The sequence below is a fragment of the Malaclemys terrapin genome, chromosome 8 (genome assembly GCF_027887155.1).
Source record: "Malaclemys terrapin pileata isolate rMalTer1 chromosome 8, rMalTer1.hap1, whole genome shotgun sequence".
Classification (NCBI taxonomy): domain Eukaryota; kingdom Metazoa; phylum Chordata; order Testudines; family Emydidae; genus Malaclemys; species Malaclemys terrapin.
The window spans coordinates 4,676,794-4,732,962 of NC_071512.1; the positions used below are offsets into that span (position 1 = coordinate 4,676,794).

Sequence of the window (56,169 nt, forward strand, 5' to 3'; positions counted from 1 at the left end):
AACAGCAGTGTGCCCGCGACAGCCTGGTGGCGGCTTGGGCTACCTGCCTGAGAACAAACCCGCCTGACACACCGGGTACGTACTCGGGTGGCTAGCCTGAGCCGCTGCAGCCACACTGCTGTTTTTAGCATGGTAGCTCGTCCCACACTGGGAAGCACCTGACACACTGCTGTGTAGCCTACCCCTTGTGCCTTGCCCTACCTATCCATGCCCTGCCCTACCTATCCATGTTGGGAGAGGCTCAGATAACGTGGTAAGGAGGGGCATACTGGATGCTTTTAAGAACAGTATATGTGGTCCTGCCTCAGTGCTGGGGATGGACTTGCTAACCTCTCTAGCCCTACATTTCCGTGACACTGTGGTATAGGATCATGAGATGGCTTATGGTAACTCTGTGCATATGATCCATAATCAGGGATTATTTTTCCCAGTGGGCTAGATGCTGTACAAACACAGAACAAAGAAGATAGTCCCTGCCCCAAAGAACTTCCACACAAAGTACACCAGCTCCTCTCCAGCCCCTTGCTTCATCATGACGCCTGGGTCTCTCTCCCCTTCTCTATTTCGATAGTTTCCTTTCTCTTGCTGTCTGCTCCCCACTTGTGAGGTGCATGGCCCAGCTAACCTGTTGTGTCTGCCCTCAGCCTTGTTTTCTTAGTGATGCAAGGTCACTTCAACCCCACCCTGTGTCTTTGTCCACAACCAAAACCTTTTTTACAACCAATAGCCCACTGATGCGATTTCTTTAGCTTTGAATAACAATAAAATCCCACCCGTAAAGAAAAGCTCGAAGGGATCTGACCATTAATTAGATTTATGATCAAAGAGCCCACTGTCCAGCAGCAAAAGAGAATCATGTGCAAATAATGAATTAACTCGGCTAGCCAAGAAATCCAAACAGCAAAACGACTCCTTTAACCTGCAGGACCATACTTCCACCTTCCCCCAAGCCCCGGTTAAATAAATGGCTTTTGCAGCATGTCTGAAAGGTCATCAAATAATAAAGCAATTCAAATCTAGTAAGGAAACTGCACTGGCCCCATGCTGTGAAAGACTGCTTGTCAAAATCAACTATCAGTAAAGGGGGAGGTGATGCGTGCACAGTTCCCATAAGAAAGCCATGTTCTAATCTAAGATGGCTGAAGGAAATATTTCCATCTCTTATCAACCCCCCCCCCCCCCATTTATTACCCTTGAAAGTTAAGTTGTCAAAAAATGAAAATAGGAAATTTTAGATTGTGCCACAAAGGCACCGATGAACCAAACCCCTTTAAAATGCAGATAATTTATGCAGATGTGGGCACCACTGATGGCAAATATGTGGTGAAAAATAATGAATGGTTCTAGAGACCGCAGCAGAACCTTTTTCATTGGACACCCCAGTGGATGTCTTTCACCCCATTGAGAGGAATTTCAGACAGAGAAGACATCTTTGCACGAGGAATGCTGCGGCCTGAGGAGCTGCAGAACCCAGTGTTATCGGAGCTGGGGAGATGTTATTTGCAGAGGGATAGGGACAGACTGAACCTGCTGCTGACCTAGCACTGGTGCCAGCAGCAGCTGCAAGCCCCAACATGGCAACTCAGCTGGGGAAGGAGAGAACATCTCCGAATAGGGTGACCAGACAGCAAATGTGAAAGATCGGGACAGGGGGTGGGGGGTAATAGGAGTCTATATAAGAAAAAGACCCAAAAGTCAGGACTGTCCCTATAAAATTGGGACATCTGGTCACCCTATCTCCGAACAAGCAGCAGTGAAGTAATTCATAACACTTACCCAGCGTACCACATGTGCGGGGGGCGGGCAGGGCTGAAAGCTCAGAGGTGCAAACGCACAGAAGCAGGATGAGAGAGACCTAAGCACTATTAAATGACTGAAGGTGTCCCCAGGAAGTGGAATTACTGTGCCCATTAAGCATTAGACCTTATCATTAAATACCAATGGGCTTAAATAGGTTCCCTGGAAGATGTTTTCATTGAGCAGATTTCTCTGGTAAGCTGGGCTAGTTAGCTGAGACACTCAACAAAACGAGGCTGAGTTTCAGACAAGTTAGGAGGACAAATGCATGCTTCGTTTGCACATCAAATGACTGCGATCAGATTAGTATATACACAAGTGGCCCAATATGGCCATTGGCTTGTGCAGTCACCCTATTTACCAGTCTGATCACCAGAGCCGGTGCTAGGCATAAGCAACTGAGCAATTGCTTAGGGCCCAAGCAGCTCAAGGGGCCCCCCTATTATTAGTTTGTGTTGTGTGTGTGTGTCGGGGAGAAAATATTCCTGCTTAGGGCCTGCAATGGGCTAGCTGCACCTCTGGTGATCACAGCTGCTCCAATTTCGTGCTTGGACATAGCCGCCAGTGGCCGATACAGGCAGTCCGTTTCCGCTGTCTTACTCCATTGCCAGTGAAAGTAGCAGGAGGCCTAGTTGGACTTTGCTCACCGCTGTAAAGTCCATAACAGAGCTTACACCAGAGGATCAGGCGTAGCAGAACAAGGAGAGTTCCCCCACTGGCCAGCTCACGGCCTGAGAACAGAAGCGTCCTTAGAGCACCAGAGAGTCCAGCCCGATATATGTGAGGCTAACTTGTTTAAAAATCAGGTTCAAAGCGTGAAAACCATTTTCAAACCTGGGGCTAAATCTCTCCCATCGGATCCCACTTAAATGGCTGTCCGACAGGCTGGATTTCACAGGCATGACTTACGTGTATATATTATTTAATATTATGGTACCAAGCAGAGGTGCTATTCAGGCTATAGCCTATAAAAACATGTTGGTTGACATAGTCCCTGCTATGAAGAGCAGAAACATTGGCTTTGATGGACACTTCTACCCTTGGAATACTGATTAATGCTGTACTTGATTTTGATTTACTTAGACTGCAAGCTCTTTGGGGCTGGAACATTTCTTCGGTACATGTTTGTAAGCTGCCTAGCACAACAGTGTCCTGGCCTCTAAGTGCTACTACAATACAGTATCCTGTTTGCAGCGTACTTCTGTGCCAAGGCAAACTGATCTCCAAGCGGAGGTATCCATCCTTCTTTCAGATCCTGTCAGCAGATGTCATGCATATCAGTGTGAGTGAAAAAATAATTCCAACCCCTTGAAATGTAGCCGCCTGCTCGGATCCCGTCTAGAACCTCTGGGCAGATGGATGCACAAATGTATAATCTACATCTCTATCTGCTGAAGTAAGTGTCCCAATGCAAGCATGAGCACTCAAGTACATGGTTTGAATTTGGGACACTGGAGAATTTTTAGTTCCATAAAATAAATAAAATAAATGTTAGTATCTTGAGATAAGCCTAATCCTACGCCTTTTCATTAGGCTAACTAGTTGTTTGCACGGGGTTTTGAAAAGGGAAAGGGCTGCATCATTGCTCGGTATTATGATGATCATTGTCAGACCAGAATCTGCAAAGCACAGGCATCTCCTAACTTAGAAATAGGAGAGGTTTTTTTTTTTTTTTTTGATATTGCATATATCTGGCATAAACCAAATGGTGAGTTATACTGTTTTTGAGCACGAATGAAGACACTGTTGATGTTGTGATATGTGGGAGATGCCATGTAACAGCAGAAAATCAAGGGCAGATTCTTAGCTGGCATCAATTGTCATAGCTTAATTGAAGTAAATGGACTTCTTTTAGTCCTAACTTCATCTGGAACTCGGCTGAAGATCTAGTTCAGGCGAGAGGTGATCTTGTATGATGCATAACTTTTAAAAAAAGAAAACATTGGGATAATCCACCATGGAACGATCTTTTGTTTTCAATTCTCTATTGTTACCTTGTTCATCCGGCAAAAACAGAAATTTGTTTCCAATAGGTACAAAACCATGACTATGTTAGCCTCACTTAGGATCATACGCTGCATAGACCCAGATTAAAAAAACAAAAGCTTTTGTATTTGACTGTTAGTACAGTGTGTCTTGAACCGGCAACATACATTTAAGCGTAGCCCAAAATCCAGGGCTAAAAGCCAGTTATTGACTGAACACTGAGCCCAGCCCTGATTAGTGTGGATTTGTTACTCCTTCAGCTGCCACATCCGCACAATAAAACCCACACTGCAGGTGGAGAAGAATTTGAATTGAATTCCACTGTTCTACATGTGCAGCCATTGACAATGGGAACTGAACTTTTAGAACATTGGGATCAAAACAGAGGGTCAAATTCTGCTTTCGTTTACACTTGTGCAACTGCACTGACTTTAATAAGATTTCCCTGGTGTCCGCGAGAGTGGGATTCACTCTGCAGATTGCATTTAAAACTTCGATGCTAGATCTGACTGCATTGCTCCTCCGTGCTGGATTGTACAGTTTACGCTACATTACCCCGCAGGGAGCACCCAAAACTGCAGGAACTGCGTGCACACTGCTGCACCACTTTATGGATGCAGATAACTTCCCACCCCGCACGGTGGTCCACAAATAGGGAGGGCGGAGTCATGGTCCCTCTTCCTCTCCGTCTCAAGAAATGAAGGGAGGAAGCAGCCCTGCGCTTCTCTCAGTGCAGGAACTGGGAGTCTGCCAGGCCCTATGTGAGCTGAGCAAGTGAGTGGAAGACTTTTTACACACCCCCACTGCTCGCTGGCATGAGGAGGCAGAATCTGTCCCTCGGAGTTTTAATTAGTCCAGCTGTAGATTTGTCTTGTATTAGTTACGTGTCTCCTTCTGTGGAAGGGAAGCTGCGTCAAACCATAGGAAAAATCCTCCCCAAATCTAAGAAGATTAGAATAAAGACAGGAGAACAGAACAATTGTCTCTATAGGTGTGGGCCGGCAAATACAGGTTTGAGGAGGCAAAGACTGCAATTCGTAACCACTGTTTTAGCTTGCTATAAGAAGCAGTAAAGAAACCAAAGACCCTATTGAAATCATGTCAGGGCTGCTGTTCTGTAGCCATCTGTTTACACAGCTGGTACGAATCGTTACAGATGGCCATGGGGACTCTAGGACATTATAAAATGACAAATCAAAGATGTTATGGCACAAATTGTCTTGCAGATAATCAGATACACAGGCAACCTTTACTAGTTTGCCTAACAGCTTTGCTGGCATTAGCTGAAGACAGCTGTTTATTAACTCTTTATGGAGAGCCCCTCTTTCCCCCTTTCTGATGCAAGAGAATTTAAATAGATCATAAAACTCACAGGGGTTTTTTTTTCTAAATTTATTCTGCCAATCTACCAATTAATTTTATGAAAGTATGAATCATATGTTGTTACATAACACAGTCACGTTACACTCTATAGAATACAAATAACCAAGACAAAGTTACTTTTAGATACAATCTTGGCTAACAAGTAGAGTTTACAGTACAAAAAGTAAAATTGAGGTTAGGAAGAAAAGATAAAACAGCCGAGTGATTGTCAGAGATATTCGTTGAAGCCAAGAAAAAGCGTGCACCTTTTACAGGGAGTTAACCTCCCCCCCCCACGTTGGATGTTTGAGTAATCTTTCCAAAATAAATTTTAGTTAGATGTATCAAAAAAATTTAAGCAGTAACAGATCTCACTAACATGGGAGCAATAGGTCAACCTGTTTGGAAACCACTATGTTAGGGTTTATTACTTGGAAATTATGGGTTCTATACAACAGCATTATCATCATCCTGGCTCCCAGTGTCATAGGAATCTGTTCAATACACTCACTGATGTCATAGCAGGGTTCCAACCCTGCTCTGAGTAAGTTCGGTGGAAACAAGATTGGGCCCTACACTTCATAAATGTGACTTATGTACTGAAAATCCTACAAAACAGCCTCTCTCCCAGAAGTGAAATGACTTATTACTATGGGAAACTGGCCATTTGATTTTGGAATTTAAAAAAACCACAATAACTATCCAGCACATCATTTCTGTATTTTCTGGCCTAATGGAACAAGTCCTTTCTCTCTGCTACTCAGACTCCAGATGAAACAGATCGATAGGCAAACACAGACTTGGTTTAGTAAGAACGCAGTGTTATCTACATAAACTATACAAATTAAAGAACAGATTCAGTTAAATCGGGAGCTGTTCTCTTACACTGATCTCACATAGCTCCAGTGTCATTTTGTTGCACGCAAGCTGCCATATTTGATGAGACATCTGTCAATCATTATTGCACGTCTGCTGGTTTGGACATATTTAAAAGGAGCCTTGTTTTTATGGTTCCATCTCCAAATTGCATTTATAACATGGGGACAAAACCATCAAGGATGCTGCCACCATATGTAGTGTGACAGTTTGACAGAGGGGCACATCAGCTTCTCTGAAAGCCAGGCACGGGGACGTGGAAACCCTATGGCCTGGGGACCGTACAAGGTCAGACTACACGACCATCCCTTCTGGCCTGAAAATCTTTGAGCTATGACATTCAAACTCAATCAAAGGAAATTCTTTTCCCCAGAATGCGCAGTTAGCCTGCAGAAACACTGCCACCAGGAATCACTGAGGCCAGCGGTTTAGCAGGATGCAAAAAAGGATTGGCCACTTATCTGAATAACAAGAATATCCAGAATTATAACCATGACTATTAAAGAATAAATAAAGAGCTGAGGAAGGAATTTAAACCCTTAAGATGAAGAGGAGCATTAACAATCTCTAGCTATATGAGGGGGAGGAAGAATCTACCACTAAGGGCAAGTTATTCCAGATCTCTTCCTCTGAAGCAGCCAGCCACCTGTCAGAAACAGGAGACTGGAATAGATGGATTACTGGGCTGATCCAGTCAGCAAGTCCTATATTCCCGATAAACACAGGCCTCTCAGTCAAGACAAGCTCTGCTAGACCTGCATTGCTTGTGTTTGGTTTCAGAAGCTTCTAGGCAAAGAACTTAAAAATGCTTCACCCTCTAGTTCCCTAATACTGACACATAAATATGATTTAGTCTTGCCTTTTATTACAAGGGTGCATTACTGCAGATGACCCTGCTTTGTAGAATGGCACTCCTGTATCTGTTTGCCATCCACCTCCACTCCTGTAAACGTAACCTTAAAACCTCTGAAGAATCCTGACTGTTCCTTCCGGAAACCACTAGTTCAAGTCACCTTTCAAAAACAGGAAGCAAAGAAAGAGATGTGGGAAGCTAAGCGGTGCGCCTGTTGCCAAGTTGTTAAAATTATATGGCAATATGCTTCCAGTAGTTGTAAGAAATTAATTTGCGGAGTGCTTACAAGCCTTACATATATTTAAATCTCAACGGGAAATAAAATGCAATGTAAGTGATACACTGGTAAATGTTAAATAAAACCAAAACCAAAAAAAGGAAAAGATCAGCACCAAAAAGCGAAACCAGGGGTCAGATTCTCTTCTAAATTCCTGTTCCCAGGGATTGGATCTCCTCCTCTGAGGACTCTCCTGGCACAGGAGAGTCTCTAACTAGCACAGGGCAATGTATGGTCAGCTCTGGTGCTACATCTCCTTGCAGCTCTTACCACGGGGCTTGCTAGAAATGGAAGGGGGCATGGCCAGAGGGTTACTGCAGACAGCAGAATCAGGGAGCCATAACTATCCACAGCTAAGAATCTGGCCCTAAGTTCCCCCCACTTTTCTTGTTAATGTTGTTTAGAAACAACTGCCTGAGACATTTTTTTTTTAGGACAACCAACTACCAGCTCGTCATCCCTTGCTCATGGCAATGTCAAATACACCACAATCCTTTGGATTTTCTGCAGTGAGTAAAGTCAATAAGGTTCAGGGACAGATAATACCAGCAGTGCTGCCTTCCTGTCCTGCCATGTAAAAGAGAAACAGGGTAAGGCATCTAGCAATACTGGTCATTTAACCATGGTGCTGATTATGGCAAAAATCAAGATTTAATTTTCCATGTACTACAACAGCATTTTGGTAAGTTTCTGCAGAATCATCAAAACCTGAGAGCCCTGGTTATTCCATAAACTGCTTTGAAACAATGACAATTTAATCCAGATGCACAGTCTGGAACTATTCCTTATTCTAAGTACAGTACATTCTGATGGCAACACAGGAGCAAAATACATGAAGCAGATTTGCCGAAGCCCATAGTTTTGATGGGCTGCACACATCAAGAGGCAATTCAAAAAGAGCACACCTCTCAAATCGTCATGACAAGAATGCAGGCAGATCTGAATCTGAAAGAATTCAGATTTCTTTGTGCAGATGAAGAAACAGTTCACCAAGGAAAGGATTCTTTGGCAGGAGTTTAGCTCAATTTAGCCACCTCTGATACAGTAACTGAGGCGACCAAGAAATTGAGTGTGAATCATCCCCTTTGTGAAATGCTTCCAATGGAGTATGTTTGCTTTGCAAAATTGCTGCGAAGGAGTATTCCAAATGGCCTCATCTAAGCAGGCTTTAAATCTATAGATCAGCACTGAGAAACAGATGAGGAAATGCACAGATTTAGGGAACAGCTTTGGCACCTCAGATGCTGGAAAAAAATTCATTATTTCCTGTGCACATTTGACTCTGGTTCCTCTTCTCTCGACGCCCTACAGAAATCAGATGCACCTTTAATAATCCCATCTTGCTGGATTCAGCAGACCTCTTCTTCGGAAGGTAAAGAATGGCAGCTCTCATGGGAAACAGTGTCAATGCTTTGTATTTCTGACTGAAGGTGGACCGATACCTGGACTGCTATTTCTTGACCCTGCTCATTCATGGAGCCATCATCCGAGTCCCCTGCTGGTGAATTACTGCGCTTGAGCTCTGGGTTGATGGGGTAGATTGCATCTTGGGTAGTAAGGGCCTGGGTCTGTTTGGTTTCCTCGCCAACTTCATCAGGATCATCAACTCGCACTGCTTCGAAGATCTCCTCCATGAATGCCCTACAGTTCAGGATCAGAGGTGGGAGAGGGATGCTTCTAGCAAGCTCTTCAATGTATCGAGCAAATTCCATGGTCTTAAACTGGGTGACTTTGGCCAGCTCTAAGGTTTTGGCAGATGTGATGATCGGAATGCGCTTGGCGATCTCAAAGGCTTTCTGAAGCTTCTCAGCCCCTTCTGTCCTGAAGAACTCATTGATGGCCTTCTCTGTCTTGCGGAGGTGGCTGCTCATCATACACAGACGGGTGATATTTAAAATGAGGATGATTGTGAAGGCAACCAGACACACAATCATGTAGTAGATGCTCATGTCCCCCGATGTGAAGATAACCCTCAGGGTGACTGTGTAGTAGGCGGTGCCATTACGAGTAATGGCTGCACAAGTGTACCGCCCACGGTCACCAAAAGTTACACTGGTAATGTTAAGGATTCCGTCAACGATCAACCATCTTCCACCTAAAGACCCAAAAGAAACAAGTACAGTAATGAGACAAAGAGAATTAAGAAAATGTAACAAATTATGCTTACTCCTTTATCGAGATACAGGCCTTGGCACTAAGTACTGCATCTCTTACATAATACAAAGATTCCTCAATGATCATACCTAATGCGGTGGAGATTTCGTTCCGTAGCTTGTTTAGCCAGAATTTACAACTCAGGTGCTACAAGTACTTTTCTACCATAAGATTTTGCTCGAATCCCACTCTTTATTCTATTTCGTATTGTTCCGTACTGTGCAGCTGTGCCTTTAGACTGACAGCTCTTTGCAGCATGGATTCCAGTATTTGTGTAGCACATTTTGCCCACTGTACAGTGCTGCATTCATTTACTGCTCCATATAATTATAACGTCCAATTTTCCACGTGGGTTGACTAAGGCAAAAGTTAAGTGAGCCATGGAAAAAGTCACATCGTCAGTAAGGGTACGTTTATACACTGCACACTAAGCCCAGGTCTGTGGGACCCGGGCTCGTGGATTCGGTGTTTCCAAGCCCATGCCTGAGCATCCAGCCTAGGTTAACTGCTGGCCTGTCTCTCACAGCCGTACTAACGCCTCCATACTGCACTGCGCAGACCTTCTGACTTGGGTCTGTGACTTGACCTGCATCCATGCTGCAAAATGACAAGCCTTGGATCCAAGTCCCAGCGGGGCTTGTACTTGGGCTCTGGGGCCCCCCACCCACAGCAAGGTCCTAGCACCTGGGTCTTGAGTGCTGCTGACCAGAGTCAGACTGACTTGCGTGTGGACAGGAGAGGGGCTTGGGCTCAAACCCAAGTCAGAGCCTGTGTTTAGTGTGCAGTGTAGACATACCCTAAGTAGCTCAGCTGGTGTTAAAACCCATCCCTGGGGTCCCAGTCTTTTGCTTTAACCACTACACAACTGTGCTTTTTCTACTGACTGACAAAACTCTTGGTAAAAAATAAAATAATAATAATGCTCGCTTTCCCGGCTATTTCCTACATATTTACTAAACTGGGGAGGACACATTTGTTTTCATAACTCATTCTCTTCATTTACTTTGCTTTCAATTACATTTCCAGATGGCACCTAAAGATTATTTTAGCTGCACATAAGCTGGATAATACTCCAAATTAATATGCACGGCCTTAAGAGGATACTGTCAAGTAGCTCAGGTTCACGATTTGACCTAACTTAAAACTCGTTATCTAATGAAGAATGTTTTCCAGAGTTTATAAACAGTCTTACTTTTTTCTTTTTTTAAATTAAACACTTAATGGCTAAGACAGTGCATCTCACTCTGTAGCAATGGTTAACCAGCAAAACCGTTCCCTGAGCAGTTAAACGTCCTGTTGATTTCCAGAGAGCTGCTGGCACATAAACCAGGAAGTAAATGTAATCAAATAGTCTCTCTCCTTTAGAAAGGCCAAGAAAACATGAGAATAGTTTGCCAGCTAGAAAAGGTCACAATTTGAGGGAAATTATTTTTTAATGTATGCACCTAAGATGTTATGGTAACCCTAGCCTCTGTCTGTCAGAGGGTGGAGATGGATGGCAGGAGAGAGATCACTTGATCATTACCTGTTAGGTTCACTCCCTCTGGGGCACCTGGCATTGGCCACTGTCGGTAGACAGGATACTGGGCTGGATGGACCTTTGGTCTGACCCAGTACGGCCATTCTTATGTTCTTATAAAGAGCAGGACAAAATAAAAAATCAGCTAAGGAGCTGATACGATGGATCTTTAATTCTGTACCTTTGAAGCAAGACAGTTCAGCTGTACAAGATTAAGCATCACCGCAGAAAGGGTGGGCCAGTGGTAGGGCACAAGCGTGGGACTTGGTTCAATTCCCTGCTACGCCACAGGTTTCCTGTGTGACCTTGGGCAAGTCACTTAGTCTCTCTGTGCCCCAGGTCCTCATGTGTAAAATGTGATAAACCTCTCACGAGGGTTGTGAAGACAAATATGTTAAAGATGGTGAGGTGTTCAGATACTGTCTAAGAGAGGAGCAGAGCTTACCTTCATCTCTTTCATTGAGCAGCTGTGCTTTTGAATTGTACCAAAGGATAAATTCATACTGGCTGATGTTCAGTTTACATTCAATTAAAGCACTGGCCCCCTCCTTTGCTATGATATCATGATGTGCTGCAGAATTTGCCAAGACTCGGAAGACTGGATGAAGTGAAGCAGTCAGAGAAATGGATCTTGACCCAGGTGTAATTGTCCTGTTAGCAGCTACATTTTCCAGTGCAAAAGCAGCAGGCAGACTAGCACTAACAATCAAAGCTAACAGGTAACAACTGAGCTTCATGGAAGATTTGAGAAAATTGTTTTTTCATTTAACTTGGAGTAAGGATGCGTAATATCAAGCTGTCTGCATTAAACCGAGATCAGTGAGGAGGGTCTTGAGTTGTTCATTGACAGAGAGTTTCTTGGAAATATCTGAATCCTAGGGCACTTTCAAGACCATCGATATTAATAGTGGAAACGGGAAATCCAACTGGAAAAAAAAAGGAGAGAGAATTAGGTTTGTTAATAATACCAAGCTTACGTGGTTTTCAAATCTCATTTCCAGTAAACAGATTTCAGACTAAAATAATTTAAATTGTCAGCCGAGAGGTTTGGCATCAGAGATGAGCTCAGGGCATGCCAAAGGGATGAGGGTCAGAAGGTATTAGCATGATCAGTACTCCAGTCACTTCAGATGTACACTTGTCCTCCCATCCAAAATAAGACATCTCAGGGAGGCTAGGCATTAGGGGCAAAAAGAATGTAAGAAAAGGGCCAAAGTGGTTAAGAGATTGGAAATGCGTAGCTCCCATTGGGATCAAAATGTGGATTGTGTGTATGGCAGACAAAGAAAAACAGTTTTCACAACGGGGGAAGATGAAGGATGAAAATGTAATTTTAAAAAAAAAGTGATTTCAAGTCCTGATTTTCCAAAGGGTATCACTCAGCCCCTTGTTCTGTACCTACAGATAACTGTGGATGCATTTTATAGCCCCGAGACAACAAATTACTTGATTTGCAGGTACAATCAGTAGTTAGATGCCTAAGTACTATAAAATGCACCCACAATTTTTTGTGCCTGGAAAACTGTATCTGCAATTATTTGTGGACACAAAATGGAAAGTCATTTCTGAAATCTGGCCCTTAGTATCTAAATGTTCTTCCTCATGACAACTTTTCTTGCTGCCACATTATCAGACTCCACATTTTTACCGTAATCTGATGCTGAAAATATTACACTAATGGCTACTACTATTTAGCACTTCCAGTATGTTTTTCATCTTCAAAGTGCTTTAAAAGCTACGAGTGCCAAATTCTGCTCTGCATCTCCTAGTGATGTCAGGGGATATGTTGACTAAGGACCGAACCCACAATTTTTAAAATGAAGGTGTGCACAAGATAACGGATAAAAGACCAATACCAATGCTTCTGGTATATATCAATTTTTTTCCACTGACAACCAGGAAGCAAAACATTTCAGTAAATACACTGAACTCCAAGAATGAGTTGGGGTGAGGAAGGTTTACATTTGTATATCATTTTCATGAAACCTGACCAGAGAATATTTCTGATCTAGTAAATGTTCCTTGGACCCATCATTCCTTCCAGACTGTCCCATGGCAATGAAAACCAATTTATGATGGGAAAAACACAAACTAAAATACCCTGGTATCTTAATGAATATCTGACTTCAATCTTTATCCTCTGTTCTTCTACCAATACCAAATGCCAGTAGGGTTGTATTTCATAACTAGGACAGCACAAAGGATTAAGTGATTCATCGATATGCTTATAAATGAGGCAGCAGGCACTTGATATGTTTTTCTCATCATTTCGACATTACTAGTTAACACTGCTTATAGTACTTTAACATACCACAGAGGAATAGGATCACTGCACAAAGGATTACTCTACAAATGAAGGCACCTATTTTTTGCTCTTTAGCTCCTTTATAGGCTAGATGAATCAATCACAACCAGGAATTAGGAAATTCATTTACCATATACTATGCAGGCTCAGAATTTGTTATTAAAGGTTATTTGTCCAAGGACGATCCGGATTTCTAATTTGACAAGATAACTTTGTCCCATTATTGGTTGCTGTTGTCAAAAATCAGTTAATTAGAAAAAACAGTATTGTTGTTTGACTCTCCTTCAAGGTTCAACTGACTGGCATGTCTAAACCTGAGGTGGAATTAGAGTAGGCCCCAACTGTTGTTTCTGTGTAAACCCACTGAATGGCACCGAGCCTGTCTCTCCTCCCCATTTTTTTTTTCTGCATGTCTCATTTCTTGTTTCTTCCTTTAGGATGAGGCCAGCAGCTGTGGAAGGAACTCGATTAGTGCCACGCTACTGAGCAGAACCCATTTCCCACAGGCAAGCTGACAAGGACTGGAGCTTCCTAGTTAGCTGCATTCCACCAGTGGCATCTCTGGGAAAGCACTTATGCAAAGAAACTGGTGCTGATCCAATTCTGCTGGAGCTAAAGCAGGCTGTCCAGGGAGATACTCCGGGGGCTTTACTCAGCCCCGAAGGCACATTGTCGCACATAGCACATCTATGAAGCTATTTAATACCTTGGATCCCTCTTTCATCTCCCTTTTCATTTCCCCCTACTCTCTTCCTTGCTCCCAATGCTTTCCCCAATCATTTTTCCTTGCTCTCCTTTGTCTCCTCTCTCCTTTGTGCTTTCTCTCACCCCCATTACCCATGGCAAATGGGGGTACACAGATGTGCCAGGTGCCCTCTCTGTTCCTGCAAATCCTCCTTGTTCAGCTATTCCTTTTCCTCTTTACTCCTAATCAATAACTCCACAAACTTCATTTCCCTTACCATGGTCCTGAGTTTATCTGGTGTTATTTTGCTGGTAAGCTATGTGGGATAAGGCACATGTCCTGAAGCACCAAGTAACTTTACCACCCTCTCACTTTTATAATGAAATCAATAAACAGTATTGTCAGCACTAGTTAAAAATCTTGTTTCTCTCTGGTGTATATGTCAGCTGAGAAAACACATTCAGGGCTGAAACCTGGCATGTAAATCTCTAGTTTAGTAGTAAATTAATGCTTTTAAATTTCAGAGGTTACATAACTGTAAAAATATATAAACCAAAAATGTTAGAAGTTGATGAGTTGAAGATTTTTTGTGTGTGTGCTTATATAACTGCAAAACTACTTTGATTTTAAAAAAAATATTTTGGCAAGTACCTATTCCATAATATGAACTAATCACTATTGGTACAATTTAAAAAAGTTTAATACGTACAAGACAAATGCAAAGTTTCAGAAGGATATTTTTCACACAGACTTAATCAAGTGACATGACATCTGTTCTCATTTCTTGTATGTACATGAGACACTATTTTATAACACAGAGGTTCTGCTTTTTCTTTAAACTTCCCCCTAACCCACAGGAAATAAAATGCAATAAACAGTTCTGTATAAAAGAAACAACAAAGAGCAAGAAGATTCAAAGTTTATATTGACACACAATCTTTCACTCATTTTTTTTTTGATGGGGGGAAGACAGAACAATAATATGAATTAAGGCCAAAGTGTTAACCTACCCTTTCTCTTTCATGTCTTTTGTCTTTCATGTCACAATTTAAATGTTATTTCAACTTAGGGGTTGCAGCCTGCAAACCCTTACTCAGATGAGTAGGATGCTCTCATGAATAAGCATTACTCATGTGATTAAAGTTTTATAGCATCGGTCCTAGTTTTGTCAGATGAGATCAGATTCAATAAAAGTTGTGGAAATCTAGTTAATTTAAAAAAAGGTGTTAAACATAGTTTCAGATACTACACGTGTTTCCACATGTCCCCGCTGCCAATTTTTGTGGTCTTATTTTTTCTATTTTTAAAAAAAGATTTCCCTCTTTTTCTTATTGTTGTGTGAAAGACCATTCTGACAGGGTAAAAGAACTGCCAATACAGGGGAAACAGAGAAATTGACTATAAACCAAGTGTTGTCAAACGCTCAAAGTAAACATACTGGGGGGGAAAAAAAAGAAAATTATCTTTTTCTTTCCTCTCTTTCAGTTACAGTAATCTTAGGAGTGGCTTATAAAAATTATAGCTAGAGCAGAAAGAACAGGAGTACTTGTAGCACCTTAGAGATTAAGGTGCCACAAGTACTCCTGTTCTTTTTGAGGATACAGACTAACACGGCTGCTACCCTGAAACCTGTCATAGCTAGAGCAGTTTCAGATAAAAATGCTCCAGGGGTGAATGTTTTTGGAAAGTATGAGCAAAATCCGGACACTTATTTTTCAGTTAGGAACAAAACATTTCTATTTTAAAAGATTTTAAGATCTGTTTTCTATGCAAGTACAATTCAAAAATATCCGAACACTACAAAGGGTGTATCCTCCTTCCTGAAAAATAGTAACTAGGGCCCTGGTCCTGCACAGACTTACATGTTTATCTTTACACACTGTAGGCCAGATTCTGTATCACTAACATCTGTGAGAGTTTTGACACTGACTTCAATAGGGCCAGGATGGGATCCTGTGAGCAATCCCACTGACTTTAACAGAATTACTCACAGTGCATGAAGTTAAACACGTGCTGCATAAACTTTTGTATGACCGAAGCCCAGAAAGAAAAATAAAGGATAAGAAATGAAAAAACAAACAAGCAAACAAAAGGGTGTGTGTGTTGGAACATGACTAGCACAAATATTCCCATTAAGTTTTCAGTGGATATTATTTATGTGACTATGGAATCACATAATAAATATAAATATCAATTTTAACTCCATATGTGTGGTTTTTCAGCTGCTATTTCTATGTGTAGCTACAAAACTGACTAAGCGCTTGGCTATGAAACTGGAAATACACAGCACAAGCTGTTGAGTGATTAATATTTTACTGTTCAGTGATTGTTAGTTATGCTGTTAAATGTAACTTGAATAATACAATGGGCCGAAACCTGCCACCAGATATATACACATAGTTCCACTTGACTTCAATGGGAGTTACAAAGCGGTATCTGAGGGCAATTTTGGTTCTGATAGGTACAAAGGGAGCATGTTGCAATTACTACATGACAATCAAGTTCTACATTTCCTCAGTTCAGAGTTTTTCAAGTCCCAATCCTACAACTGCATGTGCAGGTGGGCATCCCTATGCCTGAAGGATCAAAGTCTAAAATGCTAATCTTAATGGAACATTAACATACATTTCTGCAGTCTGTACAATATATTTAGATAGCAGATTTAGGGTATATCTTCACTCTGGAGTTGAGTGATTGAGTTAACTCCTCTTAAATTAGCCCGGCTCCAGTGAGAGCAGTCACACTGCGAAATAACATTGGAGCTGCACAGAGGGGTTGTGTCAGCAGCTGAAGAGTTGTGCTAACTTGAGATGTAGTCTAAACCAGTGGTTCTCAAACTAGGGCCGCTGCTTGTTCAGGGAAAGCCCCTGGTGGGCCGGGCCGGTTTGTTTACCTGCCGCGACCAGAGGTTTGGCCGACCGCGGCTCCCACTGGCCGCGGTTCGCTGCTCCAGGCCAATGGGGGCTGCAGGAAGGGCGGCCAGCACGTCCCTCGGCCTGCGCTGCTTCCTGCAGCCCCCATTGGCCTGGAGCAGCGAACCGCGACCAGTGGGAACTGCGATTGGCCGAACCTGTGGACACAGCAGGTAAACAAACTGGCTCGGCCCGCCAGGGGCTTTCCCTGCACAAATGCAGCCCTAGTTTGAGAACCACTGGTCTAAACTCACTCAAGATAAAAGCACCAGCACACTTGGATTAACTATTTTATGTGGTTGGGATCTGAGTTAAGGGCAACATGCAAGTTAACTCTGCAGTGAAAACAAGTCCTTATTGAATCAGACACAGAGTAGCTTATTATATTGAATCACTGTAATCTTCTGACTAATGATGTTTTAGAGTCAGTGGAGATAATTCCAATATCTCCAGTGGTTTTCTTGTGATAATTTTAATAATTCAAAATGAAGAAATTAAGTTATTAGATTTTCAAGTTTTTTTAACTCTATTTCTAAATTGACATTAGAAACCTAAGTCAATTATTTCAACACCGGAAATATCTAGCAACATTTTCCCTCAGAAGAGTGAGCTAATTATCTTCAGTAATTGCATATGCTAACCCCTATACGTGCAATGTATTTGCATAATGTATAAAACATCACGAGTGATGGGTCATTGAATTTTACCATTACATTCTTCAAGGTCTGATTTATTATAAATTGTTTGTCACATTTCTCTTTTTGCAAACCTATTATTATTAAGCAGACAATGATCATTCATTGTCAACTGCTGGAAGAGAATGTTTTGCTAAATCCATATTACTCAACCATCATCACATTTATGCAAAATAGCTGCTGAAGCTGATAATAGAGTCAAAAAGAGGATAAAACATGAAAAGTGCAAACATCACAAATTCTTCAAGAAAGTATTAAAACCAAGGCAAGAGAAAGCATCCACAGTAGTAATTGGAATTGTTTATGTCTCAACCTGAACTTAAGCTCAACATATTTAACCTTTATTGAGCCATAAGAACAGCCATACTGGGTCAAACCAAAGAGCCATCTAGCCCAGTATCCTGTCTTCCAACAGGTTTCAGAGTAGCAGCCGTGTTAGTCTGTATCTGCAAAAAGAACAGGAGGACTTGTGGCACCTTAGAGACTAACAAATTTATTAGAGCATAAGCTTTCGTGGGCTACTGCCCACTTCTTCGGATGCATATAGAGTGGAACATATATTGAGGAGATATATATACACACATACAGAGAGCATGCTCTATATGTTCCACTCTATATGCATCCAAAGAATGCTCTCTGTATGTGTGCATATATCTATATGCATCCGAAGCATGCTCTCTGTATGTGTGTATATATATCTCCTCAATATATGTTCCACTCTATATGCATCCGAAGAAGTGGGCAGTAGCCCACGAAAGCTTATGCTCTAATACATTTGTTAGTCTCTAAGGTGCCACAAGTACTCCTGTTCTTTTTGTCTTCCAACAGTGGCCAATTCCAGGTCCCCCAGAGGGAATGAACAGAACAGATAATCATCAAGTGATCCATCCCCTGTTGCTCATTCCCAGCTTCTGGCCATACTTAACAACAAAGAGTTGTGGAGGGATGAATATTCAGGATGCATGCAGTTATATGAGTCAAGTCTTTGGCTATCACCTGTGAAACTGACAGTTTAACTGTCAATGAGATTACTCATAGTACTTAAAGTTACACGCATGCATAAGTCTTTCTAAGATGGGGGCCTGAGAGATAGTAAGTTATATAGCTCTACATCATTGGATATAACATCATTTCATATACCTAGATAAACTGGAATAAAAAAACCAAGATACATTTCCCAATCCTAGACTGTCCAAACTAATTGGTGATTCTGGCAATTGATTGGGGTGTGTATCAGTTTTAAAATATACCAACTCCATAATAACTAGCATTGGGACTATCAGACTGTAGCCTTGAACTCTGAATTTTCCTATCTTTAAAGATCCTTCTATAATCATCTACAACAACAAATATTTAGTTTTCACTTCAATCACAAACCTACTTTTTCATGACTAGAAAATATTGTTTTACTGTATATCTCATCTTTGTGTAGCCTGTCAACTAGTTTGTTATAATACACATTTGAAAAAAATAAAGTTGAAATTAGTATATGACAATAGACATTTTTTCCCACATGATAAAGCTGATTTTCAGTGGCACTCACACTGCCCAGGTCCTGGGCACCGGTCCGGGGGGGGGGGGGGGGGGGGGGCGGGGAGGAGAGGCGGGAAGGGGCTCTGCGTTTTAAATTAATTTTAAATGAAGCTTCTTAAACATTTTATAAACCTTACTTACTTTACATACAACAATAGTTTAATTCTATATTATAGACTTATAGAAAGAGACCTTCTAACAATGTTAAAATGTATGACTAGCACGCAAAACCTTAAATCAGAGTGAATCAATGAAAACTCGGCACAGCACTTCTGAAAGGTGGCCAACCCCTGTTTTAAAGTGTAATAAAAAAGAAAACAAAACCCAAACAAATCCTCAAACCAAAACATCCTGGCCAGGGCACCCCAAAGCGTCACGAGTACCTAGGGTTACCATATTTTGTGCCTCCAAATGGAGGACACTCCACGGGGCCCCGGCCCCGCCCCCAGCCCCTCCCCCTCCCCAAAGTCTCCGCCCCCTCTCCTGCTTCCCGCGAACATTTGATTCGCGGGAAGCCTGAAGCAGGTAAGGGGGGGTATGGGGGGAGGAGGCGCGGCCCAGGCTGGCCCCCCGGCGGCTCCAGCCTGGGTCAGCTCGGGCCCTGGGGTGCCGGCCCCGGCCCCTGGCCGACCACCCCCGGCCCGCCCAGCACTGCCGGCCGGCTCCCGGCGCACCCCCCGGCTCCCAGCCCTGCGACCCCATGACCCCAGACCGGCCCGGCGGCCCCGGCCCCGCACCGCCGACCCCAGACAAAGAGGCCCCGGCTGAGCCCTCCCTCCCTCCCGATTTTCCCAGACATGCCTGGCTTTTGGGGATTTCCCCCCGGACGGGGATTTGAGCCCCCAAAAGCCGGACATGTCCGGGAAAATCCGGACGTATGGTAACCCTGTGAGTACCATCCCAGAGCAGGGGGCGGGCGGGGTAGCGCGGGCTCGCGGGGATGCCCGGCGGCCTCGCCAGGCTGATGCGCTGTGATGTCATGACAGAGCCCTGCCTCGAGTCACTGTGCTACAGGGCCCAGGTGAGCGGGTGGGTTGGGATCACCTGGGCCGACCCCCTGCCTGACACCCGCCATAGGCCATCCCTGAACTAGCGCCCGCCGGCCCCCAGCAGATCCCCTCTCCTGTCCTGTCCTGTCCTGCAGCGTCACTACAGAGCGCACGTCAGGGCAGTGACGTCATGGCCAGGCTGCCCTGGGGCCGCATGACGTCAGGCCGGGGCGCTGCAGCCTCCGCTGGGACTGGACAAGGCCTCGCCAAGATGCCCCTGACGTCACTGCGACGTCACCGCGGTGACACGCTCTGTCGTCACGGCACGGCAACTTACCGATAGGCTGAAGCTGGTGGGAGGTGGGTTTGGCCGGAGCCCCGGGACCGCTCACACCCCTACGCGGTAGAGAAACCAACGGACCTTTCCGCCCCACGGCCAACCCGGAAGTGCCTCTGCGGCAGGGAGAGGCGGCTTCCGGGTCAGCGTGCCCTTCCGGGGTCAGCGGGGGCTCCCGTTTGCCCTGCAGTCTCTATGGTGCTGGTCCTCCAGCGGTGTGTGTCAGTGGAGGGGGCACGGCGGAGACGTGGCGGGGGCTGTCACTCACAGAGGCGGAGGAGGCCGGGCCGGGGCCTGCCCTGCAGGTGAGCGCCGGGGGGGTGGGGGTGCCAGTGGTGATCCTGGGGGGCAGGGGTGGGGCGTGCTGGGGGAGACCCTGGAGGGGGGACAGGGAGAGGGGTGCTGGGGTGATTCTGGGGGGCAGGGGTGGGGTGTGCTGGGGGAGATCTTGGGGGGGGCAGGGAGGGGTGCTGGGGTGATCCTGGGGGGCTGGAGTGGGGCATGCTGGGGGAGATCTTGGGGGGGGGCAGGGAGAGGGGTGCTGGGGGGGCAGGGGTCGGGCGTGCTAGGGGACAACTTGGAGGGGGTGAGGGTGGGGTGATCCTGGGGGGCAGGGGTGGGGAGTGCTGGGGGAGACCCTGGAGGGGGGACAGGGAGAGGGGTGCTGGGGGGGCAGGGGTCGGGCATGCTAGGGGACAACTTGGAGGGGGTGAGGGTGGGGTGATCCTGGGGGGCTGGAGTGGGGCATGCTAGGGGAGACTCTGGAAGAGGGGGTCAGGGCAGAGATGCTAGGGGGGATCTGGAGGAGGTGGGTTGGGGGCCGGGGTGGGGTGTGTTAGGGAGGGATGCGGGCAGGAGGCCGTGTTTGAGAAGATAGCTAACAGTGAACATGATTTCTCAAATTAGTCCGTCTTCTAGTCACTTTGGGGTCATGCACCTTCCTCTGGGCAGGGTGGGTGACTAATTGGGAGCATGAACGTTGGAGCCCTATTGCACTTGTCAAGTTTTTTACATCCTGTGTGTGATGGAGAACGTGTCTCTAAATCCCACGGGCAAGGGCTTGAGGCGGCGCATGTGTTTGTAAAATACCAGGAGCGTAGAAATGTCTCTGGGATGTGTAGGTGGGGGATGAAGAGACAAAGGTGGAAATGGGGTACATGCACCTAGGATTTTGGAAATGTCATCTTAAATTGACAGAGTAAGTGATCTGTCTCTTCTTTCTTACTAAGAGAAAGGTGACCAGTGCATTGCAATGTAACAAGCTGATCTGATTGCATCACCAGCAGACTTTCTGGGACTTAAAAATAAATGTAAAATGGAATGTTACTGTATTGATTTACCAGAGATATTTTAGTACATCAAAGTTAGGCTATTTAAAATCTGATTCCCATAGCAGCCATAAATAAGCTGGCGTCTTTTTGCACATATAACGAGCTTTATTACAATGTCTGGTGTTGCATTAACATCCAACTTTTAATTATTAACTGACTTGGAGTTAATGAAATGAAGACTCTTTGGCACATCAATGAGGGGGGAAAATCTCATTTACAAGTGGTGGTTTATAGGTCCTTATCCAGCAGTTGGATTCTTATGGCAGGTTGTGACTTCAAATGCAAGTTGTCGATTACGATGAATTTCCAAATTGTTTGTACACTTTAAAAAAGCTCTGCCATAAATGCACAACACTCAAATAAATACGCTGCAACTTACTCAACTGCCCAAGTTCTAATAATGCTGTTCTTTCATATTTGGCAAACGCTTTTCAAAAACAGTCCACCAAAGCTGCCTGGGTTAGCGAGACAAGCCATAGATAAAATTATCTGCACACCCTTTGTACTTGTAGTGCAGCACTTACAGATATTGCTCAGTTCCTTTCCTGCTGGGAGGGTATAGCTCTTAGATAGAGTGACCTGTCATATTTGGAAGTTTAAAGTCCGGTCATACTGTTTCCTGTCAGTCATGCATAGTTCAGACTGACTGAGAAAGAATTCTGCTTCCTTCCCTAGACCTGAAGAAGAGCTTGGTGTAGCTTGAAAGCTTGTCCCTTCCACCAACAGAAGCTGGTCCAATAAAAGATATTACCTCACCCATCTTGTTTCTCAAAAAATTCATTGACGTATAGAAGGCGAGTGGGAGCATATATATGGGGAGAGGGAGAGAATAACGGTGTCTTCTCATTTAGCTATTCAGGAGAGCACTGTAGCATTCTAAAGGAATGTCAAAAATATCCTGGTGGGTTGCTGTTATTCTTGGAATCACTTTATTTTCTAGGAGATGTTCTAGTCATGGCTGAAAAAGATGGCAGTGAACGTCTAAAGGCAGGTGCCTCCCAGAAGGATGAGACTGGACGGAGAGCGGAGGAAGCTGGGTCCGTGCAGAGCAGCGGTAGGGAAGAGGATGAACCTGAACCTGTGGCTCTGACTCGGAAAAGACCCGAAGCCAAACCCTCCAGCGAGCCTATTGCTGCAGGAGAGCCGGTGGATCAAGCCCTGAAAGTATGTTTCTGTGCTGACTCTTTGAACATGCAGATTGGTAAATTGCACAAACTTTAAACACAGCAGAATCCTGGTTGTGTTGGAAACAATGATGAAGCCCTTTCCCGCAGAGTTCCCGCAGAATAGAGTTTTGCACTGAGCAATGCTGAAAATGCATTATTTTAAATGTCATTGGTTTGACTGGGTTTTGCATCAAACCTGGCAATTGGGTCTCTGAATGTACCCTGACTTCTCTCCATGAGTGGCAGAAAGTCATGGCGTTATATTAGAACTGCACAGATAGGATAGCTAAGAACTGGCTTCTTCCCATGGGGGGTTAGATAAGGGTGGAACAAATGACATTAGAACACTGACTGCACTAGAAAGGTACGGGACGAGGGGAATGAACTATAAATCTTTTTTTTTTAAATCAACTTCCTCTTTCTTACCTTCCTTATTGCTTCCATACCCCAACCTTCTCGCATTTTGTAGTCTCGTTTCTTTTTCCTTAAAGTAGAGTGAAGTTACTTTATGGTCAAATACACATCGGATAGCTCAACATTAAACTTTGGTATTGCACATCATTCCTGAGAGAGGGTTGCATGCAGAAGAGGAAGGTTACAGGGTACCAACATTAACACTTCTGCTGTTCATTCCTGCTCTCCCTTTTTCTTCCTCCATTTTTATCTCTAGTACAGTAGTGTCCAAATTCCTTCCCTGCCAACTCTGAAATAATACCCCACCTAAACTCCATTTTGGGTTTAGGAAGAGACCTTCATTGGAAACTGGGGAAGACTACCTCACATTTGCACCTTCCTCCAAAGCATCTGGTGCTGGCCACTGTCTGAGACGGGATGCTGGACAAGAGGGACCACAAGTCTGATACAATGTAGCAATTGCTCTGTTCACTTATTCTGGCCTTGTTGCAGGAGGGTGAACTTAACCCTATCTGAATAATTGAATGATACTTATTGAAGATCAAGGAGGTCACAGATCGATATGCGTTCATGTTGGCTGAAATTCAGTGTTGTTACTACTGTTAAAAAGAGGTTCACAAAGATACAGTTCAGAGATCAGTCAGTCACTTTGCTGTATTCCATTTCTATTTCTCTAAATAAAGGTATCTGATTCCACTGATGCATCTCAGACGGGATGGGGATACTGGGGGAGCTGGGGAAAGTCACTTCTCTCCACTGCCTCGGCCACAGTAGCTACAGTAGGTAAGGGCTACTGGCATTTTGCTAATTTGATATAATTGGATCAGTTGATGATTACCTGTTCTGTTCATTCCCTCTGGGGCACTTGGCCACTGTCGGAGGACAGGATACTGGGCTAGATGGACCTTTGGTCTGACCCAGTATGGCCGTTCTTATATTAACTCTTTTTGCAGTCTAAAATCAGGCTTCAGTTTTCACAGATGTCTCCAGCTTATGCTGTATTGCTTGTCTGTAAAGTACAAGATTTCAAATTCAGAAGCAAGAGTTGGCAAAAGTCAAGCACTCTGTTCAAAATACAGGGGAAAAAAATCAAAAAGCAAAATGAGAGATAGCGAGACATGTAAAGCAGAATAACTTTCAGACTTTTAAGGAGCTGGCACAAACAATGACCAGCTGAGACTTTCCCATCAGTGGGATACAGCATAAAGGCTTCAATGTAAGATGAATTCTTTATGCTGGTCAGTAAGCAAGCCAGACTGCAATTGCTTTTAGTATTGACTGGGTAACACATTGTGTGTGTGTGTGTGTGTGTGTGTGTGTGTGTGTGTGTGTGTGTGTGTTTAGTGCTTATATATCTATGTCTGTATCTCCCGTGTACAGCCCCTGGTGGTTAATCTTATTTCTGATTCAATCACTGCTTTTTTGGTGGCTAAAGTGAATGCAGTTCTGTCTTAGAGTTGAAGTAATAGCATTGCCTTCTCTAGGACAAGGTATTTCGAATGTCATCGAAAAAGCAGAGACGTCCCTTGGGATCCCCAGCCCTAGTGAAATCTCATCAGAGGCCAAAGTTGTTACAGGAGGTCAGTTTTTATTATTAAAAATAAGAAATGTAATTTTTGAATTTCTCCAAGTGTGGTCTAAAAATAGCACCATCTTACACTCAACAGATCTGCTCTGTGTGTATTGAGATTGACATCTGTTTACTACACTAATGTTCCAGTGCTTATTTCTGTTAGCGCTGCAGTCTTAGCGTCATAGCAGAGTAATCTTAACTCTTTCCGTCTCACCTGCTGTGGCCCTCTCTTCTGTCTGAGATTTGTGCATTTGCCTGCCTGAAGCGGACGATATCTGTTTACAATCTTAACTTTGTTGTTGTTGTTGTTTGCGAGTTTTGAAAAATAAAACATCTTCTCTCCTCCCCCCCGATGCAGGAAGCCAGAGTTCTGAAGCAAGCAGTACAGGTGGAGTTGATGACAGCAGTTTCTCTCCCATCAGTGGAGCTTTCGGAGTTTTATCCACTCTTTCTACAGCTGTTCAAAGCACAGTGAGTGGGTGGGTGTGGAGGCTGGGAAATAGGCTAAAATCACTTATTTTTCCTTGACTCTGAAGCCTCATATCAACAAACCTTGATTCTACTCTTTATTTTATCTGGCTTTTCTTTATGAAAGTCTGAACAGGTTACCCTGGCCTTCAGATCTGCAGCATAATGTGTGTCACCCCAATGCTCTGCTGTCTTTTCTGGCCAAATTCAAGGGCAGATTCATTCCTGGAGTAACTCCACTAACTTCAGTGGAGTTTCTAGGAATGACTCCAGCCTTCCTCTTCATAGTCCTCTGTGGGATTGACCCAAAGTACTTGGGGTGGGGGGCAACTTGTCCTACTGACCATAGCTAGTTCCAATGGGACTCTACCCTCAAGTGTAAAACTCTGGAGTGCAGGACGCAGAGCTTTCCTGGTGACTCTGGAAGAGAAACCTCACTTCCAGCAGAGCAAAATGCAAAGGCTGCTTCTTTTTATTAAGTTTTCAGCAACCATCTCACGACATACTTTAAAAATGGATAAATGAGCATAGTCAAGTTTCTTCTGACTGAAGAGAAGTGAAAGAAAGATTTTAATTTGTGCATTTTATAAATTCAGGATGGCTGTTACAACTGTGGTGGAGGGCCATCCTCTCCAGCTGAGCACTCCCATTAAAACATTGGCTGCTCGTGTTTCTTTCTTGTTTTTCATGCTTTTTACTGTACATGGGGATGGGGGTGTCTTGAAACATGAGCATTTGGCCCACGTCACTTCTGGTATAAATCATATTTTAATAATAAATTTAAACTAACTGTAGCTAGACAAACAGAAGTATTATTTACATGCATTCTCTCAATTTGCAAATCTGCTTTCTAGGGGAAAAGTGTTATTAGTGGAGGTTTGGATGCCTTGGAATTCATTGGAAAGAAGACAATGGATGTGATAGCTGAAGGAGACCCTGGATTCAAGAAAACAAAGGGCTTAATGAACAGGAATTCTACACTATCCCAGGTATTAGTTTCTCTCAAACCCCGACAGTGAGACTCTCAGCAGTTTCTCTCTTTTATTTTTTTCTTCCTTATGTTTTCCTTTTAAAGAACCTTCAGTATTAGCATCAAGTGAACGCTTCCCAAAATTGTTCACTGGGGCCTTCGCCTCCCTTATCCAATTTCTCTATGCGCTGGTTTGACGCCTCTGCTTTTCCTTTCTCAGGTCTTGCGAGAGGCAAAGGAGAAAGAAGAGCAGCGGACAGCTACTGAGGTTACCATGGCTACTGAGAAGAAAGCCCATTATGGGTTACTCTTTGACGAGTTTCAGGGTCTTTCACATCTGGAAGCCTTGGAGATGCTTTCCAGAGAGAGTGATTCAAAGGTAATGGCTTTGAGCAGTTTCCTTTCTATTTTATGTGCAGCTGAGGAGGAAAAAGATTCTATTCATGCACAAAAACCTGTTTAAAGAACATTATTATGGTTGCAATGTCAAGCACTCAAAAGTTTGGAAATGCCAGACTTAAGGTTAGCTGTGCAACCTAATTTGGCCCCCTTGTGTGTATGCATTATGATATTGTCTGATTGCACGATCACACGTAATTAACTCCATCTCCTCTCTCTCCTCATCTCCCCCCAACTCCCAGTCTTGATGTGCTTGCCCAGCCAGTACCAGTTTTTGCATCCTTCAGACTCCTTGTCTCAAGTTACTCTGTCTCCCCACTTGCCCTGAGAGCACAGGACAGACAGTCTTCCTCCTCTCAGTACACATGCCCAGATCCAGCCCAGCCCAGAGCCGCAATAGCAGGGAAAGTCCTGCTCGGCCTTGCGGCCAGAGCATGCTTTTGTAGATGTAATCTTCAGCTATAATTGAGCTGCTAATACCTAAGAAGTCTCCAGTGAGCATTAGCAAAGTGTAATAAAGGCTTATAATTGTCCAAATGGGGGTGGATTTTCACAGGGGCGGCAGGAGGCACACTCTGGATACAAGGGATACCCCTACCCTCTGCTAAATTTCAAGTGTCTGCTCCAAAGAATTGGGGTGCTAGAGCATTTAAAAAAAAAAAAATCACCAGGAATTAGTGAACATGGGCAGAATGTATTTTTCCCTAGAATGGCTGAACCATTCTAGCTGAAATCTTCCCAGAAAAATTCATCCTGGGGCAGACAACTTGGCGTGGAAAACTTCAGCCCAAGTGGCTAAGCAACTGAAAACTGGGTCTTCTTATGGCAAGTGTTAGACAATCTTAATAGTGCCACAAACTTCATCTACATTATATATGTTACATCAAAAATAAGTCTGATGACTGGTTCCTTCAGGCTGAGCAGAACGCATGGACAGGAAATGGAAAATGATAAGCACTAAGCCGAGTGTAATATGTTGTAGTTTAGCCTGTAACAAAGGAGCCACTCTCTGGTTTTTGTTTTCTTTAAATATGAATTTTCCCCGGCTGTCATTTGCCCTCTGGCCAACAAGCCGATGCTTCTTCATTGGCAGCAAACGCCTGTGCTCAAGTAGTTAGCGGTAGGTACAGCTCTCTAGCTTCACTTTGACCCCTGATTCCATAAACCTGACGCTTGATTGGCTACTGGGTCACACATTCTCTTCCTGGGACACACAATTCTATTCTTCCTAGCTTTCCTGATGTGTGGGTACTGTGATATTTTTCAACCTTGGTGATCCTACTAGGGTAACAAAAATTGGATCCCAGCTATTCAATTTTTGGCAAATATCAATTGAAACATGAAACATCAGGAAGCCTGGTAAAGAATCAATTACTCCTTAATGGGGCCCGGCAGAGAACTCTGTCCTAAAGGGACAGCTGCATTTGGTGTCAGCATGTCATTAATGCTGCTGCACTGTATCATTTCCATCTTGTTTCTCTTTCCTGTTGCATTTATGACTCTTTTTATGGCTGTCTCGCTCTTAACTAGGTGAAGTCGGTTATAAACGCCCTCTCTGGAGAAGAGTTAGACATGTTAAAAGTGGAGTTGGAGCAGCTCAAAGAAGCATTTTCATTAGCTGAATTTTATGATGATGAAGAGGAAGAGAAGAAGGGTAATAAAAGGGATCCGCGTTTACAGACGGGGAGGCTGGTTTTTAAACTCCAATTTAAAACCAACTAGCCTTCCACAGCAATGTGTGAAAGGCCCAGGATCGGTTATTATTCAGCTGGTCTCTTGATCCTCAACCTACCAGCAGTTGGGAGCACTGTTGAAAGGCAGTGCCCTTAATCTCTGGGAGGATGGGGAGAACTCCTCCGCTGCAGGGACCCATTCACAGTGCAGGAGTGGAACTGATTAGCTCATCCAGTGCACCTTGGGCAGAAGAAAGGAGGTCTCTCTGATGCAGGGTCTTATGAGAGAAGAAAATGAGGGGAGGACTGGGGCGGAAGGGCGTGAAGGGAGAGGCTATATAGGAAATCCCAAGAAAATAACTTCTTCCCAACCGCTTCCTTTCCTGGAGCTAAGGGAAACCTATTAGTAGCAGTATCTGACTTCAAAAAAGGCACCTTTTTTTTTTAAAAGGTAAAAGTTTCTACGAGTGTTGGCCACACAGTTTGGAGGGACATCGGAAAGCTCAGAAACAACCTGCACAGCAGGGAGCGTCCAGTTGTTGAAGCTTTCACTAATTTGAACATAAACGGCTTTCTTGTTTCCATTTTACCCCGGGGGCCGAGCAAAGAGGGCTGGCGCGTTCAGTGTTGGGTACTCTAGAGACTTATTTATAATTTTGATCTTTGTACATGATGGATCCAACAGCTTTTATCCTGTTTTGTCAACATCTGGCCCTGCATATATAATAGGAAAACCATTGGCTTTAAATGGCCTTAAAATTCTCTAAGGTGCTGTGCAAGCAGATGTCTTCTGAAATGCAGAATTTATGTTGGTTGTGGTTGGATGTTAGCTGTAAAAATAGAATTACCTTGACCAAAGGCTAGTTAGTCCTAGTGACATATCTATAGGCCCTCAAAACCAAATAATGCCCAATAAATTGCATTCAAAAAGACCAAGTTTGAGGGGTTTGAATCCTTTGTTGAATATGTGATTTTAAAAATGAATTATATGCAGCCATTGGTTGTCAGCAGTAGCTGAACCCTGGAGGCATGTGAGCAGAAACAAGCTGCATGGTTATACAATGTCTGTTTCCTGATTATCACTTATTTGTGTAGTACAAACTATCTTACTCTACCGAGTCTGGCAAACCTGCTTTGTTTCCTTCAGGAGACGAAGATTTCACAAAGGAAATAACTGCGCTTTTCTTCGAACTGCACGTCTCTGCCAAGCCAGACAAACTAGCCGTGGTGAGTTAGCTTTGTGTCCTCTGATGGCTGGTGGGTATATCTCAGGAGACCAGGTCCTGAACTCCTGGGGAAGGTGTTAAAAGTATAAAGACCGTGTCCTCCCCCCCCCCCCCCGGAATTACAGAACGATAAGGAGTATTGAAATGTTGGAGCCCTTGATAAGATGAACTTTCTTGGTCTCATAAGAACGGCCATACTGGGTCAGGCCAATGGTCCATCTAGTCCAGTATCTTGTCTTCCGACAGTGGCCAGTGAACTAGAACTTGTAATCATCAAGTGATCCATCCCCTGTTGCCCATTCGCAACATCTGGCTTTAAAATCGTCTCCTAGCTTTAAAAATGTGTCAGAAGATTATATCTGTAACAATGGCCCATTCTGTTGAAGCTATGGAAAAGGAGCAAGGGCTGTCTTTATATATATATATATATAAATATATAAATATATAAAAAAAAAATATAAAATGACAAATGTTCCTTATATGTTCTCGAATAGTTCATAAACGTCTCCAGGGTTCTCAGTACTGGAATGATCGAGTCTCTTACGTATAGTTCACACACTGGGTTACTGCTGATCAGTTTCATGATCCCATAACCCAGTGTCTGAACTCATCTTTAGGCAACTTCCTCTCCGTCAGACCAGTTAATAAATTTAGAGGAATGTCTCCTTTTCTTACCCTCTTACAATACCACTGTGGTCCACTGAGTGGCACTAACGTCTATTGGAAACCCTAAAAAAACCTCTTCATTTCAGTTGTGCTGTTAAAGCGGCACTGGGTACAATCTGGTAAGAAAGAAAAACAAGTGCCGAAAGTATGTGTGCACAGTAGCCGGTTCCCTTATATTTCACTCGCCCCGCTGCAAAGTTCAGCAGGTGACTGACTTGCTTGTCCCAGTTCTTTCCACCAATGCAGGGGTAGTAACCGTTTCTTACAAAGAGATCCAGTCTTCCACCTTCTGCAGAGGGCAGGAGGATCTCCTCCCAATCATTAAGTGCCGTGCTGATGTGTCTGTGCCTCCTATTACACAGGCAAGGAGATCTGCTCGTGAATGGATTGAAAGACTCAACGTGGAAGCTCCAAAAGAGGGGGAAATGAGCGAAGAAAACCAACAGCTGGATTCAGGGGATGCTGACCAAGATGCTCAGACATCGGTAGAGGTAACTGGGCAAAGGAGAGAGAGAAAATGAAATCTAACCATGGAGGAGCTGGCACATTATCCTATATTGACAACTGGTTGCTTATGGCTTTCAACCCACAGTTAGAATGTTACATTCACTCCTAGAGATGGGGGAATAGGGGGGAGGAGCAGAGTGGAGAGAAGTCTTGTTTTAAAATAATAGCAAACCTGTTGGAATGAGCTCTTTGTAACTCCTGCAGGATATTCATGCCTTTGCCATTAGAAGTCTGGCTGAACTGACAGCCTACTCCATTGAAATGTTCCACAAAACTGCAGCATTGGTCCTACATGGTCAGAAGCAAGAGGTGTCAGCCACAGGCCGAGCCAAAGCCCTTTCACAGTAAGTCCTTTGAAATATGCTATAGTACCTGGTTAGGTTGCCATCCTACTGTTGGTGTAGGCATTACTGTGCAGCTTCCCTCCACAGTTCTCAGCCAGCAGTTTACGTCCGATTGCATTTATGTTAGAGATTGCTACGGGCAGTACTGTCTTCACTAAACAGAACTTGACTGTCTTTTGTACATACAGAAATTTCTTGACAGGAACACATGGAGAAAGGAAAATATTATGTGACAGCTTTCATGCAGCTCTGAGACAGGAATTTTGCCCTAAACTTGTGCTAGTTTAGTAGACAGGCATTTAAAAAGAAAAAAATGGAGCCCACAATGGGCAGACTTATCTCACCGATACTGCTTAAGACAAGCAGGGACTTGTTTTATTAAGAGGCAGTTGGTGTCCATGTAAAATAACTATTTCTCTCTTACAAACAAGATGACGCTTCCTGCTTGTAACTAAAAAAGCAAGTGAGTAGTGTTCCCTTTGGACCAGGCATTCCTGTTCTCTGAAATCTGCTTCCAATTGTCAGCCTTGTTCTCTTTTCAGATGTTATTTGGAACTTCTCATTCTTCGTATGCTATGTTATTGGACCCTTAAACATTTATATCCATCTTTTTGTTTTTAAAGAAAAATTTACATGTGGAAGTGGGTGATTTTGTTTTACAGATGACAATGGCAAAGTAAAGAGGATTTTTTTTTAATGTGCTTTACTACATAATTTTCCTTTTTCCTTTCCCAGAATGACTATTGTGCTGTGTAAAGAATTGTCTTCTCTATCTAAAGAGTTCACTACATGCTTAACAACTGCAGGGGTAAGACCTACTTCTTGTTTAACAGGAATGAGATGGGTTGGTCCCATTCAAAACAGACTGTAGTGTCCCTGAAATGCTCTCGTGCCTTTGTTCAACTGCACAGCTTCTCATGCTGTCTCAGCTTCTGTATTTTTAAAATACACAGGTGTGTTATCGATGAGCTTCGCTGCATCCTAATTCATTCCGACCTTCAGATTTTTCACATGATCAGCCTGTAAAGCTAGTATCTTTTCAGCCTGGATCAGAGTTCAAAGTGAACTTTACTGAAGTAAAGCCATCCAGCTCAGACCATTTCTTTCCATGCTTTGAGGAGACTAAGTAGCTAATGTCTGCGATGATGAAGGTGTAATTATTGTAGGGTATTATGTACCCCTCTCACACGTTGGTAGCCGAAATGATGGGGAAATTCTGTTTTATGTTTCTATGGTTTGTGATGTTCTCCTTCATGGGTTCTCCTCTGCAGAGACAGAGAGCTGTCTCTGAAAGGAACCCGCAGTTTGCATATACGCACAGTGCTCAACTCATACACAAGACCCTTCCATTGTCCTAGACCTAGTTCATACCAGCCTACAGCTGCTTTTGTTAGAAATATGTCCCATTAGCTTGCTTTAATTCAGGAAGCTTTCCCCAGTTCATCTGGAAGTTTGGTACACATCATTGTATATAGCACGCTTTTGGTACATGCTGGGACTTGTGCAAGTCTCTATTTTCATACTATGGTCCACATCCTCGGCTGGTGTAAATCAATGCAGCTTCACTGACGGTGAGCGGGCTACGTCGATTTCTAAAGTAGCTGAGGATCTGGCCCTGTGTTTTGTTTAAAGGAAATGCAATCAGATTGTCAAGCTGGATGATATATCTCTAATCTTTTCAGGTCAAAGAGAAGGCAGATGTGCTTAACCCATTAATCACTGGAGTGTTTTTGGAGGTCAGTTATGATACACTTACAGCTACTAATGTTGAAATGTGGACAGACTAGTCAATCCCCTCTTCATTATCCCGTTTCATGTCCAGTTTTCTAAACCATGGCTTAAGACTGCTTCCCCAACTGGCAATTTACAAGTCTTAATAGATATCCAAGGGAGCATTGCTACTATCATCTGTGCCAGATGTGCAATGTATTTGGTAAAGTATAAACATGATCCCTTCAGAACAGTCTAGAGAAGATGCAGCAGAAGGGAATGTCATTTTGTGAAATGTCTGCCTTTCCTGTCAGCTAATTGGCAATTCTCCTTCAAACTCCTCCCAAATTTCAGCTAGTAAACATAAGAAATTCTACAGATTCAGACAAAACCAATTAGCTTGTCTTTCTAAATACTGTAATTTAATAAGAGTTTCAGTGGTAGTCTTGCCAGGAAAACTTGATTCTGGTGGATTTTTTTCAACATGCCTCTTTTCTCCAGTTAACTAAACAGTAACCATTTCTCAGATAGAAGCGAGGTAGAATTGGAATATTTGCAAACTACCAATAAACAAACAAAGGCGCTAAAATATTAAAGCCAGTCCTTACATGTTAATCCTGGCCTGCTAATGAGACTGAGCTGAAACTTTTCATCGGGCTCATACTATTTTGTTTAATCTTTCACGAGAGAACTCATTCTAAATTGATGTGATGAAAAATCCATGTCCATTGTGTGGATGGGCAAAGGGCTGCAGCTTTCAGATAGTCACACGTGGTGTGAAATGTTGCATTAAAAATTTCAAACTTCCCCACTGAAAGTCTGAATAGCCATCCCCATTTGCTTGGAGTATCCGAGTAGGGGTTCTTATGCTTGAAAGCCAAGGATTTATTATTAGCAGAAATTGCTGGTTTCTGTTTTTTGCAGCTCGCTTTTCCCTCAGGATCTGAAGCTGTTCACACGGTTCAGGGGTATCGCCTGAATGCACAGCAGATTTCACAGTCCAGTAGGCTGTGGGGCTCTAGGAATTGCTAGAGCTGGGCAGACCTGCCAATAGGAAACTCATCCTGTTTTCTGTTAGAAACTCAGCCCAAGTCTGTTGAAAGCCTGTAAAGCTTCTAACTGGACCATGGATGACTGGTGTGATTTGGCATGAAACTTTGTTTCAATTGATGATGAATTGCTTTGAGTGTGAGCTTCCAACCTGAAATGTTTTGTGAACCCCTGTGGCTCAAAATGGTAGACTTTGCCACAGCTCTAGCAGTTACAGCCAAGGGCTAGAAACCTAGAAACTGCTGTGTTCATACCTTGGACAAGTCACATCATTCAGTGTGTGACAATCCCTACGCTTCCCAACTGATTCCCGAAGTGGGTAACTTCTAATTGAGGGGGTTAGGAAGAAACGTTCCTTGTTGGTGTGTGCTTCCTTTCTACCGCAGGGTTTCTTGTGCCTTCCCCTGAACAGCTGGTACTGAGTATTCTCAGAGACAGGATACTGAACTAGATGGATCAGCTCAGAAATGGTATGGCCATTCTCATGAGTCAGTTGGCCACCTTTTGCCCAGTGGGATAAACTGGAGTTTAAAAAGTAGACTTAACTGAAAAGAAGTTGCTGCATCTGAGAGTAGTAGCCTGATATTGCTTATGTATATTACTCATCAGTGACCATATAGCATACACACGTCAAGCAGAAATGAAGACTGGTAGCGTGAATGGCTCTAATGTAATTTGTTTTGTTTTGTAGGCTTCAAACAGTGCTTCGTATATCCAAGATGCCTTCCAGCTACTCCTGCCTGTGCTACAGATCTCTCTGATCCAGACTCGAACTGAATTATCACAGCAGTGAATTAATCCTGCTAGTCAAGCAGAAAGCACATCTGCCCACTTGATCGTTCCCTTGCCTGGGAATGGGGTAGGGACAGAAAATAAACGAAGCTTTAATCACTGGTACTACAGTGGTGATGATAAAATGCTGACTGGCCAGGTCTTAGCTGTACAATTTGTCAGGAGACATGAAGGATGCAATTAGCATAGTCTAGGCATCTGGGCAATCTGGCAGGTTAAAAATGCAGGTGGTTTCTTAGGGTCTGGCTACACTTAAACCGCTACAGCAGTGCAGCTGTGCCTATGTTGTACTTGAGTGTAGACACTACCTACGCTGACCAAAGGGGTTCTCCCATCAGGGTAGGCAATCCACCTCCCCAAGACGCAGTAGCTAGGTCAATGAAGAATTCTTCCGTCCACCTAGCTGTGTCTCTTAGTGGTGTGGATTTTTCACACCCCCGAGAGACGTAGCAGTGCCGATGTAAATTCCCAGTGTAGACCAGTCCTTAGTTTGGCTGACTGTTTATCACTCTTCGCTCTGCGCTCCCATAGCTGAGTATGTTAATGAGCTCTTTCAGGAAAGACTATTTTGAGGACGACTGAAGCTAAATCACTCTAGAGAAAAGACTAGGGTAACCGGTTAATGAGTATTTAACCAAACTCTCCAGCTGAGTTTGAATTTCGAGGCCCATATTTATGTTCCTGCTAAGTTTGTGCTGGATACAAGATCCGGCAAGGTTCAGAGTCTCCGGAATGATTTCAGCTTTGAAAGAACAGAATCTAAGGTCCCTGTTGCTCTGTGTATCCAAAAGCAGCAGCTTGCTGAAGGGTGCTGATCTCTTCCATACGTACTGAGGTCTGGGATGGGGCTTGAGGATTTTGACGTGTTTCTCTTTCCTGCAAGATGTTTGCTTCAAGAAGACAAGTGTTGCACTAGGGTTACACGTAGGCCCGTTAGTGAGAAGAAAGCTGTAACGGGGCTGATTTGTCCAGCGTAACAGGGTGCGTGGCCCTGTAGTAATAAATGAAGGGCAACCAGAAGGTATGGGTTCCTGGTCAAGTGATTAAGACAACAAAGCAGAGAATTTCTCATTACCTTTCAGTACAACTTGACCCATGAGTCACTGTCTGCGACGTTTGTCACATATCACTGAAGGACTTCCTTAGGCTACTGTCTAAAAGTGACGCACTGCACTACTTCATGTCTCAGTAAGAGGCGATTAGAATACGTCTGAGAGGAAACAGCTTGACGCTGGCACTGGGACCCCTCATCTGCTCCACAAGCTGCCGTTCCACACAGGGCGTCTTTTTCTTTGTGCTTTAAAAACTTCCTTATTTTGTTACTTTTGGCACTCCGTAGCTTTTGAGCTTCTTCACTGGAAGGGAACAGCCTCTGCTGCACCAACAGGGAAAGAAAAAGGTGGCTTAAACAGAATAAAAAAGGAGTCTAGGCAACTAATGAGAGTAGACTGCTGTCATACCTGCGTTCCTCAGTATTGGCTCATCAGTAATGATGAATCTCTAGTCCCAGCCTTCGACCTCTCCAGATTTTAGCAGGTCTTGCAAATCTCTACTCTTGGGTTTCATGCTTCCCTGCGCTCTGCTCCGCTGATGCAGCTTGTTGCCAAGCAGAGGGAGTTGTGTTTTACTACAGAAACACCTTTTTGCAAATAGCTTCTCCTATTTTGTATAGCTGTAAAAATCCTTGCTTCACTTTTGTTTGAATGATCAAATCTGTGGATGCATTGACTTTTCTAATAATAAAACCATACATGGAATAAGTGTTCAGTCATTGCCCTGAGAATCCTACATCATATTTAGGAAGGAGGGGGGAGGGGTCAAAGGGATGGGGAGGAAAGAACAACCCCCTCCCCCCACACACACACTCTCTCTGCTCTCTACTTTCACAAGGCCATTCTATTCTGTATATGGTCTTATACTGCGCTCATCACCAGAGTGTCTGAATAGCCTTGGGTCATTTGTTCTGTGGCCAGGAGCGGAGTTACATGCCAGTGCTGTTTCACGTATCATGAGCTGGCAATAACTAATCTGGCAGTATTGCTCTGGGGGGCCAATGCACTTGTGGCCTCACTCTATCTCCCCCACCCCCCCTCCCCGCCCTATGGCTGAGCAGAGTTTTTAGATATGTATATAGGAGAGAGGCCAGAGCTCCATTCTCAGCCTGGGGAGACAGTTGCCACAGATGCTATCAAGGAAAGTGCATTGATGCTGAAAGTAGCATTGTTTTCTATTGAGCTCCCTTTCCCAGCCTCTGGCTGTGGATTTGAGCCCCATATTTACCAGGACTTACATTGGTCCTGGGGTGTTTTATCCCCCACAGTCAGCCAGAGAGAGACAGGCTCTTTGGTGGATGTTGTAAATTCTCTGAGATGTGCTACTGGTTCAATGATGTAGATTTTATAAGCTCATGATTAAAAGGAAGTTTCTGCACTAACTGACTGAACACTATTTTTGTTCCGATGCCACTGTTCCAAAACCACCCAACGCTGACCCAGAATCTGGCTTAGTACCATGAAGCTGACCGAGTAGTTCCTACAGCAATAAGAGAAATGCAAGAAGACAGTCAGAATTGGATGTGTCTGTCTTCACTTCCCTCTTCGACTGCTGCCACTGGTCAGGTTTCGCTACTCCTGTTCACAGGGGATGGGATTTCAGCAAGTAGTCTGCAGGTTTAGTGCTTTTCTCCACAGGCAGTCCCATTGAAATCAAAGGGGTGGCAGAATCAATCTCTGTAGAGAAGCAGGATTAGTTGAACTCAGGCTGCTAGTACCAGCGTAATTGTGTGGGATCATTTAAATCCAGGATGTCAAGTGGGAAATAAGCAGTGATAGCAAACGAGCTATTTAGAAACTATCCCCGAATTTTTGCAAAATGCCAGCCTCACTGATAAAGCCTTGTCATAACATACAGCTAAGGGTAGCATAAAATCCCTCCTTTACCTGTAAAGAGTTAAGAAGCTCAAATAACCTGGTTGGCACCTGACCAAAAGGACCAATGAGGGAAGAAGATACTTTCAAATCTGTGGGGGAAGGTTGTTGTTTTTCTCTCTTCGTTGTTCTCCCGGGTCAGCGAGGAGCCAGGGCAGGGAAAATACATCTCCTAAAGCTATACCTGAATTAAGCATCTAGGATTTCAAATTGTAAGTAATAGGAAGGAAATGCGTTAGGTTATCTTTTATTTTAGCTTGTGAATTTTCCCTAGGCTAAGAGGGAGGTTTATTCCTGTTTTTTTTTTTGTAACTTTAAAGCTTTGCCTAGAGGGGAATCCTCTGTGTTTTGAATCTGGTTGCCCTGTAAAATTACCTTCCATCCTGATTTTACAGAGGTGCTTCTTTTACTTTTTCTTTATAATAAAGTTCTGCTTTTAAGAACCTGATTGGTTTTTAGTGCCCTAAAAACCCAAGGGGCTGGTCTATGCTCACCTTGTTAGCCTATTTGGTTGGTATATTATTCTCAAGCCTCCCTGGGAAAGGGGGTGAAGGGGCTTGGGGGGATACTTTGGGGAACAGGAACTCCAAGTGGTTCTTTTCCTTGAATCTTTGTCTAATTCACCTGGGGGTGGCAGCGATACCGTTCCAAGGACAAGGAAGAATTTGTGCCTTGAGGAAGTTTTTAACCAAAGCTGGTAGAGATAAACATAGGGGGTCTTTCATGTGGGTCCCCACACCTGTACCCTGGAGTTCAGAGTGGGGAGGGAATCCTGACAAGGCTACAGATTGAGAAATAGAGAAAATGATAAACGAGCAGAGTGAATTAAGGAGAATGACAGGTTTCAGAGTAGCAGCCGTGTTAGTCTGTATCCGTAAAAAGCACAGGAGTACTTGTGGCACCTTAGAGACTAACAAATTAAGGAGAATGGGTTTTGATGAGGCAGCAGCTTTTCAAACGCATACAGCGTTCTCGTCAGAAACACCCCAAACAGCTCCAGTTCTCTAAGGAATAAGATGGCCGGACTGTCAGGCTAGACATTCAACAGGAATGCAACTACAGTAACAAATAGCCAAGGCTAGAATAGCCTCATTCTTGCTCATACAAGTAGTCAATCTAATTTACCAAAGAAAACAGCTATAGAGTCAATGCAAGTGCTTACTCAAAGGCGTTGTCTCACTGCACTGTTTTCACATGAATAGAGATCCTATTACTCAGCCTGGCTGGTGCCTGAACTTGATGAGAGCTGGAAGTTAGGTGAGAGCTCCTGGTGCTTGTTCTTTGAGGAGGTGAGAGGCTTTCTAGACTAGATAAGGATCGGATAAGAGGGAGGCAATGAAGCGTGAAGTGGGGAAAAATGTAATTATTTTCTTTCATTCAATGAGATTCTGTTACACCTGGACTTAGAAAACAGCCTTCCACCAGCTGCTGTGCTAATGTAAAAAAAAAATCTATTTTGTACTGGATGGAATTATGGATATTTCTTCCCAGCGCTTGCCCGGCCATATCCCCGCTTGTTAATTTGTTTGATTATTAAGATACAAATGTGGATAATCAGAAAAATGTTTTACGTGCCTGGGGAACGCAGTCGATTTCCAGCTGGCTTGCAAAGGAAGAAACAAAGCTCTGCTATCAGCAAGCGGTGGCAGCAGGATTGCCAACCAGGCAACCAAAACCTCAAGTGGGTGAGGAGCTGGGCTGGCCTGAGTGGCTCAGATAAACAATGAAATGGCATGGCTCCGAACTAAAGAGAGAGGATCAACCAGCAGATGTGGGGCATAGTGAATCTGAAATCTTTCTGAAAGGTGCCCGAGGGCTAAATAAACCAGCTTGTCTACACAACATGGCAGTGTCTTGAGCTTGGCGGTAGTGTTGTCCATGGAAGGATGGACTCAAGAGTGAACAACTGCACCCTGTTTGTGGATGTGACTCAAAACAGTCTCTCAGCTCTTATCTACATGGGAAAAGTTTTTGTTTGGAATAAATTTAGGGTTTTTTTGGCGGGGGAAGGGGGAGGAGAGAGAGAAAACTACCTTGAATCCTCACACTGAAAGTTCCTTTTTTGAACTATCTGGCATCTTACTCTGCGTTAATTAATCCCCGTTGGAAATGTTAATAGACTCCTTTAATCAACACATCCATGCTCCATCTTCTCCTGGCAGAGGCTCAGTGCAACAGATTGTAACAAGGGGCACCTGTCATTTGGGAGCTGGCCAGCTGTTTGTACACATCTCCCATGGCACTGCTTCAAGTCAACAATCACAATCTCCCAGAAGGAAAGGTGGGTAGTTGTGTGCATGTTAATAGCCAAACTAGACATTCCACCTGGCTGAAATGTCTCCAAACTAACGTTATAGGTGATATTTTACTCTCACTAGGGATAAGTACGTTGGCTGCGTGACTACCTTCTCCTCCTGCTTTGCTTGGTCTTCAATGCTCTGTTAAGTTCAGCACATATGAAAGTAATGAGTGTCACGCTGAGCAGAGCCAAGCATACTTCAACCCTGGGAGCAAACCAACAAGGAAGTGTTTCAGCCAACTGTACTGCTACAGTCTGGCCTAGATAGAGAGGCAGTCTCTGACAGTCAGCTTGCAGGCCTTTTACGGGCTCATGTTGACGGTTTAAACAGCAGTGACTGATATTCTGCACTGGCTGAAGCTTCTGAGAGGACCTCAAGTGTAACCCCAAGTTGAACAGTTTTAGAGTCCAGCCTGGAGCTGGCAAAGGCATGGACCACCAAGATGAGGTCACCAGCAGAAAGGAAAAGTCGCGATCTCTACGTCAGAATGCCTGTTAAGCCACTGCTGTCACCTGAGAATTGCAACGCACGGGGATGGATCCCATGGGATGCTGAGATTGCAGACTGAGTGCCCAGGCCCTCTTCTTTCAGCTGAGAAATTTTAGGTGCACCTCTGGAACCCACCAACTCCATGCCATAAATGCTCACAGCAGATCACTAGATTTCCCTATAGCCTTCTTTGCCTCTTCTACAGACTCAAGTTGTGCTTAACAACACTCCAAGCTCCCTAGGCCCTGGTCTTGTGCCATAGCAGATGGGCTTTTTTTATATTTCATCTCTAAACTGTCCTGGTAGTTGTAAGAGATGCTCCAGGTCAATGCAAAGCACAGTTAATTACATGATAGCGATGCATTCTTTATGATGCCTCCGAGAGTGATTCCTGCTGAGCGGTAAGTGTTTGAGGGAGTTTGCCTGAAGGGAGAACAGTTCAATTCCAGAGGCATATTTGGTGTAGCTGGGCTTGATCGTTAGGAGACTAAACTTTGCAAATTAGAGCTGAGCTCTGAAGGGGCAGCCCAGCCAGCCAGCTGGGGGAATCTTCTCAGCATAAAGGCAATGCTCCTGAAGTTAAAGGCCGGCTGAATGCCTCTACTCTGCCCACCCCATGTAGGGACATGCTGGAGATGGATTGGACTAGAATGCAATGTGGTCTGGCTATAGGGTATTCTGCTGCCTGCAGAATCCAGGAGGCACAAGGACACGCCCAAGCTCCCCCATCTTCACTGCCTGTACTCTGAATTGGGGCCCCAACTTGCAATGAATTATTTACTTGCTGAACTGAATCCTGTGTGTGTGAATTCAAGGGCAGCAGTGTGGGGGCAAAGAAACCTAACATGTTTTAAGACGGAGCTTGATGAATTTATAGAGGGGATGGTATGATGAGATTGACCACAATGGCTCATGGCCCATCCGCGACTGCCATTAGCAAATATCTCCAATGGCTGGAGTTGTGACCTTCAACGGGAGGGCTCCGAGTCACTACAGAGAATTCTTTCCCAGGTGTCTGGCTCTTGGGTCTTGCCCACATGCTCAGGGTCTAACTGATCGCCATATCTGGAGTCAGGAAGGAATTTTCTCCTAGGTCAGATTGGCAGAGTCCCTGGTGTTTTTTGCCTTCCTCTGCATTGTGGGGCATGGGTCATTTGCTGGTTTGAACTGGATTAAATGGTGGATTCTCTGTAACTTGAAGTCTTTAAATCAAGCTTTGAGGATGTCAGTAACGCAGCCAGAGGTTATGGGTCTATGACAGGAGTTGGTGGGTGAGGTGCTGTGGCCTGCGTTGTGCAGGAGGCCAGACTAGATGATCATGATGGTCCCTTCTGGCCTTAAAGTCTATGAGTCTATGAATTTCCCCCAACCAATTTTACTCATTCAAAATGGCAAAGGTCATTCCCACTTCCCGGGGGTGCTGCAAGGCTGAATTCATTAATTCTTGTAAAGTGCTTTGCAGTTCCACAGCCCCTCAGGATCTCAAAGTATTGTCACTGTTCTTTCATCGTATCAATATTGTTGGAAATGAGGGCGTTGCTTGGAAGAGGAAAAGCAGGGAGGAGCATATCCAGGCAATGTTTAGAACTAATACTTTAACATTATTGGCTACTTCGGTCGTTAGGTATTTAGCTAGTTAGAACTTGGAGTGAAAGATCGCTGCAGGGGCAGACATTAGAGGGTGTCGTATATGAAAGGGAACTAACTGTCCACTTTAAGATATTCATCTGTCTGTTGTAGTGTCCCATGTGTCAAGTACACAGCCTTCCTGGAGTAGCTGTTGGCCTGATGATTGCATATGTGAGAGCAAATATGATATAAGTAGGAGAGAGAGATTCCTGTCTTGGGACCCTGTTCCTGCTTCCTCTGAAGTCAATGGCTCAGTTCCCATTGTGCTCAGCATGGCAGGCTCGAACACTCAATGTCCATATGGTGGGCGTTTTCCAACCAACATAGCAGCCGTGTCCTGCCTACCATGGGTCAGAAGTTCTTGAATGAGTCAGTGTTAGGCAGGCAGACAGGTTACTGCGCACCTGGGCTGGGTCCCTTGTGTTTCCTGGGATCCTGGGATGCCAGAGGAGGATGGTGGAACCAGTTTTTCTGCTCTGGCAGTGGAACTGGGGAGGAGACGGTACAAAATGACAAGACAGGAACTGCAGAGCTACTGCTACCAACTAGAAACTTGGGAGGCCGCTTGCCTTTTCCCCTGCCAGGTAAGGCCACTTTCTTCTCCTCCTTGGTGTCTTTCTGGGGATTTACAGCCTGGCTGTGTTACATGGGGACTCTGAGCAGTGGGGAAATGCGGGGAGTGATCTAGTAACAGGTCTCGCTCTGTTTGATTTCAGGTACTGAGACACAGACAGTTTTGCTTTGAATCCTGTTCTGCAGTACTCCCGGAGGGGGGAAATTGCAATTCAGAAAGCAGTCCACCTGGACAAGGCTATTAGCAGGGGTGGCTGTTATCATTTGTAAATTCTTCGTGCCCACAGGAAATAGCGAAATACAGATTAGCATATTTGCATAGGCTTTATGAATATGCAGCTTTGTTTTATTTGGTCTATAGGGCATTCCGGTTTGACCTTTTACTTTGGTTCATTCAGCCTCAAGGGAAAACTGCAGTTTGCCAATTACATGCTTATTGTCGCTGTCTGCTCACCCACTGTATAACCCAATAGTCTGGCGAGGTGACTGCAGCCTTTTAAAAAATGATTTTGCAGAAAGTGGGGGGAGCACGAGAATGAGCTCAGGCTAGAACCGGCCAAACCGGACCTGGCTTTGGAAATGGGTTAGAATGTCTATAGCTTTCATCTCCGCCTCCACCCACACAGTCAAATGCACGGCAATCGAGCATGAAAGCAAACCGGCCCGGCGAAGTGCATGACACTGAGATCGGATCACGTTCACCAGGGTGAGGGGGGTATGCCCCGCTCCTGGAGATCTAGCAGGACTGACCTTTCCCAAGCGAGTGGAGACTTGTGAGGTGCGATATGGGTGACTCCCTGGTGTACATGCTCAGCGCGGCAACTTTGGGCCTTTCCTGTTTGATCACCAAGAACGGTTTCCATTCTCTGTGGATACAATATGTGGCTGTACGGGAGGTGTGAGAAAGAGAGGACTCCGTGACTGGCTCAGTCTGCTCGCTGCACCCACTTCCCAGGTGACTGATATGACAGTAACTCACTCCAAGTGACGCTGTCATGCTGTACCCCTTGGGGACCTCCAAACAACTAGTCTCACCCTTCACACTCAGAGACTCATTGATTTTAAGGCCAGAGGGGACTGTTGTGATTACCTAGTCTGACATCCTGCATAACACAGACTAGAGAACCTCCCCCGAGTGCTAATTCCTGCATTAAGTCCATGCCTTCTGGCTGGACTGGAGCAGATCTTTTCAAAGACCATCCAGACGTGATTTAAAGACTTTCAGTGATGGAGAATCGGCCACAGCCCTAGGTGAGTTGTTCCACTAGTTAATTTACCCTCATTGTTGAAACAGGAATGGTCTCATTAAGGCTGTATGCAGAGGGTTTCCATTAGCCCAGGAAAATAACCGTTCTGGAAGGTGTTAAAACATTCAGGGCTCATCCTTAACCTGCAGGTTAAAGGAAAGCAGAAAGGTGAGTGTTGGGGACCCAGGAACAGTCGTTTTAATGCTGCAAAACTCAGATCAATACTGAAAATCACACAGTACTGTAACTTCTCTCTCTAACCCTATCCTGGTCTGGGGATGTCTCTTTTCTAGGTGTTCTGAATCGACGTGCGAGAGCCAGGTAGCTGCTACAGAATGTCTTCCATCTTAAAGAGTGAGTGGCTTTGCATCCGGGCAGGGAAACCACAGCAGAATTGAGTCATGAGCACGATGTGGGATAAAGGGGTGTTGTGGAAGCGAACTCTCTCTCTCCATCCTACCTGCTTCAGGCCCAGAGTCCCATCAGTCCTCACACTCACACAGTGCTAGTCATTCGTCACATTGCTAACTGCACGTAACCCTATGCTGTAGTCACCGAAGGGAGCAGCTAGGTGGCTATCTGAAATCTCATTTGGGAAGACCCACTGCCAGTTCCTCTTTTCATCCCCCCACAAGCTCTTCCCTTGTCCTTCTCCCGGAAATATCCCACTCTCTTCCCTGTTGCCCAGGCTTGGAACATTTCACATACATCTCTACTCTCATGTTGGTCTTCCCAACCCTCTTGCCACAGAGGGCAAGCGGAACCGTCTTGCTCCTCTGAGGGCTTGCGTACTGCAGAGGGGATCGTGTTCTGGTGCAAATGGAGGTGTTGCGGAAGGAAGCTCACGTGCTAGGCACTGGCCTCTGCGGTGAATGGCTACAAGACTCAGTTCTCTGCCTGCCCTTTCCCTCCTTTGAGAATACGCTAGAAGGGTGTGCACAGAGAAGGGGCATGTGTGAGGTTGTTGGGATGGTGGCGGGCAGGGCTTACTTGCAGTTTGTCTTATGGTCCTAAAAGATCATGCTTCCCGGTTTCAGACAGCTACCGCAGGGGTCAGGAAGGGATTTTTTTTAACCCCTTAGTGTATTCTGGAAGAGGGCTTTTTTTTTTTTTTAATCATCTTCTTCTGAAGCAGCAGGGCCGGGCATGGCTGGGACATTGGTGGGGTGGGCCAAGGCTCTAAGGTGGTCCCAGGCATTCTGTCTCTCAGGAGCTTGGCTGGCTGGTTCTTGCTCACATGCCCAGGGTCTAACTGATCGCCATGTATGGGGTCAGGAAGGAATTTCCCCTCAGGTCAGATTGTCAGTGACCTTGGAGGGTTTTCACCTTCCTCTCCAGCATGCGGGTGTGGGTCACTTGCCAGGGTTATCTGGGTTTATCTCACGTAATCATTTCCTTGCCATTGCAGGGGCCTTGAGCACTGGTTGGCCTCAGTCCCTCCTGTTCTCTACCTGTGGCATGCCATAGCCTCGTCTCCTGCTCGCTGCCATTCTATGGCCTCATTCTGGTTGTTGGGTTTAGTGGGAGGGTGCTGGGTCATGTTGGTGGCCTGTGCTGTACTGATCAACTCAATGATGTTCTTAAACACAATCCCGCCTCATGGTAATGAGGCCCATGTCCCCTCTTGGCCTTTACTGGGCTGGAGTCACGTGGAAGCCAGGCACCCTGCTGTCAGTGGTGCAGGATTGGGGGTCCCTAGCGCGTCTCATCCTTTCATCCCTTTCTACCTCGTGCTTCGATGTGTAACACTTGACACGCAGGCTGAACTCCCTCTAGAGCCGGTGGGGAGTGCCAACTTAACTGTCCACTCATTCTCCTCCTCAGTGTTCGGAAGAGAAGACAAGAAGGATCAGGGCAAAGAGAAGGAGAAAGACAAGAAGGAAGAGAAGGAGAAAGACAAGAAAGACGGAGACAAGAAAGACAAGAAAAAGAAGAAGAAAGAAAAAAAGGTGAGGAACTAGTGGAGAATTCCCATGTTCCGTGTGTTGTCTGGGCATTTTGGATTCCCCATCGCTGCGGCGTGACTAAAGCTGCCATTTCAGTACCTCAGAGCCATTAAGGAATAACAAATTCCAACCTCTTTGACTCAATTTCGGAAAGTTTTCCTCCCCCAGCATCCCCTCCAGTGCAAGCTGCGCGTGCCATTGTGGGTTGGGTTCGTGCGTGACGAAGGTTCCGCCAGCTCAGGCTGCTTGCACGTCCCTGGTGCTCATTGGGCAATCGGATGTGGTGCTAGTCCCGGGTGCAATTCTATGAGCAGACTTTGGGCCTTAGGTGCTCTGAATCTCTGCGTGTTTGATTTCCCACCTCCTAGGATGGTGGCACTGTGTGTGTTACAGCTAGTACTGAGCATGAAAACCATTTCTCGGGGAGGGGAGAGTCAGGCAGGCTGTCTGATCATTGCCCCATCTCCTCCCTCACCGGGAACAGAGGAAGTGAGAATTAACATTGTCCTATGCTGTAAAAGCAACAAAACAAAATGCAAGTGATCTCTCTTCCTCCACCCAATCTGCCAGCAGGAGATGAGCCAGGATACCTCCAGATAGACATTGACCCTGGCTGGGAAGCTTTGTTCCCAGTGCAATGGTGCTATCACCATTGTAGTCATGAACCCTTTCTTCTGTGCCCCTTAGGGAGAGGGAGATGAAGATGACAGCAGCAGCAGCAGCAGCTCCGACAGTGATTCTGAAGAGGTAACCGGGAACTGATCAATGCCTAGCAGATCTACTGGGCGGGGTTGTTTTTCCTTTGCTTTAGATTAGAACATCCTTGTCCAGCCTGGGTCTCCTTCTGAGAGATCAGCCTCTGCTGGCCCCTGCCAGTCTGGGGAAGGAGTAACAAAATCACATGGGTGCACCGCAAGAAAGCCCTGCTGCTACCATGTTAGTGCTACAGCCGGAGTTTGCAGGTGGTTCTGGGGACTTTTCTTCTTCCCTTTCCTGGAGGTGGGGTGTGCATGGGGTGGCCACTAAAGGGCATGAGAAGAGTTCAGAGTGGGGTGACTTTGAAAATACCCCCATGGATAAGTCAGATCTGCTACAGGAGCTGCTGAGAACCAGCTCCAAGCGCAAGCCCCATTCTGCCTCTGGTACCCAGTGTGAATGCTCACAACACATCCGCAATCTTGGAATCTTGTGAGCCGCTGGAAAAGAGGCTCCGCCCCTGAGGTTTTCTGACTGGCTGCCAGATCGGAGATCCACTTCCCCCACAATGCACCAGACACTCTTGGGAATTGTGTCATGTTTTTGCTCTTAGAAGCCCTGGGGAATGGCATCCCCTGTTATAAAGGATGCCTGAATGACAGCTACCCGTGCCGTGTAAACAGCTATCCACTGTCTCAGAAGCCCATCCAACCTCCCAGGAAACCTTGTGGTCTGGGTAACGTAGCCATCAAAAGATGACGTGCCACAATCATTCTTCCCATCATAACTCCAGTGGGCTCACATCTGCCATTGGACTCATCCATGCCACTCTCATCGAAGTTGTGTGTCTGTATTAGGGTAAAATTTGACTAGTGGGTGATGCAAGCCCATTGGTTCTAGCCGAGGATGACTGTAGTTCGGTGTTTATCCATGCAGATCCCGTGAGAATGAGCAAGAGAGAGGGACGAGGAAATACACATCAGCTGCCTAGGCTCTCACACGCCCTCTTGTTTCTCTTTAACTTATGCCCTAGGGTCACCATGGCGACAAGAAGGAAAAAGAGAAGGATAAAGAATAACTTCTGAGGAGCCAATGGAGGCCACATTTGTGTTTCCTGCCTTCGCCCAGGTGCTGGGTAGTGTGAAGGAGAAGGGGATCAATCGGGAAAAACTGCACTTGGTGCTGAGGATGTTTCATCCAAATAAAGTTGTTTTAGTATTAAAAAGACAGACTCTGTTTATTGACCAGTCAAGCTTCCCCCTCCCCACCACCATCTGCACGGAGCTGTCACTTCCCTCCTTTTACTAATAATTAGCTTGTAACATTTTCAAAGCTCTGTACTAATAGTGGAGCAAATTTAATGCGGGCCATTGGAATGGGCACTGGACTGGGAGCCAGGTGATCTGTGTTCTGGCTCTGACTTACTGTGTGACCTTGGTCATGTCACCTCACATCCCGATGCCTCTGGTTCCCCTCCCACCCTTTGTCTGCTTGTTAGCTCTTCAGGGCTGGGATTGTCTATTGCTATGTGCACGTACAGCACCTAGCACAATGGGGCCCTGATCTCAGCCAGGGCCTCTACCATAATACAAATAATAATGGCGTAAGCTCCATCAGAGCCAAGGGAGGTATCACCAATTACACCAAGACTGAATTTAGCCCATGGATTTCTGCAGCGCAGACCTTCCCTGGGTTCCTATGCAGATGGCGTGACTGCGCACTGTCCCTGAAAGGTTATGGGACGGGTGAATATTATTATCCCCAATTTATATAGCTGGGTGCTCGCCAGAGACCATGGAAGGATCCAGGGATTCACCCACCACCTGCCGCTCAGTGCTGTGCTTAGACCACGGGATTAGGCTGCCTTTGATTTTTGCATGTGTTCTCTTTCCTCCTGTTCAGTTACTGGTTCCTCCTCCTTCCGGCACTCACACGGCTCCTAAGGAAACAGCCAGCAGGCGCAGCTCTCTGGAAATCCAGACATCATGGGCTGTGATGGATCTGTCAGTCAGAGACGCCCAAGCACAAGCCAGATATTTCAAAAGGGCTCAGAACATTCAAGGTTACCAGGCTGTTAACCAAATCTGCTTTGAAATTGGCTCTTTTCTGTTAAAGTGAAAAATGGGTCAATTGTGAATATTTTGCTCTTTGAAAACTTAACTGTGGGCTCAGCACCGAGGTGATTATCCAGATTATAGGGCAGTCTTCAGCCCAAGGTGACACACACAGCTGACAGCTAACCCGCCCCGCTCCTGACAGCATTTGATTTATTTATGGCAGTCCAGCCATAGTCATATAACCACCACCCAAGGTGAGGGAGCTGCCATTAAAAATGAGGCATCACCTCCATCTACTGGTGAAGTGGGTTTCTTGCAGCTAATCTAAATGTTCCATAACCATTACCCCAGGGCTGTTCCCTGGCACGCCACATGGTTGCTCCGTCTCTGAGAGACCATAAAAAAACATGAAAGAGGCCGAGCAGGCCGCCGGCACTTGTTGAGTTTTTTCTCTGTGCTCTAATTGGTTACATTTTGATAGTGCATCTCCATGAAGTTAGTACATTATATATGTATGAAGTTAGTACATTATATAAATACTGTCTAATTAATAGGCGGTATGATCTTACCTAACACACCACAGCCCGTTTCAAAGGGGGAGCCCTGGCACAGATCTCTGCTGGCTTTGCAATTTGGCAGCTGGCACGTTTAAAGACCACCAGCGGCAGGAGCAAGTTTGTTCAGCCGGAGCAGCTTGAGTTAGGCCTTGCCCCCTCCAACCTGTCTATATTAAGGCCCTGATACTACAAAGTCTTATGCACCTGCTTAACTGACACTGCACTGACTACAGGCTTGTCTACCTGGGGAAATCGACCGGAAAGCTATTGTGGAATAAACTGTTCCACAAGAGTTATTGCGGAATAAGAGTCCACATGGAGAGCTAACCCCGAATAGCCACTGCACTTTGACTTCACAACCTACCTTCCTTCCTTGTGTCAATAAGCCCTTACTTTAGGGCTGGCCACAGCCCCTTAGAGGTGATGGGCACCCAGGAGCAGCTGGGGTGTCAAATGTGCCAGAGCCCCTCCTTCCCCCTCTTCCATTCCCAGTACAGCCCTCTGCTGAGGGGATTCAGTGTAGCACCATTGCTGTGCCGGGGGCGGGGGGAGATATTCTCCATGAGGAGCCTTTCTAGTGTTGTAAAGAGGCCTTAGAGTAAGAGAACTAGGCCTAGGTTTTAATACTGATTGCAGTTTTTAGACTGTAAAGTCTTAGGAGAAACGATCATATTTTTGTCATGCATTTGTACAGCTGCTAGCACCATGGGGTCCTGGTGTCCATAGGCACGACTGCAATGCAAATAAATCGTACGAATCATCGTGAATTGAAGAAACACCATCTTTACAAAACAAAGCAAGCGCTCTCCAAATGTGGACTATCCGTTTGCTTGTTTTACGATGAAAAGTATATTTTACATTTACTTTGCTCAGCAAAGGGGGAAAAAAGAATGTGTTGCTAAAGTGGATTTCAGACAAACAAGTGTTTAAAAGCCAGGATCACTGGGGTTTTATTTAAACCAAAGAACACAGCTTCAAATATTGTCTCCATATAACTTATACAGCAGGATCTGAAATAGTCACCACAAACAGCAGGAAATAAGTTACAAAATACTGCACTAATTATAGACTTTGGTGAAAAAAAAACACAATCTTATAGAATGGGGATGCGGGGGGGGGGGGGAGCTGAATTGCTTTCTCAATGCACTGCAAGTAGTTGTGGTGTACTAAGCAAACACCAAGTCTAAACGTTGTGCTTTAGTTATATTTAGGTTTGGATGGAGTCGATTTCTAATTGGTAAACGTCAATTTCACCATACACACACAAATGGATGGAAAAATATTTCCACTGCTAATAATCAAAACAAAGGGAGAGGCAAAATAAGTGAAATGCTGCTTGAGAATGCAGCGTTCCATTGAAGGCTACTTACTGTGTATATTTTGACATGTGACGCTGACAATTTGTGGTTTACTGGTTATAAAACTTTAACTTTCTGACCTGCAGCAGCTACTGTCATTAAATGATTATTGTCTGCCCCCCCTTGTCTGATCCTTCCATAATTCTGCACAACTATGAACATGTAAAGCGATAAAACCAAAAACAAATGCTGAAAAATAAACGGATGTTAGGTGTCAATATTATTACGAAAACGACCGCCTTCTGCCAAGCCTAGGTCTGTTTATTCAGATTAACACGGAGCCCTCGATAGAAAAGACTGTTACGCAACATTCTCTGCTTCCACTTCAGCCTTCGCTTCTAAAGTGCAGGACGCGTGGCAGAGGTCTGGCCTAAAGCCAAATATTGGATACATCAGAGCATTTTTACGCTCAGCTGAGGCCTTACTCAAGGTCAGTGGGCTTCTGCGGGGATACTTTCTGGCGTCAGTGTGCCTTTGCTTCATGCAACCATGAGGGTGCCCCCGCCCCATTGGTGATGGATTCTCCAGCATCACAGACCCTGTGTTCCAGAGAGTGCAGGGGCTGCTCCTCTGATAAGTCGCTCTGGGGACAACTGGGTGGGGAGTGGGCAGCAGGTTGTGCAACAGCTCTGCACCCCATCTCCCAGCCAGCAGTGGGCCCATCTGCAGATTATTCTCCCTTGCCCCGCGGTGCAACATGGGTAAGGATTTAGGAGGCAGAGTCCCCCCTTTCCTCCTGCCCTTGGGGCTGTGCAGCTTCTCCCCCCGCCCTTAATTCCATCTGTGCCTCAATTCTGCCCAAATCCACTGCTACCTGTGTACAAACATCACTGTTGTGGGGAAAGCAGGACCGGGTGCTTAATTTGTTTTGCTTTGACAACCCCAGCACATTTCAAAGGCCGCTTGTGCTCGGCACGCTACATCATTTCTACGACTAAAGGCGTTTGCTCTGGCAAGCAGTGTAAGGTTTCCTGGACCGAGGCACTGACGTGTGAATGAGGACTTTCTCCAGGAGCCATTGCTATACACGTTCGTCTTCCTCAGGAGCTGAACCTGTCCCAAATCCCCAGCATCCCGATGGCCTTGGCTAGATCATGGCAAGTGCAGAATACCATCCACACTGTATTACCAGACATTATTTTCACCTTAGAGCCTCCGTTAGAGACCAGGGCCCCATTGTGGTAGGTGCTGTACATAGGGTGACCAGACAGCAAGTGTGAAAAATTGAGACAGGGGGTGGGGGCTAATAGGCGCCTATATAAGAAAAAGCCCCCAAAATCGGGACTGTCCCTATAAAATCGGGACATCTGGTCACCCTAGCTGTACAGACACAGCATGTGCAGCCCAGATTATCATTGCACAAGGAAGGAGCAAAATCATTCAGTCGCTTTGCTTTCATTCAGAAAAATTCTCTCCAGGCAATGACAGATTTCCTCTCCCCCCGTATTCCAAGAATTATTGTGGAAGTAGCCAGCTCCATTATTTCCACGCTCCTGGATTACTGGGCATGACTCATGCATTTGGTTCAAATCAGAATGATTTCATCAGTGATTTGCAAACAAGAGGGATATTTAAAATTAATTGACGTCCCACTCACCCATGCGAGTAAACCCATGCTGAAATCCAGCTGAAGCCAATGGGATTTAAACACTTGCTTAGAGTTAATGATGCGCATTAGAGTTTTGCTGGAAAAAGAGACTTAACTGAATTGGGGCCTGAATATGCAAAAACCATGCAAAACATTTTGCTCTTGCAAAACCTCACTTGCCTCAATGATTTTGTGAACGGTACCGAGTCTTGCATGTAGTTTTGTACTATCAGACTGCGGCGCGTGGATAAAACCCACCCACCCCACAACCATTTGGTAAACTCAGCTAATGCCCTGTAGATCTCTGATCAAGACAGGTTAGCCTTTTATTGAGGCCTTCATTTAACACCCATCTCTTATATAGTGCTTTGCAAAGAAGGTCAGTATCATTAGCCCCTTTTTACAGATGGGGAAACTGGGGCAGAGAGAGGGACGTGGCTCCCACAGCAGACCAGGGAATTGAACCCATGATGCCTGAGTCCCTGAATCAGGTGTCTAAGTGCCTGAGTGGCCCCCCTGGGATGCCTCAAAGTGCTCTGCTGACTCCGGGCCTTACAGAGAAGGAACTTTGTGAAAAAGAATGACTAGAGCAACCAAAAAGCCACGTTATATAAGGCTCCTGGGTGGGGTGTTGGAAGGAGAACAACAAGAGAAACCAGCAGAGCCATAGTTACTTAAGTCCCATCTTGTTTACATAAGTTTACTCATGTTTATATAACACTAGTGTTATTGCACTAGGCTCTCTTTCGGAGTGAGACGTGGGTATGGGCCTGTCACCGGGCTGGGCCTCTCTCCAGCCTCAATGCATGTGCTGCCACACCCAGACTCAGCCAAGGCTATCACACAAACAGAAAACAGTCTGAACTCTGTCCTCGGCCTTTCCCAGTCCCAGGGGTCTCTGGCACGCCAGCTCCTGGCAGCTTTCCAGAGCCCCGGCTCCAGGGACTCACCACAGGAGCTAGCTCCATCCCAGCAAGGCTTTCCCTCCCCAGGGCCCAGCCTGTCTCAGTCCTTCCCCCTCCAGCTGTCCACCAGCAGCCATTTATAGGCCCAGGGACAGCCCTGCCCTCTTTAATTAGCAGGATTGGGCTGACCTGGCTTGGTCCTGGGGCATTGGGCTCAGTCTGTCCATGGGCAGCAGCTACCTGTGGATGGTGGATCAAGGAGCATGGTGGGGGGATCTCCTGGGACATGGATAATTTAGGATGAGCAGCTAAACTTTGGCATGTTTATCTGAGCCACATTTCAACCCCGCAAGGGTTTCCCACATTACCATCGTCCCAGTGCGCAGTGCGCTTCAGGAGAATTTGCTGGGTGGTCTGACTGATTGGTGTTTTCAAGGAGACTGAGGACGCTTGTCTAGAGTGTCCTCCGCTCCATAGCCTGGCAATGCCAGCGCTGGGGGTGGGATACGTTTTACAGCCCTTGCAATTCTAGAAGCAGGAGTGGGATTATTTCAAGGGGGAAAGGAGAGGTCAGCCTGGGAGTCCTGATCTTGGAAGGTGTGAAATACATCACATTAACTCAACAGCAAAAGCACCTGGCCTGGCTCCCTGCTCCAGATTTTATGCAGCTGAACAACCGCTGAGGTTGGCTCCCTCTTTCTATCCACAGACCATCTTTGCTTGGGTGGGAGAGAGCAAGGTCATTTTGCTTTAGTGTTCCCATGACTCACACACCTCAACGGCACCACTGAAACCTGCTTTCTTCTGGGAAGCAGCTGCCGTCAGTTGCCTGGTTGAACTCCCGGTCAGTCCTCGCCAGCATGCTGGTGGCTCTCCGCTTCCAGTGACCAGCCAGCGCCAGGTTCCATTCAGAGATGCTTTGGCCATCCACTGGAAACACCGAGAAGGGAGGTCTGTCTAAGTCTGCTCCTACATCACAGGTGCGTGAACGTTCCAGCTCCTTTTCTGGTGTCCCTCTCTGCTTGTTGGAACCCAGGACTAGGCACCCAGGTGAATGGCTGTGCGGGGTGCAAGGGAGGGCCTGCCTCACGGTATTCAAATGTGGGGTATTTGAAGATTTGGTCTCCCAGCTCAAGGTTCATCCTTTCTAGCTTCACTGATGGCAGCTGATCCTCCTCTACTGCAAGGGTATCACAAAGCCTCAAAGCAAGCCCCCCAGGTGGCTAAATACTTCCAGTGCCATCAGAACTGTTACAGTCACCTTGTAGCAGCACATGACAAAGATCAGCCAATGAGTGAGGTCTGCCAACAAAAAGGTACATTGCAGTTCGGCAAAAAGACATGTCCATTTTTTCTGCTCTCTCTAAAGCGGTGGTTTTCAACCTTTTTTACTTTGCAAAAAATTTGACTGGAGGTGCGGACCCCTTTGGAAATCTTAGACATAGTCTGCGGACCCACAGGGGGCCACGGACCACAGGTTGGAAAATCACTGCTCTCAAGTAACTCTTAATGGAGGCAGAAAACGATCCATGTTATCATCACAATTCTTTGCGCTGAGCATCCAACCTCTGTTTTATTACCCACTATAAACTCTGTTGAATTAGATAGGTCATTTGTTCCCTCTTGCTAGGAAACACCAAAGTCTTTTTTATTATCTGAGCTAAACAATAAGAGAAAACAGAACTCACTTCTTGTAGCTGAAGAACCTGAAATTTCTGCTGCCTTTTTCGCTGCCTGAATGTCAATCATACCTTGTGGTGCTCTCCCGTCCCCCCCATACTATATCTTTCTAATTTATTTGCATGTGGTTATAACAAGAATCCCTAAATTACACTTTTTTTTTTGGTTAAATACCAACTATAAGATGCCCCCTAGTTTTTCTCCACTGCACTGTGCCCAGGGCTTGTTTTTGTCAACTTTTCTAGGAGAATCTGATATACTGTTTAACAAATTGTCTTTTCCCTACAGTTCTTTATTGGATTTCTGAATTTGGTCTTTTGGAAGAATGGAGACGTCTCATGATTTCTAACGCGGAATACCACATTTTTAAAATCCACCAAGGAATTTGTCCCCTTTGCTGAAATATCCAGGAAGGTTCGTGCTCTGTTCCAGGGGATTTGCTAGGAGAGGTTTCACTACGACAAGATCCTGATGGAGTCACCTCAGTGGGAAAAAACAACCGGGTCCCCTTTAAAAGGCAACTCTTCGGTGCGTTATGAAAGCCGGCGTGCTGGTTGAAGGGAGCCATGAGTCACTTATACAAGCATGATTCACCTGCCGTCTAAAGTACAGGAGGAGGAACATGCAAATAAAATGGGCAAAAAAGCCAAACACCAAAGGAAAAGGAACCAGGACTGCAGAAGCTGCAATGTGCGGCTAACGCACATCCAGGCTTCAGAAGTCTGAGGACTCTGCCCTGGCCGCCTCCAACATTCCTCACCACAGACTACGCAGGTGGGTATTTATGGTTTGAGCAGGGACAAAGAGGAAGCCTAGCTTGTCCACACAGGGGATTTTGGGCCTCTAGTGAGGTCTGATGTAGTTCACCGTCACTCTGGTGTGTATGTTAATACTAGAGCTGGGAGAAAGTGAAGGGTTTGGGTTTTTTTTTTTTCATGCCATCTCAAGCAAATCATGTCTCCAACCTCCACCTGGAAATGTTGCTTTTCCATGAAATTTCAGCCCAACTAATGTGTTCTCCCCCTCCCCACTCACTGAATCATGCAAAAGCACAAGAAGCCACCTGCGTGTGGAATTCTGCACAGACGCAGAAGCGGGACAGCGGTTACTGTTGGAACGTTTCCTTTGCACGGAGATGGGAGGCTGCGGGAGAGCGTGAGCAAAACCTCAGGGCAGGACTGGGCGACACTCACATGGTGAGCACGTCCTCACCCAACGGGCCTGGGGGAAGTCCGTGAGGCCTCTGGGGTGAGTAAGGGCCCACCAACAGGGAGTAAGGCTTGGGCAATCTAGCTCTTCCTGGGCCAAATTCGCCACAGTGACTCCGTTGACTTCAATAGGCTGCGGCGGTTTTACACCGGAGTGAACTAAGAGCCATGTTTGGCCCATTCTGTATACATACCTCTGACCACACATACATTTGGCATGTGATGGAGGCAAATGGGATGCTCCACCTTATGCTGGGGACCGGACTGCTCCTGTCAGCTCCTGGCTCAAGGGATCACAGAGGTGGCTTAAAGACGCTTCGCTCCCCCACCCCATCCTGCCCTGTGTAGAGCTCCGCGGGAGCAAAGGCACTGGCCCTTTGTATTTAATGGCTCACCTGGTAAATGAGCTGTTCCTTGGCAATCGAAGCAGGTTGTTTTAA

General features: G+C 45.3%; 3 protein-coding genes across 8 annotated transcripts; 2 read left to right on the forward strand and 1 right to left on the reverse strand.

Annotated features, from left to right (window-relative positions):
- Positions 1-5,642: 5,642 nt before the first annotated feature.
- Positions 5,643-20,414, reverse strand: MFAP3 (microfibril associated protein 3). The gene is made up of 3 exons (XM_054038250.1): positions 20,281-20,414; positions 11,270-11,750; positions 5,643-9,246 (listed from the first exon to the last, which is right to left on the reverse strand). Exons 2-3 carry the CDS (start codon positions 11,559-11,561, stop codon positions 8,501-8,503), a joined length of 1,038 nt encoding a protein of 345 aa, XP_053894225.1. The 5' UTR covers positions 11,562-11,750; positions 20,281-20,414; the 3' UTR covers positions 5,643-8,500.
- A 62-nt stretch (positions 20,415-20,476) lies between these two features.
- FAM114A2 (family with sequence similarity 114 member A2) lies at positions 20,477-36,336 on the forward strand. Its single transcript, XM_054038249.1, has 14 exons — positions 20,477-20,585; positions 22,552-22,775; positions 23,875-23,974; positions 24,676-24,771; positions 25,123-25,235; positions 26,087-26,221; positions 26,423-26,581; positions 28,132-28,255; positions 29,422-29,501; positions 30,529-30,657; positions 30,878-31,017; positions 31,753-31,825; positions 32,700-32,753; positions 34,469-36,336. Exons 2-14 carry the CDS (start codon positions 22,566-22,568, stop codon positions 34,568-34,570), a joined length of 1,515 nt encoding a protein of 504 aa, XP_053894224.1. The 5' UTR covers positions 20,477-20,585; positions 22,552-22,565; the 3' UTR covers positions 34,571-36,336.
- A 1,273-nt stretch (positions 36,337-37,609) lies between these two features.
- Positions 37,610-47,595, forward strand: LOC128842052 (protein FAM133-like). Of its 6 annotated transcripts, none has more exons than XM_054037718.1 (5): positions 37,610-37,708; positions 44,028-44,088; positions 45,559-45,683; positions 46,368-46,427; positions 47,410-47,595. In XM_054037718.1, exons 2-5 carry the CDS (start codon positions 44,070-44,072, stop codon positions 47,452-47,454), a joined length of 249 nt encoding a protein of 82 aa, XP_053893693.1. In that variant the 5' UTR covers positions 37,610-37,708; positions 44,028-44,069; the 3' UTR covers positions 47,455-47,595. The 6 variants fall into 6 exon arrangements, with proteins under 6 accessions (XP_053893693.1, XP_053893694.1, XP_053893696.1 ...); XM_054037719.1 differs by lacking the exon at positions 37,610-37,708 and adding an exon at positions 38,710-38,785; XM_054037721.1 differs by lacking the exon at positions 37,610-37,708 and adding an exon at positions 38,720-38,753.
- Positions 47,596-56,169: the final 8,574 nt, after the last annotated feature.

What these genes read in the sequence shown, in the direction of transcription:
- MFAP3 (XM_054038250.1), bottom strand. Translation starts at nt 11,561, where the DNA reads ATGAAGCTCAGTTGTTACCTGTTAGCTTTGATTGTTAGTGCTAGTCTG. An exon ending in GCTCAATGAAAGAGATGAAG is followed by an intron (nt 9,247 to 11,269) that starts GTAAGCTCTGCT and finishes TTGGGTCTTTAG; the next exon opens with GTGGAAGATGGTTGATCGTT.
- FAM114A2 (XM_054038249.1), top strand. Translation starts at nt 22,566, where the DNA reads ATGGCTGAAAAAGATGGCAGTGAACGTCTAAAGGCAGGTGCCTCCCAG. An exon ending in GGCCACAGTAGCTACAGTAG is followed by an intron (nt 23,975 to 24,675) that starts GTAAGGGCTACT and finishes TGCCTTCTCTAG; the next exon opens with GACAAGGTATTTCGAATGTC. An exon ending in AGCCAGACAAACTAGCCGTG is followed by an intron (nt 29,502 to 30,528) that starts GTGAGTTAGCTT and finishes CCTATTACACAG; the next exon opens with GCAAGGAGATCTGCTCGTGA.
- LOC128842052 (XM_054037718.1), top strand. An exon ending in AGAAGAAGAAAGAAAAAAAG is followed by an intron (nt 45,684 to 46,367) that starts GTGAGGAACTAG and finishes TGTGCCCCTTAG; the next exon opens with GGAGAGGGAGATGAAGATGA. An exon ending in CCGACAGTGATTCTGAAGAG is followed by an intron (nt 46,428 to 47,409) that starts GTAACCGGGAAC and finishes CTTATGCCCTAG; the next exon opens with GGTCACCATGGCGACAAGAA.